The following is a 72,089-nucleotide window of genomic DNA, read 5'->3' as shown; positions in this document are numbered from 1 at the left end:
GAATGATTGGATGTATATTTGTAATACTCAAAAAGAAGTAAAGTTGGTAATGTATATCATGTCCTATACATGTATATCATGTCGTATATACTTGTATATCATGTCCTTATGATCCAAGTGTAATTATGTCATATATACATCCAATCATGCCCCATCCAATCACATTTGTATAGGGCATGATTGGATGTATATAGGGCATGAAATCACACATATATAATAATCTTTGAATGATTGGATGATATACATGTATATCCTATACATGTATATCATGCCGTATATACATGTATATCATGTCCTTATGATCCTATACATGTATATCATGTCCTTATGATCCAGGTGTAATTGTGTCATATATACATCCAATCATGCCCTATCCAATCACATTTATATAGGGCATGATTGGATGTATATAGGGCATGAAATCACACATATATAATTAGCTTTGAATGATTGGATGTATATTTGTAATACTCAAAAAGAAGTAAAGTTGGTAATGTATTCAAACAAATACTAGCTATTAAGAGGTTTGGTCATATTCATGGACTTTATGAGAAATGAAAAATATGTGTGTTTATTTTCGCATCTATAGGCCCGTTTATAAACGCAGATATATAGATGCGTTCTGTATACTAGCGCGAATAGACGCGCTGATACAGGCGCTTATAAACGTGCCCGCTTTTTCGCGTGTACAGTGCGCGTCTATAGGGCCTTTCTCTTGTAGTGTACGAGTAGGTGTCTTGAAGAGTCTATATAAGAGCATATGGTTGCGTGGAGAGTCATAAGCATATTTTGCTTGCCCTCTTAGATATCATTCTACGTAATAGTTCCTAGCAGACAAGAAGCTTGAATTAGTGAAGATTGACACATTGGACAATGCAGTGAATGCATTGACAAAAAAATTGTCTAGTGTGATCAGTTTTACCATTGTCAAAAGTTGATGGGCATAGGGTCAAGATGATAATCCCTTCACTAACTTCTTGTATATTACTACGTCCCACATTGGCCATCAAATGGGAGAAATGTTGAGATACTGGCCATGTTGTTTCCACTTCCCATCACTGCTCACTAACCCCACATGTATAGATATTCACTTGAGCCACTCACTAACTCTAAGTGACTGGTCATCTTGTTCATGAACAATGAGAAGCTTGGGGGGCAAGGCTCACCCCCACCCACACTGTGCATGTCTCTTGCTCTCTTCCCCTCTCTTTCTCTTAGCACATACAAATGCATGCATTGCACACTCACACTCTTTAGGATGTGATGCATGACTCTAGGGAGTCAAAAACTTTAGATGATGGAATTAAAGGAATTTGAGTCATTTCAATCCTTAAATCAATTCCAAGGAAATTTTATTGATGACATCCTTGGGAAATTACATCCTTAAACGGAGATGATGATCATATTGTAGAACTCATACCATGGAGTTCACATCCTAATAAACCTCATTATAAAGTCCCTCAAGCTCAACAAGAGGATATTATGAGGTAGGTGAATGAACTACCAAACAAAGGAATGGTGAGACCTATTTCATTTCCATTTTGTTATGTAGTTCTCTTAATGCAAAAGAAAGATGGCACATATTGTATGTATGTTAACTATAGAGAACTAAATATGATTACAACCAAGAAAAGATTTTTTGTACCACAAATAGAAGATGCATTCCATAAGTTGCAAGGATCTATTTACTTTAGTAGAATAGACCTTAAAAGTGGCTATCGTCAAATAAGAATAGCTAAACAAGATATTCCTAAGATTGCTTTTCAAACTATGTTTGGTCTTTATGCATATCTTGTTATGCCTTTTGGCTTGAAAACCAACCACTTTTAATTGTTTGATGGAGAACATCTTTTGACCTCATTTCAAGTTTATGGGAGTATTCTTTGATGATATCATCATCTAATCCAAATCCTTGAAGAAGACAAAGAACATTTTCAGGTAATACTTCAATCTTTGAAAGATAATAAGATTTATATTAATAAAAAGAAAAAATATTTTCTCTTACAAGAAATTAAGTATTTAGGCCATATTATCTCTCAATTTGGTATTTTTATGGGTCCCATAAAGTTAGAGGTAACAAAAGAATGGCTTGAACTAAGGAATTTACACAAGCTATAAAGCCTTATTGGTATGTGTGCATATTATAGATGATTCATAGAAAAGTTATCCTCCATAGTAGGTCCATTACATGACATACCCAAAAAAAAGGTCAAGTATGTGTAAGGACTACAAAGGAGTAATTAGTTTTTGATAAACTAAAGCAAAAGCTTATCTCTCAAATTTTGATCAAGCTACAAGATCTCTTCAAGTCTTTTAAGGTCCAATGTGATGCATGTGGTGATTACCTAGGAGAAATATTGCTTTAGAAAGGGCATGCCATAGCATACAAGAGTAGGAGATCAAATTTTGATGAAAGAGCATTAGGAATTTATGAAAAGGAGCTATTAGCAAACCAACATGCTCTAGAGATATGAAAACACTATCTCCTAGGCACTCCCTGAATCGTATGAAGGGATCATCAAAGCTCAAAGTATTTTATGATAGACTATGTGTGACTCACTCACTTTGTGAGAAAGTTATGTATGAATCTCATGCGTCCCCATATGCAGGGCATCAAAGCATTTAAACTACCTATGTGCGGTAGAAATTCATGAAAGTATACATAAAAGTTATGTCTCTCAATGCATATTATGCCAAAAGATAAAGTATGATAGAGAGAAGCAACCCGACTTGCTTCAACCATTGATAACTTCCAATTCACTATGGGAGAGTATATCCATGGATTTTATATTTGGCTTACCTAAGTCTCTCTAAATAAATACAAGAATATGGTGAAAACCAAAATTGTCCTCTCCTCTATTAACGTAACACATTTTAGTGACAAGGTTGTAAAACTTTGCTAAGAGAGATAATAGAAGATGAGAACTATGTGCATGGATGGAGTCTAGTCACAAAAAAACACATAAAAAAGTTTTACCATTATGAGAATAACTTATAAGGAGAGTCAAAGAGAGAGGGGCCACATAGAGAGAGTGGCAATGACACAATTTAGCACTAGATTTATGTGGCACTAGTGTCCCCTCAAAGAGGCACATGTATTATAAATTCTCCTTGAATACAACTTGGTTCCTTCTCAAGCTTAATAGCATGACTATGGTGAGCTTCATGCAACAACACACACATACCTTGGTGGAGCCTCCATCCTAAGATCTCAAAAACCTTCAAAGGTGGAGATAGCTAGTAGGAAGAGAGGTAGATTGAGAGGAAGAAGAACAAGAAAGACGTATTTCCTCACATAAATCCTCTCATGGAGCTTATCATAGCATAATACATAGTATATGATAGAGAGATATAGATAACTTGCACAACTTGCTTGTTTAACATGGATATTGCATAGATTTGCACTCCATAGCCAAGAGTTGTTGGTGCAAGGTTTCTTATTCTCTTCACATGAGAAGGAGACTTGATAATGAGTGAAAATACTCACAAAAAAAAACATACATCCCTCCTTGGGCAATAAAATCATGTTTATATTATCATCCTTGAAGGCTATTGGACCTCTTCTCTCATCCTCCAATAGCATTGATGGCTTCCTTGTATGGTGGAGTGAGAACATAGTAACAAGTGTCCTCTTAACTTGTGTGAGAGGTGTGAGAGGCATGTGTGAGGCTAGGCTCTCATTAGCTCTCTTAATGGCTGGCCAATAGCATTTGAGCCTTCACATGATCATGGGTGTAGGGGTTATGTGTTGCTTAATTTCCATTGGCTCTCCTTGTAGGCTACCCATAGCATTTTGTGCCTTCACATGCAAGGTAGGGTGACTAGAGTGGAAGGGAAGGCTCCTAGAATGGAAGGGTGAAGTGAAACCTAGGTGAGTCATCTCACTCTCCTCTCTCTCTTCCCACATCCCTCCAAAAGAGGAGGTGCACCCCCTTCTAGGGATATATTTTGACTTATTTTGTCTCCGATGCTAGCCTAAGGCTATATTACACTAGCATTGATTTACCAATAAATACAATAGGCTCTAGGTTTAATTTTGAAACTCATTTTTGTATTTTTTATAATAAAATATGGATAAGCTACCTGGCACCCCCCACTTGAAGCTAGCTAGCACCCCTAGTTTAAGCTTGTTAGCACCCCCTAGCTTAAACCAACCCCTAGCTTGCCATTCTTTAAGGTTCTTTTAAGACCATTTGCACCAACCCTTGGATCTCTTGGTGGACTATTTCCCCTTGGTTCCCTTGTGGAAGTAGCCCATCGCTCATCAATATCTTGACCTTTATTCCCTTATCATTGTTTCATTTTAAGTGGCTACTTTAAAATGGGATAATCATTTTTGGAATGTCAAATATTAAATTTCATGAAGATGGTTCACAAGTTAACCAAACAAGCTCATTTCATACATACTAAGAAAACTATTAAGGCCCATCAAATGACAATCCTCTTCATATCACAAATCTTTTAATACCATGGCTTGCCTACTCCAATAGTGTCTGATAAAGAACCTAGAATGACTAGTATTTTTGGGAGGGGTCTCTTTTAAAATCTAGAGACTAAGCTAGATTTTTTTTTGGCCTATCACTCACAAACAAATGGCCAAAGTGAAATAGCTAATTCCACTATCCTTGATCTACTAAAATCCTATGTCATGGAATTAGATCAATGATCTCAATGAGAGAAATATTCACCCCTTGTAGAGTATGCGTATAATAATGCTATACATGCTTCTATAGGCAAGGACCTCTTTGAGATAATTGAAGGGAGATACACAAGTCCATTGCTACTTAAATTTCATGGAAATATATTTATTGCTGATGAGTATAGTGGAGATTTTTAAGGTTCTATTCAAAAGATCAAGAATGCTATACTCGTCTTACAACAAACATAAAAGACTACTGCCAATGAGCACTAAAGATCCTTAACCTTCAAAGAAAGCATTGTGTACTATTAAAATTTCTCAAAGTTTGCCTTAGGTACACATCAGGTAAGAACCCTATGGGAACCCTATGGGCCATCAAAAGTATTATGCTAAACTAGAAAAAAGATACTATGATCCCTTTTAAGCCAAAACCAATGATATGGCGTATATACTTAAGCTACCCAATCACTATCTCATAGGCTATGCCCTCCATGTAAGTCTAATCAAGCCATAAAAATGAGAGCCACCCAAAGAAATGATTATTAAAGATGCACCAGAGTTTGAATGTCAAGAGGAGGTACTCCAACCAGTCCATCCTATGACATGAAGATAAAGTGTTGCATAATGGTAAGACTCTCTATGGTTATCTTGTTAAGTTTAAAATTATCCATTTGAGGATGTTAGATAAATGACAGGCAACCAACTCAAAGATAGCCAACACCTTGTCAAAGCATATAGTGACTCAATTGAGTAACTTCATGTATTCAATATACTGTGCAAATTTTTAATTTTAAATGACTCAGTTCTCTTTAAATTATCAATGTTTAAAGTATGCATGCTTAAGATCATGCTTGCAACAGCCATGTCTGCCAACAAGCACCGAATAGAACTTGCCCATGAACTAAGTTGAAGGGATATGAAAATTTCATATCACCTTTGGATAACAATTAAGGTAAAAAAGAAACAAATGAAGAAGTGTTTAGAATTTAGAATGCCAACCCATTGCATGCATTCAAAAAGAGGTGCTTTCACTAGAGGTAATTATCTATCTAGCCACATGATTTCACAAAGTTTTGCAATTTATTTTCCCCTTTGTTATAGAGATTTGCCTCATAGAGGAAATAAGAAGCATAATACACAAAATTAGCTATTATGGCAAAGTGAATTTTTCAAAAAAAAAAAGCACAAATAAACAACATTTCCATTGAAGATATTAGAATTAAAATAATTTTTATTTGAGTCCAATTACCTAGACTTGATAGTCACATCGTATGTGCGCGGTCAAGGGCCAAACTGACCAAGGTTCACAGTTCAAGGGTTAGCCAAGGGCCAATAGTTTTGGGATCAAGTAAGGTTTCTCTTGTGTAGTTTACCTTAGTGCGAACCTACTCTTGTTAAAAAGGCTCCTTAATTGGTAACCTATAGCTATATGGATTGGAAGAGAGTCACACACATGCATACTCTATTATTAAAAAGTCTCCTTAATTGGTAACCTAGGGCTATATGGATTGGAGGAGAGTCACACACTTGCATACTCTATTATTAAAAAGGCTCCTTAATTGGTAACGTAGGGCTATATGGATTGAAGGAGAGTCACACACATGCATACTCCATTATCTTGATATAGTGGTGGGGGTTGGAATTTGGGGGAAAAACTAGAGGTCTAAGCTCACATGCTGTTCTTGACCATCTATCAAAAGGTTTGGTGTTTGCAAGCGTCTCATACTTGGTATTCAAGCGAGTCAAATGCATGAATACCTCCCATAATGGACCCACAAAGGCATGATAGTGCTTAGCCATCTCACCCAATAGTATAGCCGTATGACAATGCACCTTGAAAGTCACACACAATAGCCGTACGACAATGGGTTGATGTGTGACACATGCAGTGCAAATGAATACCCCCCACTGAGCAAGAGGCACATGCATCACACAACCTCTCTTGCCCTCATGCCTTTACTAATTGCCTACTCACCTTATGATATTTATACCTTATCATTTCTCCTCCCCACACTATATATGGGATAAATCCCTCTCTCTAGAGCCACTACCCTCTCTCTCTTACACCCATACATCAACTCAAGTTTGGAGCATCAAATCTCCACAAAATTGAGCCTATTTAAAGCTAGAGGATCGTGGAGTCAAACAAACAAGATCAAGCCTTCTTTTTGACCTAGCAAGACCATTTCTAGTGAGCAATTTGAGTGTGAAATTGATAATAGATAAGTGGTTTTAAGCTTTAGAAATGCTTGCAATGTATCTAGTGATTCTAGAAAATCAATTTCATTTGTAATTATTATATTTCCAATTGAAGTGCTTGTGTTTGGGACTTGAAAAGCGAGAGTTAGGCTATAGATACTGTGTGTATAAATGAGTAGAATTGTGGATTTGAAAACAAAAACAAAAAAAAGAAGAGAGAAAAAAAACGTGGAGGAAGAAACTTCACCACACCATGATTTTGATGAGCCAATGCTTGAGCAAGACAAAACCATAAATGTGGCCAATACGGTCACTTGTATAGTATCTATGGAATCCACTATGATTTACTTGTTTACTCAAATGAAAGAATTGACTAAAAAGTGGGGCCATACTCATGGTAAGACTGTGACAAGCTCACCAAAAGTAGAAATTAGTGAGGGTGTTGCTAAGGAGCTAAAAACCTTGACTAAAGTTCCTTTGTTTTTAGGGCTTACAAGATGGCAAATCAAAGACTAAAACCTTCAAAATATTATGGGAATGTAGTGGCCAGCATAGCTAATGCAATAGAGCAGTGGCTCTCCAAGTGGGAGCAATGCTTGAATTGAGAAGGATAAAGAAATATCTGCTACGTACTAGGAGCCTTTTAAAATAATTTTTTGCAATAATTTTGTTCCTATAGATGAGTGTAGTAGAGCTTTAGATGCATGGTTTTTCATGACTCAAAATAATTATTAATTGCAAGAGTATGTTGATAGATATCAAGAGATATTGCTTAAGGTTCTTGATCATATTCTTGATTTTTTACAAGTCCATAAGTTTATTTTGGGTCTAAAAGAAACTCTTAGATCTCTTGTTAGAAAGGAAAAATGTGCTACCTTAAATAAGGCTGTGGACTTAGCAATGGTGCTTGAGGATGGCAAGAAATTCCTTGTGGGTGGTAGCCAAAAATCCTCTTGGACCTAGACACCTAGAACTTCAATGCCAAGCACCTCTACTCTACCCTCTACTAGTGAAGGTAAGGAGACTAAAGCAATTCATATGATTAATACTACAAAGGGAACCAAAACAAAGGTTTTTACCATGGAAAAAAGAGCCTTTAATTGATCTATTTCAACTTCATAGGAAAGAGATAAAGCTATGAAGGAAGGCTTGTGTTACATATATATGGGATGCAACATAAATAGAAAGAATGTCCCAAGAAATCCAATATCATGGCTAGGATGATGCTAAATCTAATGCAAGAGTTGGAGAAAATTTAAGATGACATGTTGGATGAAAAATATCAAGATTATCCTAATTGTATTCTAGCAATGTCAACTAGCAAGAATGTGCCTTTAGTTCTAGATGTTGTGTTATCACTTGGGACACAAAAGGATTACCAAGTTTTAGACACAGATCTTATTGTATTGAGGAGGACTAAGTAAGATATGTTGGTCAAGGTACTCTTTGATACTAGATCAACACATAATGTAATTAGTTCAAGACTCATCATGAAGCTCAAGATCCCAATGCAACCTTCTAACTATAGCTACACAAAATGGAGCTAGCTAGAAAAAAAGGTACAAAACTGTGGACTAGGTAAGTAGTTGGCCTCCCTTTTCAAATCCATTTGTATGAGGATAGATTAGATTTCAAAATTACATGGCTTGCAAGATTTGATCTAGTTTTTGGAAAGCAATGGCATGCATAGATGGAGCCCACCATAGATTTTTCATTGCATGTCATATAATTCAAGCATGATGGTAGATGCATTTTTATTCAGCAAGAACTCGACTTCTCAGAAGCAAAAGTGCTCAAGGCTCCTAATTGAAATAATGTAAGCATACTTAGTTTTGTTACATTGTAAATATAACTAAAGTAAATCCAAGGATGGATTTGATAGTTGGTGGTAATTCTACCATCCCAGCCTTAAATCTTTCTAATAAGATTAAAGTTGAGTTTGAAGATATAGTCAAATTCAAACTACCTATTGAATTGCCTTCATGTAGGAACATTGAGCATATGATTAAGCTCATCCTATCAGCTTATCCAATTGCTAGACCCCTGTATTCCATGAGTCTTAAGGACTAGAATGAGGTTAGGATGTTGGTGTATGAATATCTCTACAATGGGTTGATTTGTCCCAGCTATTCACTTTTGCATTCCCAATTTTACTTGTAAAGAAAAAAGATGGATCCTTTGGAATGTGCATAGAATATGGATCGCTATAAAGCATCATTATCCTATGACTAGGATAGACAAATCTTTTAGATGCTCTTGGTGAGGCCAATATCTTTAGCAAAATAGATTTAAAAAGTGGCTACCACTAGATAAAAATAAGAGTAGATGATGTACATAAAATAGATTTTTGTACCAGGCTTGGCCATTAGTGAATACTTAGTTATGCCATTTGATCTAACTTATGCTCTAGCTACATTTATGTTGCTTATGAGTGACATGTCAAGACCATTCAAGGGTAAGTTTGTTGTTTATTTCATTGATGACGTGCTCTTGTATAGCAAGAACATCATAACACATGAATCACATTTATTTTGAGTTTTTCAAGCATTGCACAAAAAAAATTTGTTTGACAACAAGGATATATTTTTTTTGTGTATAGCCATTATTGAATATTTAAGTCATATACTGATGATGGGATTAGAATGGATCCCAAGAAAGTTTTTACAATATTGGCATGGCTAGTGCCATAAAATCACTGCACTAAGATCATTCTTAGGATTAAGTGGGTTTTATCAAAGATATATAGAGTGCTGGTCTCTATTCGCAACTCCTATGAGATAGATTTATTGCAAGATCATGTGCCCTATGTGTGTAGACATCTTGTGCAACAAGAAAGTTTTGAAACTTTAAAACAAGCGGTTTCAACAACTCCTATCTTAAACATAGTTGGCCCAAAAAGGCCTTTTGTGCTAGAAATTGATGTTAGTGGAGTGGCTATTGGCATAGTTCTAAGCCAAGGTGATCAACCAATAGCTTTTGAAAGTAAGAGACTTTCACTGGCTCAAAGAAATTGACCATTGCATGAGCAAGAATTGTATGCTATCATACATGCTCTAAAAATATGGTGACACTATCTTTATGGTGTTGAGTTTAAAGTGTATATGGATTATCATACATTTAAATATTTTAAGAACCAACTTGATCTTTGAGGAAGACAAGGTATATGGGTTGAGTTGAATTCACATGGAAATTCTTTATTGCAAGGATTGATATAATGTTGTCATTGATGCATTATCTAGAATAATGTAAACATGAGTTTTATAGTCCTAGAAAACTCATTGCTTCAAGAAATCAAGGAAGCATAGGTAGAAAAACCTTATGCATAAAAAGGAAAGTTGAGACTCATGTCAAGTATGGATACTAATGAAGAGTTAGCTTTGTCTACTTGTTCACCAAAGATAACTTCAAGTTTGTTTGCCAATTTATCAGTGGAGAATGGATGGCTAAAGTGAAAAGGAAAGATTTATGTTGCTTGTGCATGGGAACTAAGAGCAAAAGTTTTGCAAGTAAACCATAATACCCCATATGTTGTGAACAACTTGGTCAATATAAAATAGTACAACTTGTTAGATGGACATTTTGGTGGTCGCATCCGCGTAGAGATGTCCACAAGTATGTCCAACAATGCTTTTCAATGCAAAATTATAGTGGAAAAAAGAATAAAGAACCCTAGGCTACAACATCCCTTATAGATTCCAAAATCTAATCAGCAAAGTATATCCATGGACTTATGCATTTGATTGCCAACAACCCTAAGACAAAAAGATACTATTTTAGTGGTAGTTGACCACTCGAGCAAGATGGCTCATTTTATTCCTACCAAAGAAACTATGGAAGCTCCATAGGTGGTAGAATTATTTATCCAAAATGTATTTAGATTACATGGATCGCCAGCTTCTTTTGTCTCAAATAGAGATGCGCACATTTGTGGCCATTTTTGGAGACTTATTTATGAAAAATTACAAGTTACTCTCAATATGAATAGTGCTGGCCATCCCAAGACACACAGTCAGATAGAAAGGGTTAACCAAGTACCCAAAGATATGTTACATGCTTATGTATTGGAGAGGTAGATATATTAGAATTCATACTTACTTTTCCTTGAATTTTCATATAATAATAGATCTAACAAGGTCACCTTGTATGTCTCCTTTTGAAATGAATTATGGTATAATTCCTTTACCACTTGATACTATAGGCACACTGTAAAATTGCCCAAGTGTGACACACTTTTTTGCAACTATGCAAGATAATTATAGATAAAGGTACTACGGATAAAGCTACGTTTTATGTTGACAAGAAAATATCTTCTAGAATATTTAAGGAAGGAGAAAAAGTTTTTGTCTGAGTTAATTTAAAGTCTACTTCCTTATCTACTAGAAATTATCCTAAGCTTTTGCCCAAGTTTTGTGGACCTTGGACATTAATAGTAAAGAAGCCTAAAGAAGTAGCTTACCCCTTGGAACTTCCACCAAGCTATTGTGTCCATTCAGTATTTCATGCAAGCAATTTGAAAATATATATTTCAAATGATATTAATGTAATTGATGGTTTTATTTTCTTGCAAGAAAATGAGCCTAGTGACCATCAAGGTACTAGATCATATAGAGAAATGACTATGTAATCATATCCTTCGAGACTTTTTAGTTGCTTGGAAGGGTCTACCACTCTCCGATGCAACTTGGGAATTGGAAGCTTTGATTTGTGAACACTTTCCACAATCAATCATCTAGGATGATGATCTTAGAAGAGGGAGATAATGTTAGAATTAAAATAATTTTTGTTCGAGGCCAATTGCCTAGACTAGATAGTCACATCATGTGTGTGCAGGCGAGAGCCAAGCCGGCCAAGGTCCAAAGCTTAGGGGTTAGCCAAGGTCCACAGCTTGAGGGTTAGCCAAGGGCCAATAGTTTTTAAGGCCAAGCAAGGGTTCTCTTGTGTAGTTTATCTTAGTAGGAATCTACCCTTATTAAAAAGGCTCCATAATTGGTAACCTAGGGCTATATGGATGGGAAGAGACACACACACACATGGATACTCTATTTTCTTGAATTGGTCAGTGGATTTTAGGACAAAAATTATAGTTTTGAGTTCACATGGTGTTCTTGACATTTTATCAAAAGGTTTGGTGCTTGTAGGCATCTCACAAGAGACACTTGCCATCCAAGTTCTTGAACTTTGCTTTATGTTGTAGATGAGGTGAAGATTGCTAGTAGTGTACATGCTCAATGGATGATCTTGCTAGAAAGATATATGAATACCTTAAAGAGCTTCTTGCAAAAAATGGGCTAGATATGAGGAAAGCATGGCAATGGGTTGCTTTGTACAAGAGTCTCTTGCCTAAAAAACATTGAATCTAGAGTTACAAAAACTGTGGAAATAAAATGAAAGTAGCAAGAATGCAAATTATGAGCTACAAAAGAAATGGCCAAGTAAGGGTCATGATTCATGAAATGAGAGGAAAGGTCAATGATTATTATGCTTCAAATGCAAAGACTTTATAAAAGTGGCTTGATAGATAGGAAATTGCAAGGCACAAGCATGACCATGCTTTTTGAAATTTGATCCACCCAAGGATGAGGAAGAATACAACAACTTTATCACCATAACACCTTCCATAGCTTCAAAATTTCTCTTCTTTGGATGAAACTATTCACATTATGGTATTCTTTGCAAGAATCACATTAGAAAGAAGTAGGATTAGCTTACTACGAGATTTGTTTTCCATGTAAATATTATTGTACTCAAGTTGAAATGCTGGAGTTTAGCATATGGGACATTTGACATATTAATGTGTACTCTAAAATGTATTTTAGCTTTATACATTTCTTTTAACCTTTGTAAGTATAGGAAGTATGGTGCCTTTTGGTCACAAGGATAACATTTTTGCTTAGAAAATGTGGAGAAAAGAGAGCCATATGGATTGCAACCTCACAATAAATTTCAAACAATGATAGACCCAACTGGTGACATTAAAATTATGACTGATCAAAGTGTACTTGGGATATTAAAAACATCATGAATTTGAGCTTTAAGATGTTTCTCTTTAATGTTAATTGCTTAAGGGTATTGATCCAAGCTTTTGAAGCAATCATACAAAAGTTGTTACAAACATGAACAAGTATAGCTAGATTCCCCCAAAGTATGGGCATACCAAATCAATGCCTTCGCTATTCTTGAGTGAAAAAGTTGTCTCAAAAGCTAACCCAAGGAAGTCTAGATGGCTATATGTGGTTGAAGTAGCTCCTCACAAGAGAAAGGTGTTTGAGCCTATGGAACTACCAAAAGAAGCTAGATACTAAACAAATGAAGAATTAATTTAACATGATGTCAGTGGAGGAAACTCATAAGAGGAAAAGCTCTTCTCCACATAGGCAAAATTTGACAATTGCAAGTGTCGTCTTTTGATGAGAGTGATGAGGAAGAGAAAGATGATGGTAATAATGAATCAATTATTTTATTGATCAATCCCCATTATTAAGCTTCAATTTGGAACTAATGGATATAGACGTAGATCATAATGACACTAGAAATAAGCTAAAATCATCTCATGATTTAGTTATTGACAATTTTGTTGTCAAAGACTTGATTTAATAGATTATGAGCATACCTATTGTATTGGCAATTTTGTGATCAAAGACTTGATTTAAGAGATTATGAGCATACCTATTGTATGCTATGCATTACTTAAAAGGATGATGGTAATAATGAATCAATTATTTTATTGACCAATCCCCATTACTAAGCTTCAATTTGGAACTAAAGGATATAGATGTAGATCACAATGACACTAGAACTAACAATATGACACTAGAAATAATATAAAATCATATCATGATCTAGATATTGATGATTTTGTGATCAAAGACTTGATTTAAGATATTATGAGCTGTATGCTATATATGCATCCCCATTACTTATAAATATCCATGTTTTACTAAGATTACTAATGCTGCCAATGTAAAGGGATGCAAAGCCCTGTAAAAGCTAACAAAACAACCTCAATGGCCAAAATCCTAGAAAAGGGTTGTGCCATATTTCAAATGATGCTTTATGTTTTTATGGGCTATTTTTTTCATGTTCTTTTGACAAAGTTTTTGATGGTTTTCTTGGTCATTTTTAGCTTCTTCAACCCATCTTTAAGGGATTATTTGGGCACCTTTTTAGAAAGATGCTTCAACGACAAACAAACATGATTAACAATCATCAAAGTAGGAGGTGTTGTATTATAGTTATAGTTTCTCTACCATCCAAACTCCATATTTGTCAAGGTGTGTTTACATGCGGACAAGTTTTTTGTTAAGGATATCTAGAGGTATCTATACATACATGTTGGCTACTTGTAAATGAATTTTGGTCCTACTTATTTGGGACATGTGGTTCTCATGTTTCTGAAGTTTCCTTTGTCATAATGAAAATTCCAACCCTAGTGTCCAAAATACTCATGTGCTTGTGCTCTTCCAACTCTATGGGTAGCAAAGGTTTTACTCTTTTCCTTGAAATATTCATTCATCTTTTTCAATGGTTTTAATTGAAGGCTTTTTATTTGTGATACCGCATGATTAGGCTCTGCCTTTATTAGTTCAAGACCTCCTACACAAAATTTAATACTTGTTTTATTTGAAGTGATAAGACATATTTCATCTTTAGCATGACTATTGATGGTTGGAGTGGAGTGCACTTGATATGTATGCTAGGATCTATTTCAGGTTGCTTGTACAAAAAATTTGAGTTTAATTCTTTCTTTGTCTAGGTTATTCTTTTGATTCTTAACCATCTTTCGTCATCCTTTAGGTAGGAAAGAAAGGTTCTAAAGTTATTGGCTTTGCTCTCATCTTTGACCCAAGGCCTCTAAAATGTGTCTTAGTGTACATCTTTGAATGTTGGCTTTTATAGTTTTTTGAAACAAATTTCTCCTTTTGGATTTAATTCCATAAGGCATAAGCTCATGATTTCTATCATTTCTCTAGATCTTGGTGTAATAGCACTAATTTTTTTATAAGTATCTATCTTTTTCAAGGATAAAGTAGGAGGCCCTAGAGTTCTAACTAGATTTATAGTCTTTGTTATAGGTTCTCATGATATTAATAGCCCCTTACAATAGACTGTGAATGTTTGTCTACATTTCTACATAGGGCTTCCATTCCTTCTATGATGGATTGCTCACCCATGACTTATCTTGGATGACATGTCTTGTCTTTGTATGTCCTCATTGGGGTTTAAATATATTTTGAGATTTTCCTCAAGTATCCTTAGGTTTGAGTCTAGTGTCTAAGTGATTTAAAACATCCTTGGCATCTAAACTATTTTATTTTCCCTTATTCTCTAAGAGAAACAAACATTGTGTCAATAAAATAGTCTAAATAAATTTGCACATTGATATAAGCAATACTGAGAGGGACTCAAGCTTAAGCAGTTGGAGGCCATTGTAAGTTGTAAACATAAATGTATCTACCCTTGAAAACATAGGATAAGGCACTACTAACACACTCACACATTGTAGTTAGAGACGATCCTAGGTTGTCAACCTGAGTGCATCTACCCTTGACAACATAGGACAAAGTTCTACTATAACACTCACATGACTAGGGACTACTAAGGACAAGAACAAGTGAAAATGACACAACCAAGTGAACTTTGATTTCTATGTTATCAAGACTTGCAATACATGCATCTCACCACCAAATGCAAAGATCTTATCAATAGAGCTAGCTATCCAACTAGAGAGCAAGAGCTCAGATCTATGAGAATTGGAAGCTCTAAATAATGAATCCCATGCACTACAAGTTGACTAGAGGCACAAGGAAGCTATCCCTTGAATATCAAAACAAATCTAGCGGCATTTATGTACAAAAACTCCACAAGTGAGACAATGGTGTATCACATGCTCAAGTCTCACGCATTTCACAAAAATCAATATTCCTCATTCTCCATGCTTGAGGACTTCATTCATGGTCTTGTATTGGAAAATGGAGGTTTCTACATATGGATCTGATTGTTCATGTCTCATGCACTCATGCAGCATAAACAACATGAATAAGAACTCAAACCAAGCATGCAACACATTTGTTTAGGGCAAAATTGTAACCCTAAATGAAAATATAATAGAGCATAATATGACACTTAATATCCATAGAATACTAAAAATAAACATCATACAATAGCAATATGATGGATAAGAAAGACAATGTGATGTTAGATTCCATTGAAAAACTTCATAAAACTGTCATAGATACAGACATGTAGTCAGATGCACTAGGCACAAATAGTCAAGAATGAATAGACAACAATTACATCTGCCTTTTCCATTAAAAAACTACATAGGATCATGTCCCAAAAAGATACCCTTTCACATGAGCCAAAACTCCTTAGGCTTTCTAAGGTTAAAAGAGAAATAAAAGTTAAGACGTCCAAGTGTCTTTAAAAGAGAAAAACATGGGACCTGAACCTAAAATCCCCGCAAAAAGTACTAACGAACTATTCCTTTTTGGTATCTAAAGATTCCCTTTTTGCAACATTCTCAATCATCTCCTCTATTAACTCAAAAACAAGAGCTTTAACATATTTGACATCAACTATATCCTCTCGATCTTCCTCTTGCAATGACTTCAACACTGTAGCTATATTTGAATTTAGAATCCTTTCAGATCTATAGATGTTGGATGGATCCTTGTCAATATCAACATCCACCTACATCTCATTCAAAGGTGTACTAAATATTTTTGAGTGAGTAAATATTCAATAGATGTTGGATCCTTGTCAATATCAATATCCACTTGCATCCACTTGCTGAGGTGTGGCACATCCATCATAATTAAGGCTGGAAAAATCATCACATAACTCCTTTTATTTTTTGTTTGAACAGCTTTTTCCACTTTGAGACTCTTGGAGCTTCATTAACATTCTTCTTTAGCTAAAAACATCTCCATCCAAAGTCATAACTTTAGATCTGAATGCTTGAAGTTCAATGTCCTTCATTTCCAACAATTGCTTGTTGCTGGTCTACAACCGTAATTCTAAATCTCTGCACCGATTTGACAAATGTATATCACCTTGCAAAACACCATATTGATTAAACATTTCATATGGTTTCCTAGCCACAATTTCTAATCGCTCCTTGTTTGTTTCCATATTTGTTTTTTGCAATCCTTGAGTTCATTGAATAAATTCAAAATAGCAAGATCTGGTATGAATATGCCACCAACACTAGCTTCATCAACATTTGCCTTCAATTCAACTTCAAAGCTCTCCAAAAGGTGAAGTCTGCCCTTGAGGATTTGTTTTGTTGCCATATATGTAGCATTTGCAGCCACAATAATATCAAATTCACTGGTTTAATTGACATTTATTCTCCATTTTTGCCTTAAGATCTCTGAGTTTTGTCAAATAAATCATCCAAATCTGGTTTAAAACTCTTCACCTATTTTAACTCTTCCTACTAACTCTTTCAAATCATACATAAGTTGTAATTCATTGTCTGAAAACTGTTGGATTCTTTTATCTTGACTTTTCACAAAATGAATTACTATTAATAAATCATCTACCACCTTGCTAACTTTGGGTGGTATAGCTGCAGGTTCATAAGGGTCTTCATATACATCTCCCAAATTTCTCTTCCCTTTTTTTTGAAAACAATTTTTACTTTTAACGACCCCTACAAATTGAATTGCAGTTTTCACTGTTGTTTTTGGAAGCTTCACAAAAAAAGATTTATATTTTGACATAGAGCCTTCATACAAAGTATCCTCTAGAACATTGATAGACTTAGGAAAATCATCATCTAAAGGCACATTAGCTTTAGATGTCATTGTGACAATAATTTCTGATTCAATGTATCCTGTAGTTTTGAGATCATTCTTGATTTATTGTTAGCATCATCAAGAAACTTGTTGTGAACCGAGACCAAACTGACATCATTTTGTATCAAATTTGCAGTGGACCTAAAAAATTTTCTAGGTTGTAATTTAGGTAGTACATATGTAACTCCCTTTTGTTCTACATAAGCAAAGATCATCCCTAATAGAGCTAGAATTTTAGAGACTCTCGACCGCTTCCTCTATCTTTCCCCATAACCTCCATTACAAACTTATGCAATAAAATATGAGCCCAATCAAAATTCACACCTCCTTTTGCTATTGACAACAACCCAAAATTGTCCTTAGACATATATTCTATTTTCACAAAAAACAAGACTTTCTCTAAAAACGATACGCATTGCTGGCATCAAACTTCATCTCGTATGTTTTTAATAACATAGTATGATTTCAATCCAAGTTTTTTGCCAACTTGCTTCTCTAATTCTTCATCTGAAACTTTTTCCAACTCTATAACACCATCTTAGGCAAAGTGAAAATATCTGAAAAAATCTATGATGTAATTTCAATAGCTACATTTTTGCCCTTATACTCTTTAGCATTTTGTAAAGTCTCAAACTGCTCTAAAGCTTTAACATTCCCTGCATACATAGCCCAAGGTAATGAAGCATAAGGTAAAAATCACAATTGCTAAAGCCACTTTCTATTTTTAACCATGGATAAGTCCAAGGTTTCCTAGAGATCTAGTAGAGCGAGTACAATAACTTGGTCACCACTTGAATTTTTTTCTCTTTTTGCAGCTTCAACACCATCTCTATCAAACTTGTGGCTGCTAGCCGTGCAATCCTTTCATGAGCTTCCGCATGAGCCTTGCGGGTTAAAGGACTTCTTGAATACTTATCTTGCCTAAAGGCCTCCAAAGATGCACGCTTCACCATGGTAAGAAAAGGAGAAACACAAGCGCAAATGCAGAAGCTAACACAAAATTGAGCGATCACGCATCAAGAATAAATGTAGAGAAAAATCTCACGCATGCAATATGTCAAAAGTTTATCTTGCAGTTCAAATTTTCCCATGTAGGTAAAAGATGTGCAGGTCAACTCAAGTATATTTGATTGTACTCACATCAACATGAATTTGAGACAAGACCTCCCCATTCAAATTTGCGAAGCCAAAAACCATTCACCAACTTTTTTAATATTTGGCCATACTCATCTTGTAATTGAAATGTACCCTAACCCAAATCTTTAAAATTTTGGAAAGATCCAACATAACACAATTTTCAGCTTCCCCAGATGTTTACCCCCAACTTTGAGTTATGCATCAAAACATAATCTCCTTCTTTGAATTGTCTCCTCTTGATACGACTATCAACCCATGATGCTCTTCTATTTCTAATTATTGTTGCAATATATGCACTCCGGCATCTGTCTTCATCCAATTGCAACAATTTAAAAACCCTTTCTTTCAATTATTATTCCATTGGCAACCTTTCAATCACATCAATTCTCATTGAAGGAACTATAAATTCCATGGGCTAGCTGCTTCAAGTCCATAAAACTAACTTGAATGGAGTTAAACGTGTGCTTACTTTGTAGGCCATGTGAAAATCCCATAGTGCTAAAGTCAATTTAACATCCCAGTCTTTCCTATTTTTAGCAATACTTTTCTTTAGAATTCTAACTAAAGCTTTATTATACTACTTTCAGCCAAAACATTTGCTTAAGGATAATAAACAAAAGACTTCTTGTGGTTAATCATATGGAGATGTGCCAATTTTCTTATAATCTTATTCAAAAAAGGGAAGCAAAGTTGTGTTTCATCAACATGGGTGGACGCAACAAGAACAAGACTGGGATTTGAGATGACCGATGTCAAAGAGAGCGTGCAAGAGCTGCAGAACACCGGGTTCAAGGTACAGCAAGAAATGAGGCTAACAAGAAAAGATCTCAAATAATTGATGCCAAAGGTCACTGCCGTGTTTGAGAGCTCTTCAAAACCAATCAAAATAAGTCAACGATTGACACTCTTCCAAGATAGAGCATTCACTGCAAAACTGTGGCATCAAAGTATAACTGAGCCATTGGCCAAACATCAATTTGGTTATTGATTGCCTCAAATTTCCCACCAGTGCATGAACCAATGTACACCCAATCAATCTTCCCACTGGAACATTCTCTTGCAAGAGAACTGTTATTTGAAGAATGTAGCTTTGCATCAACAAGCTCCAGTTTAGAGACTTCAAATCTGTATTCAGCAACAAACCAGGCAGACTCTTCTGTATATATTGACTCAAAAGGTTTGATAGCTTCTTAAAATCCTCCTAGAGTCCCATGTTGAACATAACCTGTTAGCATCGGTACAGCATCCAGAGCTGTGATTTCCTGTTTCATATAAGCTGCAATTTTGAGACTGGTTTCCATCAAGGTGATTTCAGCAGTTGGCTTAATCGACTTCACTGTCAGTTTCATTCAGAGGCCCTTGCATTCAAGCTTTTCCCTCCAATACAGCCATTATCCTTGGTTTAAGCAACTAGGAAGTTCTTTCAAAAGAATCATTGATTTCCTTGATTGATTGCCTTATAAAATTTTTGGTTATTCAAAAGTGAATATTCTGTGTTAACACGAATTCCAAGAGACTGCTGATGATTTATAGCCGCAGTAGCATTGTATGTTGATCCAGCATAATACATATGGCGCTTTGGACCTCTAATCCGCATGCAATCTGCACAATCGACTTGATGGCTACCCTACTTCATCCCGTCCTCAGTGTTTGATGAAGTCACAATGGCCAATCCTTCTCTCAGAGTTTGACGAAGCCTCAATAGCCATCCTTTCTCTTCAATCGGCATCATCTTCAGCTTAGCATTCATTCCGGCGTCAGAGGAGTTTTCAAGAGGAATCGAGGGTGGAGGCAGCGCCCCTCTGCTGCTCCATGTTCAGAAGGGTGAAGACGTCGAAGAACAAGCCATAACAGGCTCTCAAAAGCACAGGATTCCCCCAGACTATGTCGAACGGATGTTTAGAGCATTGCTGATCTGCGGGCTTTCCGCTAAGACACGGACAGGCTGAAAGTTAACAGCTTTTGCGTCCTCCTCTTCGACCTTTTCAACCGGAACACAGTCCTTTCGCTCTCTGCATCCGCGAGAGCACTCAATGTGCTGCCGCTTTGGTCCGAAGTTTCTCCCTCCTCAGCATCCGGTTTCGCAGACGAAGTTCTGCAGACGCAGAACCATCATCCCAGTTCAGAACAGGCTCGATCTTGGGAAACATGAATCCTTCCTGCTCGCTGTCGAGATGGTCCTTTGAGATCAAATCCATTCCATCTAGATTGGACTCAATGAAGTCTTCTTCTCCCTTTCATGTCTCGGCACCAAAACTTCAAACCAGCCTCGCAGTCTTCATCTGTAGGTCCCCAATTGCATCTGTTACATAAGTATTACCTTCAGGGTCGAAAGCAACATCATCAGTTTAAGAGAGCCTCTGCAGTCCCGCAAGCCTTGTGAGGAAGATCCTCTACCACGTCTGCCTACTATAGGCAGCCACAGCGCTATATTCTTTCTGCAGTAAGAAGACTTGAATCCCAGCAACACTACTGGTTAGAACAGGGCCTTCTATCGATGGAATTGCTTGGCAACCAGCTGACCGATGATGATAGACCAATATGATGAGGGAATCATCTCAGAAGAAAAATGGAGGATGAGATCCACGACCGGAGGGAGAATCCCCATTATGAAACTGCATTGCTAATGCCACAATAAAATTATCCTGTCATTACAAAAGTCTCTTCTTTCCTGTTCAACGGACAAAGCTCCTCCCTTCCCGATTCAGCTCTTCCCCTTCTCCAAACCAGGCGCAGCCCGCTTTCCACTCTCTCCCTCCTTAATTCGAATTCTTTTCCCCCCCAATTAGTCTCTTTTCCCCTTCCTTTTCTCATCTATCTTTAGTTTTTCTTTTTCTTGTTTTAGCATGTCAAAATTAGGCAAGCGTCTTTCCTTTTTACCCCACCACTATGACACAGCATCATCATCCACTTAATCTCATAATAAGGGCATTAATTTTTGTTTATGTTCCTCTGTTCATCTCCTTGCTTCTAACGTAGTGATTTACCGCAACCTGATCATCCACTATGACAGCCTTTGACAGGTTATATACTATCAATCTCTCATGAGGATTTCAGTGAGAAAGGAGCAATGGTGACACATCATGCATCCAAACAAAATCATGCGCATGCACTAAGGGAATATATACATTGGATGCGGATTATTAAAATGCATCACACAAACAATGAATCACACGCAGAGATTAACACAAATGCACAACAAAAATGGAGGTGTTCACGGCTCAGATGCGCAGCAACACGACATCCACCCCCTCTAAACCTGCGCATCCTCCGGATGTGCCAACTATCCAGGATCATTCAAGTCCACAAACAGGTCAAGTCCATCTTCTGATTCTAGTGGACCTGTTTCTCCATCGGCTCCATCTTCTATGTCTTCTGTTTCTTCTGCATGTCTTTCTCCTACCTGCTCTTCTTCTGTCAATGCTTCAAGTGCATATTCTTCATCTTCTCTTCTCTTAAAAATCTTGACTCGTTTTCCAGCAATAGGCACCCTCAATAATGTCCCATCTAATTCAGCCAGCTCATAGGTACCATTGTCAAAAACCTTTTTCACTTCATACGGTCCAAACCATCTTTGAACCATTTTTCTCATGCTACTATGCTGATTTTCTAGACTACTGTCGTAGACTAGAACCCAATCCTCTTCTTTTATGGCTCTAGGCCTCAAGCGATGCCTTAAATCAAACCTGTCCTTATTTCTGAGACGGGCTGCCTTCAAACGATCAATAGCTAGCTGCACATCTTCTGTCCTTCTCTCTAGTTGACGAATCCGAAGGGCTAACAGCTCTTCCCTTGATAAATTCTCTTGCCAAGGAAGAACACTCCAAGTGAGAGCACAAATTTCAGTAGGCATGACAGGTTTTTGCCCATACATCAACTCCGCAGGCATGTATCCAGTAGTCACACTATGTGTAGAGCGATCAGCCCACAATGCAAAAGGTAGCAATCTCGGCCAATCTCCAATCCGACCTCTACAAGCTTTTGCCAATGCTTTAACTATAGGCGGATGTCCTCTTTCACTTTTACCATTTCCCTCTGGATTGTAGGCAGTAGTAAGAGCCAATTTAATCCCAAGCCGTGAGAAGAATTCTCTAGCTTCATCAGCATCTAGCTCTCCACGATCAGCTGTAATCTTGCCTATACATCCATACCTGCAAAATATTTCTTCCAATAAGAATTTACATACTGTAGCGGTGGTCTTCGTCCTCAGTGGTCTACCCTCAACATAGTTTGTAAGATCCTCCCTAGCCAAGACAAGATATCTCATCTGCCAAAGTCCCACTGGCAAAGTAACCAAGTCTACTACCCACTTGTAATGCATACATAGCGGAAAAGTCGGATGCAACTCATCACGATGTCGCACTAAAGAGTAAAGCTGGCAATCCCTGCAAGTCTCCACAAAGTGAGAAACATCTTTATACATCCCTTTCCACCAGTACCTTTCTTTGATTTTCTCATAGGTAGCCCACACACCTCTATGTCCTGCCCATGAGCTCTCATGAAATTCTCGCATAATCTGTATTTGCATGGCTTCATCACAAACTACTCTCAAGGGCAATCCTCCTCTCTTCCTTGGATGCTTCCAAAGAAAACCATCTTTCAAGAAATACCCATAAGCCTTTCTTCTGATTTTCTTGAATTCATCATCTGTCCAATCAGCTCTTCGAGTCAATGAACTTAGATACTGTCCAATTTGCAGCCACTCATCAACATAAAGCTCTTCAATAAAAGCTTCAACAGTAGATACATGACAATCATGAGTAAGGACAGAAGTAGCAAACTCTGTCTCATCATCTTCTGCAAGCATTGACTCCTCATCCTCATATCTCGCTCTAGAAAGCATGTCAGCAACTGGATTATCTTTCCCTGCTATGTGTCGAAATTCTGGATTCAATGATTTGATATAGGCAATCCATCGAAGCATCGCTATATCTGGAGTCGAGCAACTAGTAATCATGCCAAGCAAAGGCAAACAATCTGTTTCCACAATAACTAAAGCTCCAATGAAATACCCTTTATCACACTTCAGTGCAGTGACTACTCCCCACAACTCTCTTTTGATCTGTGGATATCTCCTTTGTCGCTCATTAAGAACTTTAGCTCCAAAGCGGATAGCATACCTATTTCCCTCAGCATCATCCTGTCCCACAGCCCATCCTATGCCAATAGGGCTAGTATCAACTGTCAACATGATCGGCCGTCCGCACTGATAATCCGCCTTGCGTAGAGTAGGAGCTGATTGCAACAGCTTCTTGAGCTTACGCATGGCTCTTGAATGCTTCTCATCCCAATGAAATTTCTGCCCCTTTCGAAGCAGCTGATAGAGAACATCTGCAATATGAGCAAAATGAGGAATCCAAATCATGTAAAATACACAAGCTCCCACAAATCTCCGCACCTCTGAAGTAGTCGAGCAATACTCTGCAATCCTGTTTATGGCATCCACCTTTGCAGGAGAAGGCTTTCTGCCATAATATCCAACCATATGCCCAACTATGATGACTTCATTAACAGCAAAGACAGATTTCAGCCCTGAAAGTGTCAAATTTACCTCCTCTAATCGTGTCAATATTTGCTCACAAGCATTCAAGTGATCAGCCACAAACTGTCTACATCCACACAAATCAAGACTTTCATTCTTTTCTTCTTCTGCACAACCCTTAATAGGCACATCATCTAGAAATGGCATGGTATACTGCGGAATATAGTCTCGAAGAACTATATGCATAGCATTCATCATATGAGCAACTGAGTTTGTAGCACCTTGAGGCAAGGTACACATCCTCACAAGACCAATAGGTGTCCGCATAGTAGTAATATCCCTGCTTTCCAAGGCAAGCTGAAACTGATCATAACCTGAATACAAGTCACCTAGTGAGTAGATGGCTCGTCCTGCAAAAGCCTCAGCAAATTCATCCACAACTGGACCTGTACCCACATTCCTGATTGTCACTTTGTTCACGGGCTGCATATCCTGAATAAATCTCAAAGTACCATTCTTCTTTGGTACAGTAAACCACCTGTTAGAATAGGGTGCAGAAGAAGGTTCCAAAATCCCCATTTTAATCTTCTCATTCAGCAACTCAATCAGCTTTGGCAAGTGTGCTTTAGGCACAGGAATAGGACGTATATTCCATGGTACATGAGGAACAGTGAAGATGACCATAGGTGCAACCAATTCGGGACTAATGCAGCCAATTTCATGTGGAAAGAAAGCAAATGCCTTACCATGACGTCCAAGCATCTCTCTAAAACATTCTTTTTCCACTGGAAGCAAAAAATCTTCATTTCCAATCTTCAATTCTGCAAGAGTTTCAGCTGTAAACTTATGTCCAATATTCGCAGGATCCCTCAACATAGGCTGCTTCATAGCTTTTTCAATCTGCTCATCACTATCAGAAGGAAGCGGGCCTGCAACCGGCTTAACCTTCTTATCAACTGTTTTATACTTCGTGTCAACCTTGGCATCATTCAAGCATTCTTTCCTTTGCTGCAATTTCTGCAAATTTTCAGCAACTTTCAACTCTGTTGGCTGAAAAATTTCAGCCTTTAGCTCTATGGACTGCATGGGTGCAGCCTGAAACTCTTTATGCAGAAATTTTTCTGCATTCAACTCTGTTGGCTGAAAAATTTCAGCCTTTAGCTCTATGGACTGCATGGGTGCAGCCTGAAACTCTGTATGCAGAAATTTTTCTGCATTCAACTCTGTTGGCTGAATGAATTCAGCCCTCTGCAATTCAATTAGCTGATCAAGATCAGCCATAAATTCAGTTTGCTGAGTTTTCTCAGCCTCTAACTCTGTTTGCAGCATAAAACCAGAAATTTCCTGAAACATATCCAAGGTTTGCACAGGTATGATCTTTGAACCCTTGCATGCATCAGTTTTCAGCATTGCACTCATCTCAAACAATGTATCTGCATAAGACATCCCTTCATACAATCCATCCACATGCTCTTCTGCTTGCAAGATACCTGCATTCTTCAACTCTTTCTCCTTATGACCAATGTACTGCCTGGCAGCTCTAGGCAAATCTGAAATTTTCTGATAACTTACCGAACTATCTGAAGTAATCCCAACAAAGTTATTGGAGAAAGACTGGCTGCCAGGAGGCGAGACCTCCTCTTTTCTCCGCTCCGTACCACTGGCGTCTCGCAAGACAGCGGTACCTAATGAAAATCCAACTCCTTCGCAGGTAGTGGCGCCTCACGTAAGGAGTCCCTGTTTCTCGGATGATTTACCCCAACAGTCATAAACTGAACAGCTCGCATACCATCTTTACTGCGTATCCGCGCATAAGCTGATCCGTCATCCATCACTTTTGTTTCCATTCTTGCTTCTGTAATGAAAGGTTGTCCAAGAATAATCGGATAGGAGCATGAATCCTGAACAAAGCAATGATAATCCTCCTCAACATTACCAATGGAAATTCTGATACTCGGACAAGCAGCATACATATCACCAGAAGTATTATTGGCGGCTCTCATGCGCCAGCCATGCTCTGCATCCATAGGCCACTTGCCACTCTCATAAACACCTCGAGCAATAAGATTAATCTCAGAACCATGATCAACTAAAGCAATCAAGGGAATTTGCTTCTCTCCAATCCTTACCACTGTCTCAGTGGTTGCTCTAGCCCAATGACTTCGTGAAAAATGGCTACGAGGAATGAGAATAGGAGACTCATCATCTTCATACTGCATAGGCTGCACTATTTTCTCCATAGAAGCATTCTCAACCATCACTGCATCATCATGTTCTTCTCCAAGAGCTCCATGCCACAATCCCTGTAAAGCAGGTCCTTCCATCGCATGTCGTTTCCTCCGCAAAAGATCCTGCATCTGATCCTGTATTTCTCTTCTAGCAATCCCAAGAGCCTCTCCAACAGTAAAAGTGACTTCACTATTCAAAATTCTTTCATGAAAAATCTTACTCATATCCGTTTGCATATCAAGGTCTGACAAGAGCTTGAATCCTGGCTCTTTTCTTGGTTGCTTCTTTTCCTTCTGCTTGTCTCCCATTGGTTGATCGGAACCTGTTTGAGTTGGAGAATTTGACATAGGTGGAGCTGTAACAGGTGGTGAAACAAAGTCACCCCCTCTAGTCTTTTTGGAGGTACTAGGACCCTCCTCATCTCTTCTTCTCTTTTCTTCAACCATGGCATCTAAACCCTGTGTTTTAGCAATATAAGCAAAAATAGAATACCTGTCAACAGGAGAATCCCATCCGGTCTCTCCTCGGATGCTAGAGCCCACACAAGTCATAGTAGAAGTTTGAACTTTTCCTCTTTTCGCTATTTCCAAGGCAGAAGACCATAAAGCAGAGTCTCCATCAGATTTCTGCTCAAGCTGGACTCCAAAAGCTGAAGCATCTCCTCTAACACTCACATAAGCTGATCGCGCAGCCATATCATCAACAAGCTTCTTCATACCTCCCTTACCAAAGTTCGTGTCAAGAGGAGCGCCAGTCTCTGTCAGCCATATCTTCCCATCTTGTCCCCAGAACACTACATTCTTCTTACGTGCTTCCTGAAAAGCATCACAATCTCTGCAGTGTTGGTGCTCTGTACTATCACACCAAATACATCGTCGCCCTTTCCTTTGACCAGCTGGAAAAGCGGTCACTGGAGCAGGTGCTACAGCAGGTACTGTCATAAGTTGCTCCTTTAACTTACCAACTTCAGCTTTGACTGCTTCAATCGTTAAATCCGCCAAGCCTTTAATAACATCATCTACAGATAAAGGCACTGGAGCAGTAGGAACTGGTGGAACTGGTGGATGCATAACAGGAGGAGTAGGCTTAGGCAAAGAAGCAGCAGGGGTAGAAGAAGAAGTCTCCAAGGATTTTTCAGGAACTGATCCTGTATTACGATGCAATCTGACTCTCCTGCGCTGCTTCTTGACAAGGGCATTCACAGCATCAATAACATGTCTCCACTCAGTCTTTAAACCTGAATCAGTAGCTTGATCTTCCAAAAGATCATCCAACTTTTCCTGCAAATCAGCATCTGCAGCTTGCAAAAACAACTCCACTTTCTGCATCTCCAAAGCTTGTTGTTCAGTCCCATCCAACTGATCATAACGGCTTTCAAATTCTCGCAGAAGAGCGGTAATAGAAAGTCCCTTGTTGGGCATAGAAATCCACGCTAAAAAATTCCTGCGATTCATAAGACCTGTATCCTCCAAGAAATATTCATCTTTTAATGCCTTTTTAAATTCAGCCCAACCTGCATGTGCCTCTTGAATTTCTGCAATTCGCCCTTCAAGAGCGCGCACCACGATCCGCAAGAAGTAGCGGCTCCAAACATCTTGAGAAACACCAAAAAACTTCATCTTTTCTTCATACAAATGCAGGTACGTTGACACTTGCTGGCCATTAAACTGCTTCATCTCCTGTTGGACAGCTTTCAAAGCATCCATAGCATCACTGTCACGTTTTGCATGAGCTTGCTGCTGCATATACATGGTAAATGACTGAAACAGGTTCTTCATGACATTATCATCTGTCATCTCTTCTTGCGAGTCTCCCATCTTGCTGATGACGCAGCACTTTCACGTCGGGTTCACCAGAAATGTCAAAGAGAGCGTGCAAGAGCTGCAGAACACCGGGTTCAAGGTACAGCAAGAAATGAGGCTAACAAGAAAAGATCTCAAATAATTGATGCCAAAGGTCACTGCCGTGTTTGAGAGCTCTTCAAAACCAATCAAAATAAGTCAACGATTGACACTCTTCCAAGATAGAGCATTCACTGCAAAACTGTGGCATCAAAGTATAACTGAGCCATTGGCCAAACATCAATTTGGTTATTGATTGCCTCAAATTTCCCACCAGTGCATGAACCAATGTACACCCAATCAATCTTCCCACTGGAACATTCTCTTGCAAGAGAACTGTTATTTGAAGAATGTAGCTTTGCATCAACAAGCTCCAGTTTAGAGACTTCAAATCTGTATTCAGCAACAAACCAGGCAGACTCTTCTGTATATATTGACTCAAAAGGTTTGATAGCTTCTTAAAATCCTCCTAGAGTCCCATGTTGAACATAACCTGTTAGCATCGGTACAGCATCCAGAGCTGTGATTTCCTGTTTCATATAAGCTGCAATTTTGAGACTGGTTTCCATCAAGGTGATTTCAGCAGTTGGCTTAATCGACTTCACTGTCAGTTTCATTCAGAGGCCCTTGCATTCAAGCTTTTCCCTCCAATACAGCCATTATCCTTGGTTTAAGCAACTAGGAAGTTCTTTCAAAAGAATCATTGATTTCCTTGATTGATTGCCTTATAAAATTTTTGGTTATTCAAAAGTGAATATTCTGTGTTAACACAAATTCCAAGAGACTGCTGATGATTTATAGCCGCAGTAGCATTGTATGTTGATCCAGCATAATACATATGGCGCTTTGGACCTCTAATCCGCATGCAATCTGCACAATCGACTTGATGGCTACCCTACTTCATCCCGTCCTCAGTGTTTGATGAAGTCACAATGGCCAATCCTTCTCTCAGAGTTTGACGAAGCCTCAATAGCCATCCTTTCTCTTCAATCGGCATCATCTTCAGCTTAGCATTCATTCCGGCGTCAGAGGAGTTTTCAAGAGGAATCGAGGGTGGAGGCAGCGCCCCTCTGCTGCTCCATGTTCAGAAGGGTGAAGACGTCGAAGAACAAGCCATAACAGGCTCTCAAAAGCACAGGATTCCCCCAGACTATGTCGAACGGATGTTTAGAGCATTGCTGATCTGCGGGCTTTCCGCTAAGACACGGACAGGCTGAAAGTTAACAGCTTTTGCGTCCTCCTCTTCGACCTTTTCAACCGGAACACAGTCCTTTCGCTCTCTGCATCCGCGAGAGCACTCAATGTGCTGCCGCTTTGGTCCGAAGTTTCTCCCTCCTCAGCATCCGGTTTCGCAGACGAAGTTCTGCAGACGCAGAACCATCATCCCAGTTCAGAACAGGCTCGATCTTGGGAAACATGAATCCTTCCTGCTCGCTGTCGAGATGGTCCTTTGAGATCAAATCCATTCCATCTAGATTGGACTCAATGAAGTCTTCTTCTCCCTTTCATGTCTCGGCACCAAAACTTCAAACCAGCCTCGCAGTCTTCATCTGTAGGTCCCCAATTGCATCTGTTACATAAGTATTACCTTCAGGGTCGAAAGCAACATCATCAGTTTAAGAGAGCCTCTGCAGTCCCGCAAGCCTTGTGAGGAAGATCCTCTACCACGTCTGCCTACTATAGGCAGCCACAGCGCTATATTCTTTCTGCAGTAAGAAGACTTGAATCCCAGCAACACTACTGGTTAGAACAGGGCCTTCTATCGATGGAATTGCTTGGCAACCAGCTGACCGATGATGATAGACCAATATGATGAGGGAATCATCTCAGAAGAAAAATGGAGGATGAGATCCACGACCGGAGGGAGAATCCCCATTATGAAACTGCATTGCTAATGCCACAATAAAATTATCCTGTCATTACAAAAGTCTCTTCTTTCCTGTTCAACGGACAAAGCTCCTCCCTTCCCGATTCAGCTCTTCCCCTTCTCCAAACCAGGCGCAGCCCGCTTTCCACTCTCTCCCTCCTTAATTCGAATTCTTTTCCCCCCCAATTAGTCTCTTTTCCCCTTCCTTTTCTCATCTATCTTTAGTTTTTCTTTTTCTTGTTTTAGCATGTCAAAATTAGGCAAGCGTCTTTCCTTTTTACCCCACCACTATGACACAGCATCATCATCCACTTAATCTCATAATAAGGGCATTAATTTTTGTTTATGTTCCTCTGTTCATCTCCTTGCTTCTAACGTAGTGATTTACCGCAACCTGATCATCCACTATGACAGCCTTTGACAGGTTATATACTATCAATCTCTCATGAGGATTTCAGTGAGAAAGGAGCAATGGTGACACATCATGCATCCAAACAAAATCATGCGCATGCACTAAGGGAATATATACATTGGATGCGGATTATTAAAATGCATCACACAAACAATGAATCACACGCAGAGATTAACACAAATGCACAACAAAAATGGAGGTGTTCACGGCTCAGATGCGCAGCAACACGACACCGAGATGAAATCTCGGTGGCCCTCGGAATCGGGGCAAGTAGACCTCAATTTGTGATTGGGGAAGGATATGCAACAGAGCATGAGAATGAGATAGATGCTGCTATGCACGAAGAAGAGGAGCCACGGCACAAGCTCGACCCAATCGATGCCATGTGAGAAATGATGAAAGACTTGCTGGCTACCATGCTACCCAAAGCACTGGGGAAGGCTCAAGCCAAGACAGACAATGATGGGGAGATTCATCGGAGGCGCCGAAGGAAAGAAAAGAAAGAACGGGATGGCTCCTCATCTGATGAAATGGGAAAATACAAGCCTCAAGCACCAAAAAAATACAAGGGTGAGAGGGACTCAGTGAGCCTAAACCGATGGATACGAGAGGTGGATGGCTACATGAAGTTACTCAAAGTGTCAAGCAAAAGAAGAGGATTGGTGGCGGCACAGCTGCTAGAGGGTGATGCCTCAAAGTGGCTGATGTATGAGGAAGAGCAATTTGGCAGAAAACTTACATGGGAGGAGTTGCAAAGGAGCATGAAGGAATATTTTGTGCCAAAGAATGAACCATTTAAGGTCAGAGACGTATGGAGAAATCTGAGGCAGAATGCGGCCCGAATGAGAGACTATGTACAAAAGTATAGGTCTCTAATGCTACAGCTACCCGACATGGATGTAACCACCAAACTGCATGGTCTTTTATATGGAAATGCAACCATGGGCTCGAAGAGAAATAGAAAAGAAGGAGCCAAGAAGTGTATTGGAGGCCATGACAATGGCTGAAAGGCTCACAGATTATGATGGCAAACAAGGAGGGGTGGGTGGTGGGTCTTCGCAAGGAGGCAACACCGCTCAGTCCAACTAAACATGGGGAAACCGACAAAATCAAGGATCATACCAAAACAACACGTAGGGAAATAGTGGATGGAGTGGCAAGCAACCCCTCTAACTGGAGTATACTGAGACTCGGTTGGAGACAACCCCAGCCAACAGTTCTGCCAGTTCCAGGACAACCATGTCAGGGGTCGGTCGAGGGAATAACTCAAACAGAGGAGGATACGGAGGAGGAGGTAGAATTGGGCAAGGAAGAGAAGGCCCTTTGTCTTGTCACTCATGTGGAGGATCGCACTTCGCAAGGGATTGCCCGAGAGGGGCAGCTTCATCAAGTGGCTCAAGATTTTCCTATGCTCAAGCAGACGCAGAGGGGTTGAGGTCAACAATGCAAATAATGGAGGTAGAAGATGAAGAGAAGGAGTGGGAACCTAAGGCAAAGGCAAGGGCAGTGGGGGCCAAGCCTCCAGCCACTATACCAACCTTCATTCCCAGTATATGCAGTATGTTTGTTCAAGCCAAGTTGGGCAACCACCCCCAGATGATGATGGTGGACACAGGGGCCACACATAGTTTCATAGCACCTCAAGTAGTAGCCCAGCTAGGAGTGAAGCCAGTGAGGGTAGAAGGGCTGCAGGTATCGTTTGTACAAGGGAAGTACAGGTACTGCGAGTTAACAAAAGGGGTCCCAATTCAAATTGGGTAGTGGCAGGCAAGCCTGGATTTTATAGTGGTCCCTATGGATTATTTTGAAGGCATCCTAGGCATGGATTGGATAGATAACCATGTCGTGCAAATATTGGGCATGAGGAAGAATAAAAGATACTTGCAAGCCCCTCAGTCAATGGTATGGATGCCATATTTTTGCACAAAATGCAAAGGCCACAACAAGTCACCGGCCGGAAATGCAGTGGATGCTAGGTTGGTGGTAACCAAAGTGAATAATGTAAGCAGCTAGGAGAAAGATAGCCCCACAAAGGTATGGATGCAGAAAGCACCAACTAAAGAGCAACCAGAAGAAGAACAATCGGAAAGAGCAAAGGAGATGGAAGCAATGGCGGATCATGCCATGGAAACTACCCAAGAAGCACAAGTGGAAGCCCAAGGTCCCATGGAGATTACTGCCAAACAACAAGAGAAAGAACTGAAGCACCGGGGGGCAGTTGAGGCTGTGCATGATGAGGCTCATTGAAGAGGAACTAGTGATTCAACAGATCATTTGGACAATAGGAGATGACAGGGTCCGAGAAGTCCTAGACAAGTTCGAAGATGTCATGCCCGACAAGCTGCCTTTAGGGTTACCGCCTCGTAGGAGTGTTGACCACCGAATCGATCTCTTGCCAGGAGTACAGCCGCTAGCTAGGCCAGCTTATAGGATGACAGGAATGGAGCTAGTAGAACTAAAGAAACAATTGGGAGAGATGGAGGCCTCGGGTCACATCCAGCCTAGTAGATCACCTTATGGTGCTCCAGTCCTATTTGTCAAAAAAAAGGATGGGTCTCTTCGCCTATGTACAAATTACAAGGCCCTCAACAAATCTACAGTGAGAAATAGGTACCCAATTCCGGTGGTAGATGAGTTGCTAGATTGGCTGCAAGGAGCACGCTACTTCAGTAGAATCAACTTAAGGTCAAGGTACCACCAAATCAGAATAGAGGAAGGAGATGAAGTAAAGACGGCTTTCAAAAGCCGATATGGAAGCTATGAGTGGTTGGTCATGCCAGAAGGGCTCATGAATGCACCAACAACTTTTTGTGAGCTCATGGATAAGATATTCATTGATTATTTGGATGACTTTGTGATCATTTACATTGATGATGTGCTTATCTACAACAGAACATTGGAAGAGCATGTACAGCACCTGGAGAAGGTTTTTACCCAACTCCAGGACAATCAGTTATTTGTCAAGCCAGAAAAATGCGAGTTTGATGTACAAGAGATTGAATTTTTGGGCTATCTGGTCAAATAAAATGGCATTGCCATAGATCCTAAGAAAGTACAAGCAATGAAGAACTGGGAGGCTCCTCGCAAAGTGAGCCAAGTGCGAGAGTTTTTAGGATTTACAGTCTTCTGCCGAAGGTTCATTCAAGGATACAGCAAGATTACTGCCCCGCTGATAGATCTGACCTCCAACTCAACCACGTTCCAGTGGACAGAGCGAGAACAGCAGGCCTATGAGTAGCTAAAGAGCATGATGATTCAAGCCCCAGTATTGAAGATGGTGGATTTCTCATGCCCTTTTAAGGTCCACACGGATGCGTCAAGTTATGCCATAGGTGGTGTGCTCATGCAAGATGGGCATCCTGTATGTTATGAATCAAATAAGCTAGACCCAAGTGAGAGAAGGTAGGCGACTCACGAGAAGGAGATGTATGTAGTAGTACATTGTTTGAAGAAATCGAGGCATTATGTTCAAGATAAGCCAACCAAATTCTATACAGACAACATTTCTCTCAAGTACTTTCAAACTCAGCCAAAGTTATCACCAAAGCAGGCCTGATGGCAAGACTTTTTAGCAAAATTTGACATAGAAATCATTCACAAACCCGGCTCCTCCAACAAAATGCCAGATGCTTTAAGTCGACAAGCAGAACTTCAAGCCATCACACTCTCGTAGAAGGCAGATTTGGAGCCCAAGTGTGGGAGAAAATGGATGGAAATGAAGAAGCTCAGCAAATCCTGAAGAAGATTGAAGCAGGAACTACCCCATGGGGAATGTATGAAGTCAAGAATGGGCTCATCTACTACCAAGGAGACATGTATGTACCAAAGAATGATGAACTCAGGAATCAGATATTATGGGAATGCCATGATAGTCCTATTGGGGGACATTCTGGTCAGATAAGGACCTTTGATCACCTAAAGAGATTTTTCTACTGGCCCAAGATGCGAGAGGATGTCACCGAATATGTCCACACCTGCCCGACTTGTCAAATGGTGAAGGTGCAAAGGATGAAGCCAGCAGGAGAACTTCAATAGATGCCGATTCCATATCGACCCTGGGATGTGGTAAGTATGGATTTCATCATAGATTTTCCTAAGTTGCATGGATGCACGGTGATCTTCATGGTGGTGGACTACCTCTCCAAACAGGCTCACTTCATTGCTATCGAGCCGTCGGTTACTGCACCAAAGGTGGCCAAGTTATTCTTTTCTAGGGTCTTCAAGTATCATGGGCTACCTCTAGCTATTGTATCCGATAGTGATCCCCGCTTCCTCAGCAACATGTCGTGGCAGCTCTTCAAGTTGATGGATACTCAGCTCCGTTTCTCTTCGGCATTTCATCCTCAGACAGATGGCCAAATAGAGAGACTCAACCAAGGCATTGAAGACTACATCCGTAGTTATGTCAGAGCTGATCAAAAGGATTGGGCGCAGTATCTCGACATTCTGGAGTTTCACTATAATGCTACCTTGCACAGTTCCACTGGTTTCACCCCCTTTGAGGTAGCAATAGGTAAAGAAGTAATCACCCCTCTAGCCTTAGCAGCAAGTAAATAGTATGTAGAAGACCCAGATGCCGAAGAATTCCTGCTCAAATGGAAACAACGAATGTTGGCCGCCCAAGAAAGTCTCCGCAACAACAAGCTCCTCATAGCAAAGAGATACAATGCCAAGAGGAAAAAGCATGTGGAGTTCTTTCTCGGCGATTTGGTGCTGGTCAGCTCCAAGAACATCGACTTACCTAAAAACCTCAGCCCAAAATTCAACAACAGGTACTATGGGCCATACAAAGTCATCACCTGGCTCAACGATGTCACTTACAAGATCCAGCTGCCGCCAAATATATTAATCCATGATGCATTCCATGTTCAACTCCTTGGGCAATTCCATGCAGATACCCGGTTCGGGTGACAACGACCACTTCTAGCACAACTTGTTCAGCTTCCCTTCGAGCCAGAGATTATTCTGGACACGCGCTTCATCGGCAAACACCCGGGGCAAACACCCGGAGTTTCACATCAAATGGAAGAATCAACCTATGAAAGAAGCTTCATGGGTGGTAGAACCACTGGTCATCGAGCATGCTCGCGAGCTTCTACTCCAATTCTACGAGTGAGAAAACCCTGATTTGTATCATCCGCCTTTACACTAGGAGCGATCATCTGCCTCTCAAATTGTAAGTGAGAAGTGGGCAGATAAAAGTGTTGAATCTTCATCAAAAGTCCTTCGCTCCACATCTGTAATCGAGTCATTGGGCAAGGCAAATTTAGGTCTAGGAATTGCCTATTTTCTGTTCAAATAAACAAAGACCTTATCTCACACTTGTATCGAGTCCGTGGATAAGGCACTTAGCGGGTTCAGACACTGATCTACTCACTAGGAGTGGATTAAGACCCCCGAATTTTGAGTCAACAAGTCCCACTCCCGCTCAATGAGGACATTGATCTTCCTTGTGGGGGGGGTGTGTATGAGGGGGGATAAGCGCACAAACATTGTAACCAACATTTTCATCTCGCATTGCCTAGGTGTTCCCCCTCCACCTGGGCCTTGCGCCAACATAACACGAGTGTTATTTCTTGTAATCACAAAGCCTTCTTGCAATCTACTTTCTTTCTAAGCAAAGTGCCTTCTTGTAAGCTAAAGGTGGGGAAAGACTGCGGGGGATCACGGTGAGAACCGTGGGTGACGAACGCAAAGTGGGAAGTTGCACGCTACGCAGGCCTTGTGCGTTACAACAGGTGGCTGGAGTATCCTCAAAGCCTCACCATAGGCTATGTATCTCATGGTTTTGGGTGCTTTTATGCCAAATTGGCATCAGTTTTGATGCATAGATACTTGTTGACGCTTGTATGCTTATCTTTTGGACAGTGTTGATGTTATTTTGAAGAGTTTTGGGTTAAGATTTTGCTCAGCGTACAAAGGAGACTCTGTCGAATTTTTTCTAGGTCTTATGTGCATTTTTTGGCAGTTAGAACACTGTTGATGTGTGTATTGTAGAGATTTTGGTTGTTATATAGCCAACTTTCAGGGGAAATTCTGCCAAATTTTAGCCAAAAATTTTATGCGTAGTTGCCATAACTTTATGTGAGCTCTTAGAGGCATCTACTGTCACTAGAGAGTAGTTCAGCCTTGTATCTTATTGTGCACAAATTCTACAAGCAGTATGGCATCTACTAGTAGCACAGAATACACTCTCTTTAACATTGAAAAACTTGATGGTTCCAATTATATGTATTGGAAAGAGCAGTGTTATAATGTCCTAGTCCAAAAGAAGCAGGTCAAACCAATTCGGCTAAAAGGTGTGAAGCTAGAAGATTTTGATGATGAGGAGTGGTTAGAGCTAGATGAGCTAGCCAGGTCTACCATCTTATTAACTCTTCATAAATCCGTTTACTTCAATGTAAAGGATACCATTGGTGCTTATGGGTTATGGCAAGCGTTAGAGCATCTCCATGGCAGAAAGAGTGCTCCTAGTCAGGTGTATTGGCTCTAACGACTAATCGACTTATGTAAGAAGGAGTCCACACCCATGACGAACCACTTGAATGAGTTTGATACCATTTTGAGTCAGCTGCAGTCACAGGAAATTGAGTTCAGTGACTCCTTGAAGGCAATGTTTCTGCTAGTTACGTTGCCACCAGACTCATGGGATACTTATAGGACATCCATTAGCAACTCAGCTCCAGTTTACAGGGTTGAAATACACTGACGTAGAGAGTAGCTTGCTAATGGAAGAGGTCAATAGAAAGACTGTTGATGAAGCTAAGCTTGCTAGTGCCATGAATGTATGAAGCAGAGGCAGGTCAAGGTCAAAATCTCGCAGTGCATCTAAAGAGCCTAGAGAAGGAAGATAGAGAAGAAAATCAAGAGGTCGTAGCAATATAGAATGCTACCACTGCCATAAGAAGGGTCACATGAAGAAAGACTGCAGTATTTGGAAGAGAAGTCAATGATCTCATGAACAGAAGAGTAAAGGCAAAGGCAAAGATGCTAGTCACAATGCTGCTGTTAAAGATGAGGAGTTGAATGCTACTTCTCATCATGACTGTGATAGTGGGGGAGACATCCTCCTTGACAGTACCATAAATGCGTCATTTTTGGTTGCCACCGAAAGCTCGTATGAGCAGGACTAGATCGTGGATTTAGGGGCATCATTTCATGTTACTCCACACACACGGAGTGATTTACTTCTTATGATAATAAGAGGTGTGGGGTGGTGCGTTTAGGCAACAGTTATGCATGTGATGTAGTGGGTGTTGGAGACATAAAGCTTGCTTTGCCAAATGGATCGCATTTTACACTTACCAATGTGCAGCATGTGCCAAAGCTTACAAAGAGCTGAATTTCCACAAGTCAGCTTGATGACGCTAGTTACCACGCAGTGTTTGGTGATCAGTCATGGAAATTGCATAGGGGTAATTTGCTGATCATGAGAGGGATGAAAAGTGGAATCCACTACATGTATCTAATGTACATAACCATGTTGTCACCGTAACCGAGGAGCCTCCTGTTTCTTTGTGGCATTGCCGGTTGGGACACATGAGTAAAAAAGGAATGGAAAATCTCTCTCGTTTGCACTATATTCCTGTGTTTGACTACTCTACTTTCGAGCAATGTGATCACTGTATGTTTGGAAAACAGACCTAAAAGTCACACTCATGACGTGGTTTATGCAAAGCAAACCGTTTAGATCTTGTTCACAGTGATGTGTGCGGACCCATGCCTGTTATGTCGTTAGGTGGAGTGGCATACTTTGTCACATTTATTGACAATGCTACACAAAAGGTGTGGGTATATCCTATCAGGAAAAAGGACGATGTGCTTAAAACATTCCAAAAATTCGTGGCCATGGTTGAGAATCAGATGGGCAATAAGCTTAAGTGCTTGAGGTATGATAATGGCAGTGAGTATATCTCCCGTGAATTCCAAGAATTTTGTGATGCTCGAGGCATCAGAGGCTTTGATGATCTGTCTTAATAACAAAATCATCCCCTAACAAGTAATGTTTCCAAATAGAGAGAGCATGGATAATTGCCATAAGCTCCTTCTCATAAATGGAAACATGTAGCTCTGCTTCTTTGAGGCACTGGCTTTCATAAGCAATGACGTGGCCCTCTTGGTTCAAGACTGCTCCTACACAGTCACCGGATGCATCGCAATGAACCTCAAAAGGCTTGCGAAGATCGAGGACTATGAGGATAGGTCCATGACTAAGAAGATACTTAAGCTTTTCAAAAGCTTCTTTCTGACTAGGGCTCCAATGAAATGGTACCCTCTTCTTAGTCAAATCATGAAGTGGCCCAGCTATGGTGGCGAAGCCTCGGACAAAGCGCCTATAATAGGAGCATAGTCCAAGAAAACTTCAGACGTCGTGGACTGTAGCTAGCATAGGCCATTCTACTATTGCTTGAATCTTCTCGAGATCCATTCTCACTTCGTTGTGAGACACTATATGGCCCAAGTAGTGAATTTCTTTTAAAAAGAATTCACTTTTCTTAGCATTCACAAATAGCTTGTGTTTACGTAATTCTGCAAACACTGTTGCTAAATGTTCATAATGCTGCTCTTCTATTTCTGAGAAGACTAGGATGTCATCAAAGAAGACACCCGTAAATCTTCTATATGGATGAAATTTTTGATCCATCATTCTATTGAATGTCGTTGGTGCATTGGTGAGACCAAAAGGCATCACTAAGGACTCATACAACCCGAAGGTTGTTCTAAATGAGGTCTAATGCACATCCGGAGGAGCAATGCGTATTTGATGATAGCCGCTCTTCAAGTCGATGAGATTGAAGATGCATGCTCCTTATAACTTGTCAAGAATGTCATCAATTTGGGGAATTGGGAATCGATTCTTAACTGTGATCTTGTTTAGAGATCTATAGTCTATGCACACACGAAATGTGCCGTCCTTTTTCTGCACTAATAAGACAGGTGAACAATATGGAGAAGTACTAGGTCTTATGAGACCCTTCTCTAAAATTAATTGCCTTGTTTCATTATCTCCTCCTACTACATCAAGCTTACCTTGTAAGGGGGCTAAAGGAGAACTTCCTGGGATCAGATCAATTCTGTGATCCTCAAGTCTGGAGGGTGGAAGCTCATCTGGGAGTGAGTTTGTGAAGCACTCTTCAAATCTATTCAACAACTTAATTCTGTTTTGCTCTAAAGAGGGAGAAGATGAAGTAGAGACATCTCTCTCTCTTGCAAAAATTAAGTATGCTGAAACACACTTCTTCATTTCTTTCTTAATTGCAATGTGATTGGCGATAGGAATGCGCTAATCACCTGCATCTGCATTTACAACATGGTGTTTCCCTTTATGAGAAAAAGAGAGGGTCTTATGAACATAATTTGGGATGGGATGCGTGTAGATGATTTTGCCGTGGCAGGTGTGGATCCATCAATTGTGAGCGTGATGACTACGAGGCAACAAGCTTAGTTTCAGGCAGATTATGTTAGAGCTTTGCCCGAGGGTGTGCACCAACATTTGAATGGTGCCATTCTTAGTCCCCATGGTTTGGCTGGAACTGTGCAAACTAAATCCCACATCAGAATAGCATCAGAAGTTACTTCTGAGCCTCTCAAGCAAGCGTAGATGTGAAGGATGTGCATAATGAACATTCTACGCCAATCTTGTGCAGTGTCGCCTCAGAGAAAGCAAACATGCATAGAGAAGAAGCTGAGAAGACATCTAGGGAGGAATCTACAAATGCTAGTATACTTACCATGCTAGACAATGTTTATGATACTGGAAAAGGTCCAAAACAGGAGAGCTTAATCCCTTTAGAGGAGTTTAGGCATGTGGAGGATAACCAATTAAGGGATACTTCTTCAGTAGAGGGTGATGATGACGATCTTGGCAATGTCGTTAATTTGAGGTATCCTTATGACTAGAAGCAGGTTTCAGAGGTCCTCTTTGGAGGAACACCTGACTTTTTCCAACTTTCAGGTTATTGAGCTAGGGGCCTATTTGCCTTGGTATGAATATTGGCATTTCCCAGATTATAGGTAATGCCTTTGTACGCCTGCAGTGCCATACATTCCAGAATGACCAGTGAACCTTGTGAGGTTATATGGTAATATGAAGGCCATTTTTCGTCAGGTAGAGAGAGTTTCACAAGTGGATGTTCCACTGATAGGAGCAAATCTATGCCGTATTCATGTAGCTCCTGTTTAAGAGGGCCTCATTATTTGTTTCTCATATATGGATTCCCTTTCGCCTTCTGCATTTGGGACCTAGTTGGTTTGTATTTTGTGTTGGATGGAACCTGTGAGGAGGTTTACCATGTTTCCTCTCTATTTGGATGAAGGCATGTCTAAAAACTATGTAGAATGCAACTACTAGATGGAAGCTGGTTTCACTGAATGGCGACAAAAGGAGACTGGTTTACGTGGATGATGACAGAACTTGAATGACTACTGGAGCTGGGATTGATCTTTTTTGGATAAGGCTGTCATTGGTACTTCTTGTGGCTTGCGGAGTATGGATTGTTGTATCGGCCAAATGGCTTGTTCTGTCTTCATGTCATGTGAGCCAAGTTATAATTTTGGTGACTGCTGTCTCACAACCAACATTTTAGCTGATTGACTCTTTTGACCCTTGTGTGAGGCTTATTACTTTTATTTGTGCAAAAGTTGTGTTCAATTTTTAATGTTTGGTTCAATTTGTAGGTTTTGCTTACCAAAGTTATTATAAAAATGATAGTCCAAACATGTGTGTCTGTGTGTTTGTGTGAATCCATGAGCTTTTTGTGGAGATAAGCTTGGAGCACAAGGAGGCATGCAAAACTATTATTCATCAGAAACGGTGCTTTTATAGTACCTCTCACCTCTATTTTCACCTCTATGCCATTATGCATGGGAGTTGAGCACTAAATCTGCCAAATTAACGAAGTTGTGGTTGCACTTTGCGAAGTTAAGCTTTTAAGATCTTTCTAGATTGATTTAGATTAATAGCTTTTTATTTCTCACCTTGCTTTGGTCTCAAGGCAAATCATTTTGTAGGCCTTGGAACGAGTTAATGACTTTTTTTTTTAATTTTATGTTGTGCATTTTGGTTTGAGAGTTTGAATCTGCATCACAAGTTAAAGTCAAGGTTTTTTTTTTTGCCAAAGATCATTGCCATCTTACAGGTTGATGGTCTTTTCTTTTCTCTTTCTAGTTCAAGTTTGCTATGAGAAGTGTTTCACTTTGGGTTAAATGTGAAATGTTTGAATCAAGTTGAAGGGTTCACTTGCAATATTGAAGCATATTACTCAACTTGAAATAGATCGTTTCTCTTGGAAGGGTATGCTGAGAAAGCCAACAAAAAATCAACAATTTTCAAGCCTTGTACTGCTACCATGTTGGAGTTAATGATTCTAATCTCATAAGTACATGTGGATCCTTGATGTGATGAGTCCAAGCATGCAAGAATAACATCAGATTAATTTTTGTTTTATGCTTCAACATTTGCATCCATACCATGTCATCAGTTTTTTTGTCAATACATGGATTTTGACTCTAAAGAATTGACATCAGGCCTTGATAGCTAAAGTTAGAATTTTTCTTTTTGCCTCACAAATGTTGAGCCATGCTTTTTTTAAGTTGTCACATATACATCATGGTAAGTAAATTAGTAATAAAGATATGAAGCGTTCGCAATTTGTGGATATCTCGAACCTGGCTACTGAGAGCTAAGCTAGCATTTAGTGATTTATGTTTGTTTTTCACTTACAAAACAATATATATTTAAGGTGAACACATGTATTTTTTCAAATATGACATGCGTGGTTATGGCACACATGATTTAGTGATGTGCCTATGTTGACCATATGTTTTTGCAAGTTATTTTGAAGCTGAATGTGAGGAAACATTGGTTTAGTTTCACTGATTAGGTTTTTACTCTAAAGTTTAATATTTTTCTCTCCTCGTTTTACTGGGCCTTTTGCATTGTATGTGTGTTTGTGGAATAATTATGGACATTTTACTTATTGGGAGTGTCTTTGTATTGTCTCGCTGATAATAAGAGTAGGTTAATTGGCGTTCTCTTACTGCTAGCAGTAGTTTTTCTACTCATTCCTCTGTTGATAGTTTGGACTCTAGTTGGTATTTGCATGTGGAAGCAATGTCTTTGACAAAAGTTTTGCAAATCGATGAAACTGAATGATGGTAATGTGATCTGAATTATTGTGCAAGCTGGAATAAATGAAGATGTTTAGTCATTTGAATGAGAGCCTACTACCATCTGTTCAACTTCCTGCTTGTAGAAAGAGGACTACTTGTGGTGAAGCATGCTGCTTGGCTTTAACGTGAAGTCTTGTGGGTACATATGGTGTAAATCCTGTTAAGTGATCAACCAGGCTCAAGGCTTTGATTGGCTAGGAGTAGTGATCTTGAAGTAATTACGTTGTGTCACTATAGCGAGTGTATAAAGCTCCATGCCTTTGCTTAGGGGTTTATGTCGATTATACTATTTGATTCAGTTGATGTGAGGCTTAGTTAATGATAGTCTAGGTCAGACAATCTTTGCCTTGCTCATGTCACTGTCAAAAGTTGAATGGTTACACCTAGTGGACCTACTAGTCCAGTGGCCGTGATTGCTTTCTGTCTTTCTAAAACATGTATTAAAGTTTTTATTGAAAAGCTTTTATTGTGGTTTGCCCCAGTATATGATGAGATTGATTCTGGTAAACAGATTGGTGTTGAGTTAAAACAGGTAAAAGTCCTTTATAGGTGTCAGTCATTGCGATATCAAATGCGTCTTTGTTGGTGGTCTGCATCTAAGGTGTTGATTGGATTAATCAACTGCATAACGAGGAAAGTTTTCCATCCCTATTTTCATGTGGCTCACAATGTCAAACTCTCAAAAGAGAAGATTGAGGCTGTGTTGCTTCTGGTAATTTGAAAATGCCCAAGGGATTTAATTGGTATGTTTAGGAAAATGAGAAACTAATTTGGCGTTCTGACTTGTATGGAAGTAAGATATAAAAAGACCTTTTATGCATCTTTTTTCAATAATTGTCTTTACAACTTCTGGTAGGTGATTGCTAAACTTCTGAAAACATTGTCAACCCTTAAACTGGTCTATCAGCCGTGCTAGTTTCTTTTCTTTTCTGTTGAGGCAGTAAAATCTTATTCTCATGTTTTTCTCAATTATGTTACATGTAGCCCATGTAAAATATTACACGGCGCAGCGAACAGAATCTGAGAAAGAGATAGAGAGTACACAACAGATAAGAGGAGAATCAGTAAAATTCTTTAACTCCAAACAACTGATACAAAGATGGCTCTGTCCACCCGTGCGCTTCCACTGTGTGAAGCTTAGATGGCGATCTAGACAGAAGATAGGTGAAGAGCTTAAGGCTAGCTGGAACAACAACTCTGACTGGGTGAAAGATGAGTGTAAGATGGCTGCGAAGGGGTTTAGCTTTTATAGCCCGCGAAGGTCGTTAGGTCGGCCTGCTGACCGACCTACCATATGAGCCTCCACTAGTCGGCCAGGGAATATTCCAGGGAATATTCCCTTTACCATCGGGCCGGGGGCGCTGCCCCCGGACCCCCGCCAGGGGGGCCGCTGGCCCCCCTGGGACCCCCCAGCCAGGGGCCGCTTCCGCGGCCCCCGGACCCCACAATAGGGGCCCCTTTTAACTCCCTTACCACGCAACTCAATGCAATGTGCCTCGAGTTGCTACCAGCTTAACCACTCTGTCTAACCCAAAGATTAGACCCACAATGGTCACCTTTTTGCCATCCGGTCACATAGACCTCATCTGATATACAAGTCAGGACTCCACCAATGTCCGGGCTCACACTTGGCTTCTCCTCATAATGGGGGCCTTACAACTTTGAGCACCATGGATCATTGGTAGTACCTAATGAGGGTGGGGCATTGATCATATCTAACAGCCCATACCTCTTCATCATTGTCTCATCTGTCCATTTTCTAGTGCTAGCAAAGAATCCTATCCCGCCTCTTTCTATGCTCAGCTTTCTCCATTGTTTGAGTCCCTCCATTGTTTCAGTCCTACACTTGCATTCAAAGTAATTTCTACATTTCAGAGTACATAGAGAGAGAGAGAGAGATGCTACATTCCTTTCTTTAAACCCTTGTTTTTTATATCCTCTTCAAGCATCCCAAAAGACTCTTTTTTGTTCCCGAAAGATTATTTGTTGCTCCCAAAAGATCCTCGGTTATACAATCCAAGTGTTTAGAAAAGATTTTACGTTCACAATATGTAGGAATGGTTATATGGAAAAATAAAAGGCAAAAAGAAAATAACCTAGAATTTTGCACCTTGGAAAAAAGCTTTACTCTTGCTCTCGTGTTGAAAGAGATCTTGCCACAACTAGGCTTTCAAAATGATGGTGTGATTAAGCTAGAGATCTTCTTAGCCAAACTAGTCATCCCAAATCTACACAATTTTTGGATATCGACACTGCAAAGCTCCAAGTATGCATAGTATAACAATAGGAAGGGTGCTTTCCTTTGTGATGCTTAAGGAGGATACTCCTTTGTTTTAATAGAGAGTCTCACAGCTTCACGCATAGAGTATGTCAATACCAAGAGGGACTCAAGCTTGGGACAGTGTGGGGCCACGCTATATTGCCAATCTATGTGTGCGAAAGCAGGTTAGTATAGTGATGAAACTAATGTGCTGCCATGGAAAACTGTTGAAGATGTATATTAGGGATTGTGATAAGATTCTATCAACACTCCTCTCCACTTAGCTCAAAATGCTCAAATGTAATCAAAAGAGTCCATTTAATAATTCTGAAGAAACTCTCAAATCTACACAAACTTGGAGCTCCATTATGCAAACTACTTGCATATTCTAGTAGATAGGATTCTAAGAAAGCTTATCATGAAGTTTAGTGGAAATCCAAGAGTTTTCATACCAAATCTAAAATGTGATACAACAATGTATGACATGCACTTGTGTCAAATACAACTAATGATGATCCTCATGCTCTGAGGACTCTCCAAGTGGTTTTGAATCTCAAAACAACCCTCTCCACACTTAGATTTAATTATCAAAACCCAAAATGCATTGGGGTTGAAAATTACATGGGACGAGAAACGCTCCGCAAAACACAACACAAATCAACACAGAAAGAGAACTAAAAATAACAAGCACATGAAATTTGGTTCAAAAATACTCACTCACCTTCATGCAACAAAAGATTGTGCAAGAAGGCAGAAACTCCAAGAAGCTCTTTCCAATTCAATTTCAAGTCTAAAAAGTCCTTACAAAAATTGATGAAATGAAATATAGTCACTTCTTTTTTATGTTTACCTTTTGAACTCAACTTTACATGTTGAAAGCTTCAAATCAGCCCCATCAATTACAAAAATGAACCTCTATCACTTCAATTTTGAAAACTTATTTACAAAATTTTGGTTATAATTGTCCACACAACTCCCTTGACCTAATCTGGTATCTGGCCCAGCAACATCGCATAGGGTTGCAACATCGAATTGGAGGCATTAGTAAAGCAATTCTGAGCCGATGGAGAGGGTCCATTGTCAAGAGCTTGAGTGAAATTGATGAACAGCTGTGTGTTGAGCTCGTATAAGTTGGTCCCTAGAATTCATCTGAGATAGTAGCCCTCAATAGTCTCATTTAAGAAAATGAAGAAGTAAGACAAGGGCACAACATAAGAAGATCTCATGTAAAACAAAAATCCACCCTTCCTCATCCGCCCTGCATACACAGAATTGTTGCTCACTATCTCCTTGTCATTTGGCAAAGCTTGCCCCTGTAGCAAAATGTCTTGAAAACCATCAAAGCTTTGCCGTACCGTTTCATTCATGGATTTATACATCACTAAATTTCCACTAAATTGCTAGGAGCCATAGGCTGGCCTCTGAGCTCTTACCCTGGCATCATCCAATAAGTTATCTGCCAGCCATTGAATATCCGACGGCTTCAACTGTCTGGTAAAGGATTCTATGATTGAAGGCCTTATTCAGGGTGTTACTTTGCCTAATGGTTTGCAACAATGCCTTTCTCAATTTGTGGATGATACAAATGCCTTGCTCTCTAATGATCCCAGAACGATAAATCAATTTTGGACAGATGTAGAATGCATATCATAACTTCGATGAGATATATCACCCAAAAGTATTTTGAACCAGCTAAATGTGAACATGCCTAGAAGAAAACCAAATTCCACCAAATTCTTCATTTTTCAAGCATCCCCTTGTTAACTTTAGTCACAAAAATTTTTTTCTAACAAAAACAAAGACAGAGTGCAAGCCATAAATTGACCATATTTGGACTTCAAGCATAGGAGAGGGCTCCAATTTTTTTTTTCCAACCAATCAAAATAAGGATAGACGTGAAACTCAGCCGGTATTTTTGCCAAAAAATGATGAATTTGCCGGATTTTCAACTAAAACATGCAAAAATTCAATGTTTTTTCAAAGATAATCTTGAAATCCAGCCAGTATTTTGCAATTTCAATCGATTCAAAATAGTGTTAAGGCCAATTCAAAATAGTGTTTCTGTGAGCACTGCATAGGAGAGAAAACACTCTAAACAAACATTTTCCTCTAAAAATTGACTTTTTCTATATTCTTCGCTAAACACCCATCTTTTCCATTAGAAATCGGACTAGGTTTCAAGCTTGTCTTGAAGCAAGCCAGTTGATTTGCACACATTTGAGTGTTAAAAATGGCAAATCCTTCATTTTTGGCATAATAATCCGATGAATTTTGAATTGCCCTTTATCACTGGTTGATCTATACCATACTTGAGTGACTTCGCAACATGTTTTAGACAGAACTCCATTTCCTCAGCTTAGTTCTCAAACCCTCAACACAGTGCAATCCCACCATAGAACATGTGGTCTTTTGGGCACATGTGGCAGCATTTTGCAGCTTAGAGGCTGCCCCCTTCCCCCCCTCCACCATCTCTACTCGCACAGTTAAGGAGAAGGGTGCATAGCAACCTACAAGATGACAGTGAATGAGTCTATGGAGGCATTTGCAGATGACAAAAGCAGCTGTGGTGGCTGCACCACACTGTGCAAAATATATCTCAATCTCGTGCATCTCAGTCTCATAGGGATTTCTTGGCTAAGCTTACAACCTCTTTGAGTCCACAACCAAACACAATTTTATGATTTTACTAGAACTTCGCCCAATGTAAACCAACTAACAGAATCATAACTTTGATAAGATGTATGTTACCCAAAAGTGCCATTGAATCAAGCTGACAATCAATTGCAAAATATGGCATTAAAGTATGAGATTCCTTTAGAGCTATGGTCTAAGAAGGAACCCAAAAGTGCCATTGAATCAAGCTGACAATCAATTGCAAAACATGCCATTAAAGTATCTGATTCCTTTAGAGCTATGGTCTAAGAAGGAACCCAAAAATTTTCAGAAGAAGCTGAGCCCAAGTCATAAAAGTATATCTTTGTGGAATAAGTTGTAAATGGAAAGATAGACTCTCATCTTTGGCACTTGCATTCTTGTAAAATTATCTAGAGTTTGCATGTAATTTGTATGGTTTTCTGGAACATATAGAAACCAATAGTCTTGAACTCAATGTGCTTCTTTCCAAGTTGTCATTTGATTTACAATACCATTTCTTTCACCAATACCACCAAAAACAGGGCTTGGCTCATCTGTCCAACACTGTGAAGGTACTCCTAGCATTTTGAATGCCTTCATGATGATAATAACAGATTGTTGAACTCATCTCTGGGAAAAATGTACACATTAAAAAGACCTCCATAGAACAATGCCAGGAGCGCTTGAGGATTATTCAAAAGAATGCAAGGCACACCATTAATGTGATCCTTCCTCGTTCACTGTAATAATGCTTAGAGCCGCCTTATGCCTAGAAATCAGTGGGTTGTATGTATGGGCATATAGATCTTCCAAATGTGGTAAAAGCACAACCATATCTTGATTGTTCTCCGAGCCCCTTACAAAAGGGTTTTGCCCGGGTCTCATCGGAACACTGCTTAAACTCCAAGCAATTGTAAGCATTGCCATCTCATGTGTAGTCTCATCTAGAGAGAACAGACACTCTACCCTCGACTGCACTAGTCTGCATGCTTGCCTCTGACAACAGCCATGAAGAGGAAAACCTGCTTTTTCCGCCGCATCTTTGGACTCTCAAGCAATGTCCCAGATGACATTTTGTCAAATCCATTCACAGCTACTTTACCATCAACACAATTGACATCTAAGTGACTTGATGCATTTGTCTCCAATGCAACCATAATTTTCTTGAATGCTGCATCATGGTTGCTTTGATTTCCTGATCAGCATCTCGGCCATGTATACTGGAGAGATTTTGTGAGGGATCCTTGACATGGTAGCCTCAAGCGCAGGAAACATTGGGTGATCTTCAATGCCTAAATAACTGCTCACTGGCTTCTTGAGAGCTGGAAAGGTCCAATAAGACAGCAAGATGTGCATGTCCATGCGACTTGGCCGAAGAAGGGCAGGATCAAGCTTGTCCTTGAAATTGGTAGTGAAAATAAGTATGCGTTCCTCGCCACAGCATGACCATAGCCCATTAGTAAAATTGAGGAGCCCATGGCAAGTAAGCCTAGTTTTACCATCACCTGCCTTGCCTGCACCAAACCATGATCATCTTCAACTGTACGATCACCTAACTGCACGGAGCAATCAATATCCTCAACGACTACCACCGCACCGGTTTGCTTCTTGTGCCAAAAATAATTTGTTTTAGAGATAATATAGAGTTTTTTTGCATTTTTCTTTTATTTAGTATATTATAAAAGTAAAAATAGAAAATCTGCTTGAAGCTTAGTTCAAAGAGTAAAGGCGCAATGCTAGAATAGAGCAAACGAATCATCAAAGACAACTGGCGAATCTTCAAGGTCCAACAGGGATACAAAAGGGGAATCACCAGTAGACTAAAGATACTTCAAGAATATCAAAGCTAGAAACTGAAACAGACAAAATTAGCAATAGGAACATGAAGTTCAACGCAGTCATACAGATGACTATTGATACATATTTCAGCTGATAAAGAGCTACAAGGTTTAAATTTAAGGCTTCATCACACCTCTTCTACACAAGAGAGTTACATGGTCAAAAGTATTACAAGCTAAAAGTTAAAGAAAAGAGAATGTTACTTCCCAAAAAGGAGGTACATATTCTTAAAACAGTCTCCATTAACAAGTGCTGCTAAGTTCAAGACAATCAAGCTAATGTGGGTAAACACACATTTAAACGAGGAAGTCTTGTTCTTCTACCGAGCACCTCAAGAATAAACTGCTGAATCAAGGTACCGTGCATGCCCAACAAAGCACCGAACCAAAAGCTTTCCAAGGACATTACCAGCATGTTCGAGGACGGACATTGACTAGGTGCAAGAGAGTGTTGGAGCTCGAAAGTCCAACAGTCCGAAGTCCCAAAAAATTCCCATAAATATGTACAAAATCCCATAAATCAATGTATAAAAGAGTCATCAATTGTATAAACAATGATGTAATGGGGTCAGATGAGGCTTCCAAGTTGTAAGTCATGATGACTCAGTGATTATGAGTGAGTGGGAGTACTTAAGTGAGCTCCTAGCTCATTTGTAAGGACCAGTAGTGAAGAGACTAAGTAAAGCGCTAAGAGAGCTTTTTGAGCAAATCTTCTCGAGCTTGCTGCGTGCGTTCTCATTAATATTTTGTAGTGATGCTTTATAGATATGTTCTAATACTGATTAGCTACTGTTTGATCTTGGTCGTGCATATTTTTGTGGTGTGTGCACATGCCTATCAGCATAGACCCACCTAGAGCATCAGGTAGTCATATCTGGCTCTAGAGAAGTCCGTTTCCAGATTCAAGACCACCACTAGAGTCTACTCGACTAGGAGATTAGGGGTGTAGTGAGAGTCGTCACTTTTTGTGACCTGCACAAACACATACGCGCAGGTGTTCCGAGGCTATTTGATTGACCTACAAAAGTACTGTCTAGGATTTGACCATATGCTTGTGTTCCCTAGAGTCTAGCGATCATCTGATTCAAGTTTGGATCGATTCTGAGTCCATTTGCTTGCTAGATCTGATATTTAGCATTTGGCATAGCAGATACGTTTTAGGATGATTCGACAAAACTTGAGTGATTCTTGGCATAGAGAGCTAGCCTAGACCACTGTGTGAGTTAGTAGGATAGTTGAGGTAGAGTTTCGTTACCCCTAGAGATCACAATAGTTAGTTGTAGTTAGATTGCCTAGTAGAGTACACACAGTAGGAGATTAGTGATAGTGCACCGTTTGGTACGATTGGCCTGACAAGCCAGGTTATCCTCCGTATGTTTCTAGTCCATGGTCCCCTCTGGCATTGACTCATAGTCGAGTTGTCTTCTAAGGTCACTACACTATGATGAGGTGATGGTGTCCACTCTTCTTGGCTAGTGACAGCAGCACATGATAGGTTGAGTATGGATAGCCTTAAACTATATATATATATATATATATATATATATATATATATATATATATATATATATATATATATATATATATATATATGTGCGTGCGTATGTGTATATGTGTATGTATGCATACGTACATACATACACACTCATAGAGAAGAACAAAAGTGCATAACCTCCCCAAAAATGCTTGGCCATGATCTTTCCCTTCCTCACATCCAAAGTTGACAAGGATGTTGCCTGTCTCTCTTGTCATTGATAGCATGCTTTGGGCCACACACTCTCTTTCCATTCTCTCTTTATGATTGCTTGAACTGGAATGCTCATCCTTCTTATGTGTGGGAAAAAGTATGGTTCTTTTTTTCTTGTTGTTATAAGTATGGAGCCTAGAAAGCCTTCCCTTCCTTTTTTTCTGCAATAGCCTGTTCTATTGCTTTTTCTTGAATTTGATCCATGTCTTGCCTTTAGATTTAGTGGAAGTATGTTTATATTTTTGCCATAAATGTATTGGATACAACAAGTCCCCCTTTATGCATGGGTTGAAGTGAAAAACACTTCTTATACGTGGGACAAAGTAAGGGCTTTTTTAATAGCTTGTACTATTGCTTTTTCTTGAATTTGATCCATGTATGGAAGGGCTTGCAGTACGCTCCATGGCTATGTGATGTTGGCTTTGCTCTTGTGTGAAAGAACTTGCATGTTGTCCATATAACTCTACAATGTTGGATTTGTTTCATGTATGGATTAGCCTAGTCTAATAGTTTGTAGCTAAGTGATGGTGGTAGCCCTGTTGCATGTACGTACATACATACACACACATAGAGAAGAACAAAAGTGCATAACCACCCCAAAAATTCTTAGCCATGATCTTTCCCTTCCTCACATCCAAAGCTGACAAGGATGCTGCTTGTCATGTATGGATTAGCCTAGTCTAATAGTTTGTAGCTAAGTGATGGTGGCAGCCCTGTTGCATGAAGAACCTTGTATCTTAGCAAATGATATGCCGCCCATTCAACTCTACAATGTCAGATTTGCTTCATGTATGGATTAGCCTAGTCTAATAGTGTGTAGCTATAAGTGATGGTGATACCCTTGTTGCGCATGAAGAACCTTGCATCTTACCAAATGATGTACCTCTTATACTCATGTTGGTTACATTACATGTTGATACACAATGCTTTGGTCAATCACATTCATAATTAGTTATGTTGCTTTGATTCCTTGTAATCACAATATGGTTGGTATTATGTTCACATCGTAAAGGAATGCTTGATTTGTGCATAGGGAAAACGATAATTAATTGGACCCTACAGTTTAATCACAAAATATAGCACTGAACTTAAAGCTTGGATATATTTCAACTTTGGAGTACTTGTCCACATGGTAAGGTAAAGCTTAATGCATGAAAAGAAATTAATTATCCTTACATTTGCAATTCACCTCAAGGAATTTTGATATTCAATGGAAGAATAAAACTCTTTGCCAAAAGAAATCTTAGGTAAAATTTTAAGAAATGAACTTAAAACAATGACTATTGAACTGCATAAAACCCTCCTCCTCGAAGTTGATTTTTAAAGTTGTGAATCCTATGCTTTGGGGGAGGGGTAGACTCTCTCTCCTGTTAACTTAAAAGGGGCAAGGAAAGGCTAGAAAATGAGGTCAGAGTTGACGCTATCTTTCTCAAAGGCCGAGAGAATTTGCAACCCTCAAACAACACGGAGGGAAACATCGAGAGGGAGGAGGAGATCACTTATTCAATCTTAAGAACAAACAACTATTCAAAACTTTTCAAGGAACGTAGATTTGGTTGCCACTTCAACTGTTGAAGTGACGTTGAAGTGACTACGCAGACTATGGTGGTTGAACCCACCACCTTGGTGATGCAAGCCCAACCCTCTTCCAACTAAGCTAGCCCCCTTGGGCAACAAGTAGCCATTCCTAAACAAGAAATGAGAGAGAGAGAGAGAGAGAGAAAAGTACATTACTAACTCCTTGAGAAAATGATTTATTTTATTGGGAAAGCGATAGGGGGGGAGGCATGTGCTAATGCCACATAGTACATAGATTTAGGAAAGGAAAGGGGAAGGCGATGTGTGGGGAGGGATGTGCTGATGCCGCATGGCCTGGCTACTCATCCACAAGTAGTTCCCGCCATGCTACAATACCTGACAACCACATAACTTGATGAGATTCCTTGCCTAAAGTCACCATAAAATGGGATAGCTCTTGGTCATATAGATGAATGCTCTAAATCTTCTAGACAACCCAAAAAAAACTTTGCTGACCTCTAAAACAAAGTAACATCACTTTCGCATGGTCCTCCCATTTACTCTTCGCAATATTCCAAAAACACAAACAGAAAATCAAATGAAGCGTCTAATGCTAAAATTCTTAAGAGGCTTTCCGTGCTTCTCTTCGCACACTTTGCCTTTCTCCTTGCCCTATGAATTACCTAACAACCGACGGGGCAGCGGCAGTCGGACTTAGAACCCAGAGAGTTGCAGCATCGGGCGAAGTTGCTGAGCCTCTCGCTGATCTGGTTGGCGGGGCAGTCGTTGCCGGAAACGGCTCCTCCGACGTTCTGGCAGCAGGCAGCGGTGGCCTGGACGTTGCCACCGCACTTGCAGAGGCGCCTCTGCGGCAGATAGCAGAGCGACGATGGTGAGGATAGCTAAGTAGAACTTCATGATGGCTACTGGGGCTATTAGGTGTCTAAAAGAAGGGTGATGGTGAAGAGCGACGATGCCTGTGTGTGTTCTTATAAAGGAAGATGGGAGACGTGTCGAATGGTGTCTTTTTTCTTTTTTCTTTTCTAAGAATGGTGTGCTATCCTTGCAAGACTCAAGTCTTTTTTAATGCGGTCATGTTATATTATAGTCGATATAAGGCTATCTTGTTCCATTTGCCTTGTCCTAAGTACTACTGCTGCGTCCAGACTCCACGAGAAGAAAGAGAATGGTGTCTTGTCCTTTTTCTTAGTTGTAAAAGCCCACGGGCCGCCGCCCGCGTGTCGTATGCTTGCAACCTGCCGCGATCCATTTGCCTTGTCCTAAGGATCCTTCACCTGACTATTGTCCGTACCCTTTATCCCTCTTATAAGTATATATTCATTCATGTAAACTTTTATGATCATTTTGTGTTTTTAAACCATTTGGATTGGACTCGTGTGGTATAAACAGTCTCTACAACTTCATGAGTCTATTATTTAGTTCCATTTATAACCTACACGCAATGTTTTGGTAGATATGATTTTCATAGTCGTCATTTTCTATGATCAAATATTTAGCCTTTTCCTTATTGTTCTCCTCATGGATGGGTTGAAAAACCAGTCAAGTTTGATAAAATGATCTATTGGAATTTCGTCTTTCTTGGGGGAAAGTTTCTCTGAAACTTTAATGGGTCCACCATTTTTGTTGAAACTTACTCAAAGATTCATTATATCATGAAGAAAAAAATTATGCAAGTTGTGCTTTCTCAAGCATGTGAGGGAAATATTGATCTACCTCGTGTTTTGCTAGACTATTGGGCTCAATTTTGACTCGAAATTATTCCACATAAGCTAATATTCTCCATTGGAAAGTTAATCCTTGGGTGCCCATTGTTATTCTTTGAGGGTTGCTTCTTCTAATCTTCTTTAAAAAGCTATAATGGTCTCCTCTAAGACATTCTTGCATTAATATGTAAGATTGCTTAAATAATTATTCCAATTGGTATGTAAACTTCATATTTGGGACATTCCTTTCTGCCTTGAAAGATCTCATCCAAGTCTTACCAAATAATATGAGGTAATTACGGGCATACATTATCATTTCCATCACTAGAAATATTGAAATTAAGTTATTACCTCCGAGTTTCAAAGTAACCACTCAAAGAATCCAAAAGGGACCAATTTTTTTCACTTGTCATGCTCACCTAGAATCGAATTGCTTTGGAAACATTGAAACAAAGTTGTATCATGGTGTGCCTAGTCATGATATTGATGGTAGCTCCACCATACATCAAATTCTTCCCATTGATATCCAAAATGAATTTTCATTTTGGGCCATAGCACATGAAGGCCATAAGGACTAAAAATTGAGACTTCATCAATATGTATTTGATTGTGGTGAAAAAAGCGTACTTGCTTGCCTGACCTCTTGGAAAAAGTTATGGGAATTATATCGATTTCTCCTTGCTTTGGTGAGGGATATTTTCATAATGATCTCAAAGAGATGTTTGGATGGAACCTAGAAGGTTATCTATTGAGGAACAAGGTATCGAGAATTTTACATTTAGAAAATTTTTAGCTCAAGCTTAAAGTTGAGGATCCAAATTGATATGAGCTCAAAAGGAAGACCTTGTGTACATCTTATGGATGTCTTTTTTAGGGAATGGTACAATACCATTTTCTTCTCTATATTCAACAATTTCCTAGGTTTGATTACTTCATTACTTGAAGATAAAATTTGGATCTCTTAATTGTTAGACATCCTTCAAGAACTTTTTTTTGGCTTCCCTTGTTCTCTCTAACATTTGGCATAATCGTATACCTTTAAACATTACTTATCCATTCTCTATGCCTTTATGTCAATGTGAATCCTTCCGAATGACTTCACAATTCATACTTTTATGGCTAATTGACACACTAGTGCATGAGGAAATGGAATGTCTTCAAGAGTATCTATAACAATATTTGTTGGGTTTGCATGCCAACTCGCCAGGCGTAATAACCCACCAGTTGTAGTAACCCATTAACTCTTCTTTAACCTTATTCAATTTATATAATGAAAATGATTTAGGAGCAGGATGATACATAGGCATTATCCCTGAGCTCATCTCTCTCTCCCTCGTACCCAGCTGAGAAGGGGGTTGCGACCTCTTCCCTCAACTTAGTCTTGAGGAGCAGCGCGCGAGAAAGAGAGGACGCCCTCTCTCCCTCTTCCCTCGTCAACCCTCTCTCTCTCTCTCTCTCCTCTTCGGCACTACAGTAGCGTACAACAGCTGCGTTTTTTGCAAGGAGGAGGTTCAACCTGTGTGTTTTTTTTTTTTTTTTTGCAAATGAAGTACAGTGGTGGAGTTTCAAGTGCAAGAAGGGGTGTGGCAACATTAGCATTTTCTACTGCAAAGGAGGGACACACATCTGCATCACCAGAGGCTTCCACACCCTTGATTTGCCCAAAGATCATGCACTTTGCCACATGTATGGTGCTGATCATTCATGAAAGCAAATTGATTTCTCCTTTCTCTCTCCTCCTCTCTTTTATACTACCTATATAACTACCCAGGTGGATAATTCACTAGCCATAGTTCATATGCACTTGGTCGGACTTGGCACAATGCTTGTTTGGCCATTCCCGACCTTGCGAGTTGATCCACGACATTAGAATTAATTTATTTAATTCAAATTGATTAATTATCATATGCACAATATCAATTATTCGTGTACACAAAAAACCGTGCACCTTTCGTTAGAGATTCCTATGGCTTGAACCGGACTAGGTTTCCTGTTCCAAGATAGTTTCCACTTCTCTTGGACAACCTTGTCATCTATTGGCACTTTTCCCATGCACTTAGAGCCATAGCTTGTCCATTTTACCTTTGCATGTAGCCCCGGAGAGTTCCCAAAGTGGGTCTCGCTAGCATCAAAACTCATATATTTTCTGACTGCTAGTTCCAAATATCTTTCTGGTAATTTTCTTATTAACCTTGGGCTTTCTCGACTTTGTCACAGTGCCCCCGCCAATAATTATAATTATTTAAAATTTAATTAATTTTAAATAATTAATTATTACTTGTGAACACTAATAATGCAAAAATTGATTTCTAGTGCCTTGTATCTTTGGTCGGAGTGATCCAATGGCCATTGTCTTGCCCTGCATGGATTCACCACCCTTAGACCTCGAATCTTGTGGCCCAGATCACTTGTTTTACATTATTCTAGCTCTTTTCTTGATTATTTCTTGTGGTCTCCAAGTCGATCGAAAATAATCAAACAACTCTAAAATCAATTTCTCTATTTTTTATTATTTTCTCTTTTACCTAATTGATAAAAAAATGTAGAGAAATACTTTTAGGAGTTTAGAAATTAATTTTGATGACATTACCTCGCTCTTAAAAATCATAGTCGTCCTCGACTATGGGCTAAGGAAGATAAAGTCATACCTAGTCCTTTTTCCTTTGGGTATTGGATCCCTCTTACCCGTTGACAATCTTTCGCAATGGATGACTAGTCCATCGGATGCTTGAGAGCCAGAGATTCTGCAAGCATGTCTCAAACTTAGCCTCTTGCTCTTCCATAGTAGATAGGCCATATCTACTAGGTACTTGGGATCCTTAGCTGCCGCAAGCCAGCCATATTTTCTAGCATGCATTCATATAAGCCTCTTATCACTTCCTTTGTAGATAGGCAAAATCTACATGATACTTGGGAGATAGAATCTACTGCAAGTTGATTACTAGTGTATACATATATAAACTTTTTTCTTTTTTAAAAAAAAGTACTCATAATCATGAGTTAGCCAAGCAACACCATCCGCGGCTCGAACTGGGGTCCTTTGACCCACACACACACCCATTATTCACCTCAGCCAAGCACCTGATGGTATACACATATAAACTTATGAACGTTAAAAAGAAATAGAAATTCAATTTAAACTTTGTTCATACCTGCACTTACCTTTAACCTTTGATGTAGTAAGTCCTTTGCAATCCATTTAAGCTATTCTGACTCTTGTACAAAAAGTAAAGAAAGACTGTTATGCTTACCAAAAGTCAAGGGATTTAAGGAAAGATTCTTCTTTATTTTTGACATGATCTATTGTAGTCATCTACAAGAGTTAAATTATCCTTTAACTGAATGTCTTGCATCCAACGTGCATCTTCAAAAGGATAATTCTTAAACTTAATAGGATATGTCATGACAGCCTTACCACTGCGTAATACCTTGTTCTCATGTCGAAGAATACTTTTCGGCTGTAAGATCTCTTCTTGATCTTCAAATTCTGGGGGCTCTTCCGTTATGGGTTGCATAGGTGCATCCCCTTTGTAAGGCTTAAGCAGGCTTACATGAAAAGCATTATGTATGAGCCATGTTCTTGGTAGCCTTAACTTATAAGCCGTCTCATTGATAGGCTTAAAATTTGAAATGGTCCATAATACATTTTTGCTAGTTTAGCATAGTATTTCTAGTGACCCGTTGGGTGCCCTTGCTTTCCCTTGCATGTAGTTACACTTAGACATGCATTGGAAAACTTTAGCAAGGCCCAATCGTTCTCTTTGAAGATCACTTTGCGTCTATGCTTGTCAGCCATGATCTTTTGTTTTTGTTGTGCGATGGATATAGCATCTTTAACCCTGAAAGGATTCTTTAAGATCCTTGCTATACTCGTCCACTGCAAACACATTGCCCAAATACTTAACTATGAATGGAAGCTTAGGTCTTCCCTCTACGATCTCAAATGGGGTTTTACTCGTAGACATATGTATGGTATTATTATACGCATACTCTACCATAGGTAAATACTTTTCCCATTGATCTCGGTGATGTACTTTCGTGACAAAGGCTTTTAGTAGATCAATGATAGTTAAGTTTGCTATCTCACTTTGGCCATCTATTTGGGGATGATATGTCGATGAGAAATTCAACTTTGTACCCAAGTTCTTGAAGAGTCCTTTCCAAAAATTGCTCGTCATTCTTAGATCTCTATTGGAAACAATCGACTTAGGTAAACCATGGTACTTAAAAATTTGGGAAATAAAGAGGGTTGCCATATGGTGTGCTTTGATAGTTTTTTTGATCGGTATGAAATGTGCTTGCTTACTGAACCAATCAACTATTGTCCATGTGCTCATATTCCCTTGAATAGATCTAGGCAATCCAAAGATGGAATCCATCGATATGCTTTCCCATGGTGCATCAAGAATAGGCAACGTTTGTAACAACCCTGATTGTTTCCCTCTGTCATACTTTACCTTTTGGCATACTGTGCATGTAGAGACATAAGCCGTTATGTCTATCTTCATCGTTGGCCAGTAAAAGTACATCTCTACTCCTTTGAGCGTAGCTTGAATCCCTTGATGTCCCACATATGGAGAAGCATGGGATTCATACATTACTTTATCACGCATACTATGTGTAACACATAGCCTATTGCCATAGAGAAGATAACCATCTTTTACATCGTATGGTTCCACATTCTTTCCTAATGCAAACGCGGGCATCACATCCTTGAAGTCCGGATCTATATCATACTCGTTTAGCATATCGGATAGATCCTTGTGAGATGTTATGGATATTGCATTTACTCTTGGCCTTCGTGATAATGCATCGGCCATCTGGTTGTGCTTACTAGCAATGTGAGCAATATGAAAATTGAACTAAGAAAGAAAATTTTCCCACCTCATTTGTTTATCATTTAGTTTAGTTTGTGTAAGAAATTATTTCAAACTTTGATGATTCATATGCAAAATAAATGGAGTGCCTAAGAGATATTGCTTCCATGTATCTAGTGCATGCATTATAGCTAATGCCTCTTTTTCATAGATGCCTAGATTCCTTTCATGCTCATTTAATCTCCTACTCTCATATGCCATTGCATGCCTTTCTTAGAGTTAACACGGCTCCAAAGCTATGCCCACAAGCATCGCACTGGACCTCAAATGCTTTTGACAAGTCCGGCAATACAAGTACTGGTCAATAAATAATTTTTTCTTTAAGCTTTTCGAATGCATCATTTTGTTTATCTGTCCACGCAAACCTTACATTCTTTTTAGTGAGATCATGCAATGGTCCCACTATGAAAGAGAAATTAGGTATGAAGTGTCTATAGTATGAACACATACCAATAAAGCTTCTAAGCTCATGGATATTTCTAGGTATTGGCCATGGCTTTATTGTCTCTAACTTTTCAAGATCCATACAGATGCTTGATTCCCGATGCCTGATTCAAAGATAACATGACTAAGAAAGTGTATCTCTTTCAAAAAGAACTCACTCTTTTTAAGGTTTATGAAAAGTTTATTATCTCTCAAAACTTGTAATATTACGTCAAGATGCTTCTTATGTTCCTCAATGCTTTTGGAGTAGACGATGACATTGTCAAATAATACTCATGTATAAGCTCTATGGGGTCTAAATAAGTTGTCCATCATCCAGTTGAAAGTAGCAAGTGCATTAGTAAGATCGAATGGCATTACTAGATATTCATACAACTTGAAGCCAGACACAGTAGGAAAGGCTGTCTTGTGAATATCTTCAGGCATGATGCAAATATAGTGATAGTCACTTTTAAGGTCTATTCTACTAAAGTAGATAGAACCTTGCAATTTATCAAATAGATCCTCTATCCTAGGAACATGAAATCTATTCTTTATGGTTATCTTGTTTAATGGTTGATAGTCGACACACATCCTGTATGTGCCATCTTTCTTGTGTACTAATAACACTGACAAACAAAAAGGAGATGAACTTGTCCGTATCATCCCTTTTCAACCAATTCATTCACCTGCCGCATTATGCCCTCTTGCTAAACTTGCGAGACTCTATAAGGAGGCTTATTTGGTGGAGAACTTCCCAGAATTAGATCAATACTATGATCATCTATTCCTCTTTTGGGAGGCATTTCCCTAGGAATGTCATTTGTGAATGTATCTTGAAACTCTTTTAAGAAATTGGACAACTCCCATTCTTCTTTAGTTTCAACTTTAGACCCATTTGAAACACATGCATTCACTCCAGACTCTTTGACAAAAACCATGTAACAAGAAATAGAATTCTTTATTACTTTGTCAAAAGAAGATGGATTTACAACTGGTATAATGCTTCCAGCACTATTGCATGTAAGTGCATAATCCTTGCCTCTATAACTAAAGAGTACTTTTCTATCAGGGAACTTCATATGAGCACCCATACGATCAAATCATGGAGTGCCAAGAATCACATCTTCATGTTTGAGTGGCGAGATGAAGAAGTCTTCCTTATCCACATAGCCTTGAATGTGAAGTTGCAGTTTCCCTATGAGAGAAGTAACTGAAACTTCTTGCCCCTTGAAGGCACCATCGGCTTGGATAGTATATCCCATCTTGAAATCATGAATGCCCAATTTAGTAGCCAATTTAGTAGAGATGAAATTGTGTGTGGAACCAAGATCAAAGAGGATTAGAGCATCAAGCTCTCACACTTTGCCCCATGCATAAGACAGAGATAAACCTTTAGAGTGTCCATCCTCCTTTAAGACTTCCACTACGGAGGCCTTCGGAATTTCACTCTTCTTCGTCCTCTTTGGACGCACATGAGAAACATGTCCTTGTTGACCACATTTGAAACAATTGTTGTCTTTGCGGTACTATTCCATCTCCTCAGGAGAAAGCTTTGCTTGGCCCTTGTAACCTTTCTCCTTTGTTTTGGCCTTCTTAGAATCAGGAGCCTTGGAAGCATTTGGCGTTGACGCGCCCTTCCCCTTGTGCTCACCCAATTCTTTCACCTCAGGGGGACGAGGATACTTCTTTCCCCCTTGTTGAAAGTGAATCTGCGAAGAGACAATAGTATGGTGAATCACGGCCGAAATGGTCTTAGGCCTTTGTGAGTTCACATACTCACTCATCTCCTTGGAAAGTCCAACACAAAACTGTTGCTTTCGTTCCGAAAAGTGGATTCATTTGAAGACAGCAGCCTTAAGATGCAAGTCCCAAAACTTGTCGATGTATTTGTGGATAGTTTCATTGGGCATCATCTTCAAGCTTCGCCATGCCGTAAGGACCTTGTCCTTAGTGTCGCTTGAGAGGAACTGCTTCATGATGTCAACTCTCAATGCGTTCCAAGTCCTTGATACTCTACCTTGAGCATGCAAACTTGCCCACCATTGGCATGCCGATTTTTGAAAGTGCATGGCTACATTTTGGAGCTTTGAGAATTCCATAAAACCCTCATCTCCGAAAGTCGCATCATATTGTTGAATGAAGGCTAACACTTTGTCCGTAGCTCCAAAAGTTTCATCGTAGGTCAAGAAAGTGATATTCTTGTCTCCTTCTTTAAACTTTCGATATCTACGTGATTGCTTCATTGCCGCATAAATTCTCCTCTTTCGCCTTCCTTTATATCGCTTTGATGAGGAGTCAGATCCCTCATCATTGGTGTTGAGAATCTGCTAATTACACCCTATGTATGCCCCTTTGTATGGAACAACTAGGCTAGGGAGATGCAGTTCATTCTAGGAAGAGAGATAGATCCCATAGGCACAATGGATGTAGTGTACTACCAAGCAATCCTATATAATGATGTACTTGACTATCACTTTCATATGATGATAATGCAATAGTACTTGTCTCTTTGTATCAAGTGCCTGTGTCATTGTCAGTACTATACAAGAATGTCTTTATGAGTCCAAGTCTCAATCTTGAAACCTAATTCACTTGTGTAATAGCATTTGTCTTCTTTGTCAATGTCATCATGAGTTCTCACTTCATCTTCCATCTTCCATAGCTTCCGCCTCTGCCATGCTCTAGATCCCACATCTTTGACATGGTATCAGAGCCTAGACGGGCATGGCACTACTCCTTCAGCTCCATTTCACTTTCATCTAGCTCAGCTTGAGCTCAGTCCAGCTCAAGACTTCATCTTCTACTCTTTTTTCTCACTGCCCTATTTGGCAGCCATAGCCAAACCTGCACCTACCTGCCTTTGAGGCCTTGGATCTCCCAAACAAAGCAAATATCTCCACACTCTTCCTTCTAGAGGATTGTTCCTAAACTCCCTGCACTTCCCTCTGTTGCATAAAATTCCGACATTGGTCCGTCTACGCTCCAACATTATCATTCAAAGCTGAAGAACCAAAGATTAAAGACAAGAAGATTTTTCATGATGACAAAGAAATAACAAATGCTGAAAAAGACCATAAGGGCCTATCGGTCCTTGTCTCTCATTTTTTGTTTTAAAAAGCATTGTACTTGCCTTAATGTTCCTTTCATAAGCTTGTAAAAACTCCTCATGTAGCCTTGTACTACAGCCTCTGTACACTTTGTGAGGCCCCTGTTACAGCCTCTGGATGTCCACCATGTTTATGGTATCCACACTTAGCCTTTTCTGCGACAGTCTCTGGTGTTTTGCCATGTCTTTGGTATGCCCACACTTTGTAGGTGGTTCTCATTAGAGCCTCTACACACTTTGTACTTTCAGTTTGTGATTGAGGAGGGGTGTTGAGAATATGCCAATCACACCCTATGTATGCCCCTTTGTATGGAACAACTAGGCTAGGGAGATGCAGTTCATTCTAGGAAGAGAGACAGATCCCATAGGCACAGTGGATGTAGTGTGCTACCAAGCAATTCTATATAATGATCTACTTGACTATCACTTTCATATGATGATAATGCAATAGTACTTGTCTCTTTGTATCAAGTGCCTATGTCATTGTCAGTACTACACAAGAATGTCTTTATGAGCCCAAGTCTCAATCTTAGAACCTAATTCACTTGTGTAATAAAAGCTGTCTTCTTTGTCAATGTCATCATGAGTTCTCACTTCATCTTCCATCCTCCATAGCTTCCGCCTCTGCCATGCTCTAGATCTCGCATCTTTGACAATCGGTGGAAGATGGTGGAGACGAAGATGATCCATGATCAGAAGAGGAGGATGATGAAGATGGAGAAGATAGAGTCTTCTTTCTCCTCTTCTTCCTTTCATCCTTGGTCTCCCTCTTTGTAGGTTTATGTGTAGGGGTATTAGATGACTGCTTCCTCATTACATGACTTGGCGATCTCCTACTAGCCCGCCGCCGTCTCGGAGACACATCACTATTAGAAGTAATGGGAGAGTCACTCCCATACTTCTCCTTAGATAGCAAAGGATGCATAGCGTCCTCTTGTTCTCTTCGTTGCGAGGTATCCGCATGCACAATGTTCGATCCATGATGACCTTCTTCCTAGCATAAAGAAGTCGGATTAGGAGTCCCACGAGGGGGCCACTCCAAATCTCCTTCTTCTTGGCCAATAGGAGATTCAAGCAACATTTGTTGCATGTGATTACAAGTCTCCATTTGCATGTCCGGATTGCACATGGCTTCTTGAAGCTTTGTAACCAACTCGTTGCTCGCTCTTCTACCTTCATACACGAGCAAAACATATTGAGCAATGATAACATTGTCTATGTTTCTTTCATTTGGATGATGTTGTGCCATGATTTAGGGTTCCTTTATTAATGTAGCTTTTCTTTAATCCCCCTCTTTAGCACTAGAACTCTAGCTATCTCAACCCTTATCCCTCAGAAGAGATGCTCAAATAGTCACACATGTGGTTTACTAGTTGTGGGAGCCTTCGCTCAACTGCCAAGACCTACGGACCGCTTATTGCTTCAAGTGTTTCAAGGAAGCTCTAATGGCTATCTCTCACCTGGCCAACGCGTCGTCGATCCTACGAGTGTAGTGAGCTTACCTTGATGCCGATGTGAGTAGCCTTCTTCCTCGTACACCTCGGTAGCTCCACGATTCTTGATGCTAGCTCAAGCATCCTCAAGCCTCCTCCATCTCCAAGCTCCATCTTCCATAGCCGCACGCCCTCACTCCCACACACTCACTCCCTCACACTCTCACACTCCCTCTCTCAAGAGCACACACAAGCAAGAAGAAGAGAAGAAGAGAAGAAGAAGAAGAGAGCTCTTGTTAGCCACACACCAAAGAATGAGTTTCCATTCAATTTTTGAACTTTATATACAAACCCTAAAATCCCATGGGCACCCATCCCCTTTTTTACATGATCGGCCATTGTGGCAAGGTCATTTTTCCATTTCTCTCTTCTAGCCTTATGCCTCTAGCCTATGCCCGTCTAATATTTTACAATTGGCACAGGAGGGAGCATGGCGCTCTTTTACAAGAGTTTTCCAGGTTTTTTGAGGCGCCTTTCATTTAAAATTGCGCCTTTGGTCTCAGCTTAGCTTTTAGAGGTCGCCTGCGTGTCTTTGCCCTTCTTCCATGCTTTTTTCGCTTTTTCCTTCATTTTCTGCCATTTTCTGTCATTTCGACTTGGGGTTAACATTACCCCCCTCTGAGACTGGTGCTAGTCCCATGGCACTTTTGTTTTGTTGTAGGGTGATAGGCACTTGGGCAATGATGGTGTAAAGGGAAGGGCCACATGGAGATTCAGGTACGCGTGGAAGCTGATGTTTGTTAGGGAAGCCGGATGGATAGCGAGTGGTTGACGGGGGCCTCCAAAGTTGGTGGTTTGCCGCTTGTGTGATGCCTGAAAGGAGAAGGTGCAGTGCTCTTCCTAAGGGGAGTGTCTACCTTATTGTTGTATTGCAGTGTGCTCGTGCTAGTGGAACTATAGGCTAGCCTGGGTGATGTCCCACACTTGAGGACCCCATTTGTGTTAAGGGAGGTGCGGTGCAAGTGGCTTAGGGTGACAGGTCCAACCATAGGCGAGTGTTAGCTCCCTTGGTATGTTCTGCCCTTGATGTGCCCTAAGCATGAACTGGGGAAGCAAAAAGAGCTAGGGGGCTAGGAGCGGATCTGGCCGACTGAGGCCATCGGGCACGCCTAACTTGAGAACCCCTAGGTGTAGTGATAGTGCTCTATGTGGTGTTTAAGTGCTTTTGCAAGTGAGTGCTTGTGTACTTTTCCTTCCAAATATTCTCTTCTTTTTTTTTTGCCATGGTACAACTTTTGCAACATGCGGAGGCTATGAGCCTTTCAATGTGTCGGGACATGTCCAGCCCCTCGGAGGCTCAGGAAATGGATATGATCGTGATGATTTTACCCTAGCCTTGTTGTTTAGGGGAGCCATTGTTGCGGTATTGGTGTGATTGCGGTGACACCCGTCGTGAGCACAGAGCGTGACCCAAGAAAGCCCCTGACTATGCGTGGGTTCATGCGATGTGTGCACTTGCAAGGGTGATAGTTCGCGTTCAGCCGCGTGACTTTTTTGTGGTTTTGCAGTGATCCAGGCGCGTTGAACATGTTTGCACAAAGACCTGTGTTATCCTACATCCACTTGTCATGTCGTGAGAGCACATGCTTGATTCCGTTAAGTAATTCAACAGATGCAGTTGAGTTAAAACATGACTTTCTGAACTACTATAATGTTAATCGCACCGCATAGGCGATCGCTTGTTAAAGGTCGGCATACATTAGCTATGGGCAGCAAAAGAGGTATGAGTGTGGAGTTTTCCTTTCACCTGTTAAAAAGACAAAACATGTCAAGCTGCTCGTACATCGCAAGGCTTAGTCAATTTCTATTAGGTGGGGCGAGTTCGATTGGTTGGGCGCCTTGGTTGGTGCTGGTGCGGGATTGTCGGGAGGTCGGGTGGGGCACATGTCGGCCGGGACGTGGATGGTATAGTCCCGAGCCTCCGCCAGCTCTAAAATGCTTTTAACCAACTCGTTGGATTCTTCCTTGTGGCTGCCTTTTCTGCTCTTGGGCATCTAGTGCCTGAGCGCTTGTGGGGGATTTGTGCAACTGGTGTTGCCACGGGTTGCATGCTTAGACGAGCTCTGACTTTCTTGGCCCGAGGATCTTTAGGCCTTCGTCTGGGGTGGTGCCATTTAGGTCCACACTTCTTTGTGTATCTCTTGAGTGTGGGCACATAGCGTTCCGGTGGAGGGGCGCATGCCGCATGCTTCGACGTGTGCGAAGAGCGTCCTTGCACGCTAGCTGACCGTGGTTCTCCATGTTTTTCTTCTGGAAACTTGCAAAATGCAATCCAAGAGTTAGGCTTTGATATGGGATAAGAGCATTCCCATAGGAGTGACTTGGTGTGGGTTGTCAAATGTATGTGATTAGAAGAGGAGTTGTAGAACATGCTGGACTCTCGTAATGGTGTCCCTCTGGCCGCTAACTATGAGCAGGTCTTGACTCATGCCGAGTTGGATCGGTTGTTGGTGGTTTTGTGTTTGAAAGGCTTCTCCTCGGAAGGATAGGCCAGGGAGGGGGTCATGTACAGAGAGAGAGAGAGACTATGCCTTGCTTACGTCCTTAGGGATGTTGGACAGAGCTACCATGATGGTAATGCGGAGCACATGCTCTTTGCCTGGAGGCGGGCATGATCTGGTGAACGTGGAACCGGCCTAGCATAGCTTGGCAGCCCCGACTTGTCTGTCTGCGTGCTTGACTTGTTATGGCTTGTGTGTGTTGATAATGTCTATACACGGTGATACAAAAATCATTGTATATATATGTGTACATACATTTGTCCGAACCCTTGTCGCTTCACTAGGATAGAAACCAATGGTAGAACTCGGGATTGTACTGATGTGTGGCACACGCATCTAGCACACGTGGTGGCTTACTCAATACTGATAAATATTTTGCCACATCAAGTAGCATGGAACCTTGTCTGAGTCTATTGGTGACATGTAACTCCTCCTCAGCCAGAACTTTATCAAACAGAGGGTTTTCTTGGCTTGGTTCAGCCACATCCTTGCCCCGAATGGCAGTCAACACTCGAAGGGAAGTTGGTGCCACATAGGTTGGGTCTCTTTGGGATCGCCATTGGCCAATCGCTCCTCAAAGTTTGTCATGATCTGAGCCCCTAGTTCGGCCATTGCAATGCGGTTTTCACACCAACACTACTCAAATCGACTCAGGCCTGCTGATAGTCGCTTTAGTTGCTCTATTTCTACGAGATTCGGTTGGCAGAGCACTTCATTGAATGTGACGGTTAAGCGCAGTTCGTCAGCTTCCTCGCCCGAGATGAGTCGCAAGTGTTTGTGTAGGAGCTTGCTATAGTGCTCATCAAGGTGTTCCTGCTCTTTCCAAGATAAAGGGAAGGGCAAGTAATCTCCAAGCTGCTCCTTGGGGATTGTGCCCATGTTCGCAAGGACTTAAACTCGTGCGAACACCTTGAGCTTAGCATCCAACTCAGTTAAGCATTTTGCGACACTTCTATGTTCAACGAGGGCTTGCTTGGTTGCTATCTCATCCAAGGTTCTAGGAGTTTGCCTAGGCTTTAGCATAGCTGGGGGTTCAGGCCTATATGAGCAAGATTGGTCAACGCTAGGATTGCTCATGGTCTTGGGGTTTCCATGTTTCTCTTGAGGCTTCGTTATTGCGTCATGGTTCTCCTTGGGTGTGACTGGTGTCAATTTGTCACCCCATTGTGATAGTGTTGTATCCACTCTTGATTTGTTAATGCGAGTTCTATTGTTAGTGGATAGAGTGTTGCAAGTAGCCATTCATGGTAACGACTGCTTTGATTTGTCGGAGCACACGGATGTGTCTGAGGTTTCACCGCTAATAGGAGAGGCATCAATGAGCTCATTAGTGGTGGATGGACTCGATGCTTTATTCATCAGCTCTCTAGCACTCTTCGTCCCAATGTTCTTGGGGTCCACAACCCCCTGCAACTGTCGTTGTTTTCGCTGTTTTATCCTCTTTTTCTTGGTCAGTGCAGGTGCATCTAACAGCTCGGGACCTTGGGCTAGGTCGACCGCTGATGTGCTTGGTTGGGCCTTAGCATTTCCCTTCTCTAGTGTGTCCTCATGGGACCTAGTCGTGGCCTGCAGAATAGCCTTGCCAGGTTACGTGGGTACAACTGTCTCCCTTTTGGGGGAGTCTAGCTCTTCAGCCAATTCCCATGTGTCTAACTCCTCCAGCCCAGGCTTTAGGCTCTTTGGAAGTGCTAGAGTTATTAATGAAGTTGGTTGCGACACCTCCTTCACAGGTAAACTACTAAGGACATGCTCCGCAAGGGGCATTGTCACGGCCAAGGGCTGTGGGCTGTGATCCCTGATTTGAAGTACTAGCAGCTAGTTCGGTGGACTTGCTACTATTGGTGGATTGCGGTATCCGGTCCTTAGGGCGATCGGAGGTGGTCGCGTCTTTTGTTGCCCTTTGAGCATTCATTTGTGTAGATCGAGCATGAGTTGAGATCCGGTCACATTAGGTTACACAAGCATATCCTTGAGCCAAGAGACACGGCTAGTGTCATGTCCCCCCTCTTGGATATTTGGAAGCCTTGATGGAGATAGAGATTGGGAGTGAGCAGTTGCCATTGACAACCACTGTTGTGCTTCTTGTGTTTGTTTGGAAAAAGCGGATGTAGGAGATTTGGGACTCCTACGTAGGCTTGGCATTGACTGGAGAATTTGCTTGTGATTGTTAGACGATTCTGTCATTAGCTTTGTTGAGCAATCAGCCTTATCTTGAGCAATATTGTGCTTGTGGTGCTCATTATCCTCTTGGGAAGTCAAAGGCTCCTTGGGCACTAGTGGACCTTGTGGGAGCCTTCGCTCAACCACCAAGACCCACGGACCACTTATTGCTTCAAGCGTTCCAAGCCGAGCACTAATGGCTACCTCTCACATTGTCGACGCGCCATCCATATCTATGGGTGTAGTGATCTTACCTCCATGCCGTTCAATTTACCTCCTCTCCCGCGCACTCCGGTAGCTCCACGATCCAAGTGCAAGCTTCAAGCACGCTCCATCCTCAAGCTCCACGCTCCAAGCTCCATTGCCGTGAGCAAGAGAAGAGAAGAGAAGAGAGGAGAAGAAGAGAGGAGAAGATGGAGAGCTTCTACACCCCGCGGTCCCTCACCCTCACACACTCACTCCCTCACTCCCTCACACTCTCATACTCCCTCTCTCAAGCACAAGATCAAGCAAGCAAGACAAGAAGAAGAAGAAGAAGAAGAAGAAGAGAGCTACTTTTTGCCACACACAAGAATGAGCTTCTCATTCACTTTTCAACTTTATATACAAAACCCTAAATCCCTTTTGGGCGGTCATCCCCTTTTCCCCTTTCTTACATGGCTGGCCGTAGCCTAGGTCCTTTTTCCCATTGTCCTTCTCTCTCCCTAGCTTCCTTTCCACCACCTGTCTACATTTACAAATTGCACCCTTGAGAGCCCGGCGCTCCTTGAATTAAACCATAATGCGCTTGTGCTATTTTACAATAGTTTTGACTTGCGCTTTTTCTTGTGCACCTTTGTCTTCCGTTTCTCTTTGCCTTGGCCTTTGTTTTTGTCTTCTGTTTTAGCTTTCCGGATTTTCCACCGCGTGGCACTCTTTTACAAGATTTCAGGGTGCGCCTTTGTATTTTAAAATGCAACTTTCCCCTTTTGCATTTGCCTTGGACTTTTTAAGATTGCCCTTGCGCTTTTGACCTTTTCTCCTCTTCTTTCTTTAGTCGGGCTACCTTTTTTCCGCCTTTGCCCTGCGTCTTTTTCATTTCCTTTTGCTTTCTTCGTATTGGGGTTAACATTACTCCCCTCCTAGACAAGTGCCAGTCCCATGGCACTCATCATCGTAGGTAGCAGGTGTTAGCATGCACCAAAGACGGGGGCAAGGATGTCGATTGTTGCCATGGTGGAGTGTTGGTAGTGGTGGGGAGGAAGGTCGTTGGGGGCACATTGGTGGGTTAAGTGGTAGGTGGTAGGGCAATGGGAGTTGGTGGTAGGGATATTCTTTAGGGGGGTTGCACTGATGGAGTACAAGTGGCGGTTTGTTGGGGATTCTGTACATGATGATTCTTGGCAGGCTTACAGGGTGATAAGGATAGGAATTTAGAGTCGAGTGTTGATGAAGAATGAATGACACCTTCGTTGGATCTTCACTACCTGCAATTGAAAAACCTCTCATGTGGTCTCTCCCTAAGGGGTAGTGCTAGTCTTCTTTATCGTACACAAGACATATTTTGATTAGTTTGGGAGACAGGTCGAACTCTAAGCAAGCCTGGAGTATTGTCCTGCGCTTGAGGACCCAAACTGTGTGTATACTTTGGTGTAGAGATTAGGTGAGTGCATGTGCATACTTAGATATTACGTAGGTAGAAGACTACGGGCGGGTTTCACCGAATGACGTGTGGAGTAAGCAAGGTCATTTCGGATGGAAAGAAGTACACGTGGAGACGAATGCGACATTCTTTACATTGTGATCGCACGATTACAAGTGATTGCACTGAAATTAAGGCAAAGTGCTAGGGGGGATTGGGGGAGTGGGTCAGGGTGACATGTCTAACCATAGGCGAGACAGGCTCCCTAGGTATGTCCTGCCCTTGAGGTGCCCTGAACGATTGTGGGGTGTGCGAGGGGGCTAGGGAACTAGGGGTGAAGCCAGTCGACCAAGGGCACTGGACACACTTGATTTGAGGGCCCCTAGATGCAATGCTGTGATCGAGGGGTTTTTTTTGCAGTTGTGGAATGACAGCCATGCCTAATTATCTTCATCGGAATGAGGAGGGGAAGGGGGTCGGATGGATTTGCTCAAAAATTGGTGACTTTGCATGTAATCTTTCAGATTCATGCGGACATGAAGAGAAGTGGTGGAGAGGAAAGGGTGATTGCACCTAGTGAATTGGCTGTCATTCATATCTTCTAGGAGGGCTAGGCAAAAAGAGGGGAGGAGACTAGCCCTCATCATAAGACGAGCCATGGCGCAGCTGTCAATAGCGTTAGGGTCAAAGAAGAGGGGAGGTAGGCCGCGCTCTTGTGGAGTCGGGTCCTGCTTAAGGAGTAGCTTAAGTAACCTAAGATAATTACAGGTTGTTACAAAGGTGGGGTCAGGGCATGAGGAGAAATCTGCAAGAAAGCGGGTCATAGAATCATCTAGGCTTTCGGAGGTAAAGAGAAGGGCATGCTCGAAGGATACTACATTAGAGTTATAAATAATAGGGAAGTCGTACCGCCCGTGGAGGGTGGCATCAAAATCCACCTTTACCCTTTGAGATTATGCCATGTAGGTAGGGTTGTTCCACTTGAATGGCAGGGTGTTACAAAACGCCATCCAGGCGAGCATACTGATGTCGCATACTTGCCTCCTCCACAGGGGTTGGCTTTTGTAGCCCTGTATCGTGTGTGGGACTTCAAAAAATTTGTTCTGCTAGTAATCAGCCGCTTCTATGCCCCAAGAGGTCGGGGTTTTTTCTCACTCTTCTAGCCATCTTTGCCCCAACCGGCCCACCGATCGTAATCACCTCATCCATCACCTTGAGTGGGAAGACCCTCTGCAGACTGTTGGGTAGGAGAAAACTAAAGGTGAATGGATCCTTTCCTTGTTCTTGTATCTCCCACAACACCAGTTCTGCGTGGAATCCCGCAGGGATATCATTAGAGCAAGGTGGGAGGGGTGCGGACGGCAGCATGGCTGGTTTGGCTCTCAGCTGTTTCCTGGCATCTTCTACT

The 72,089-nt window shown here is 40.5% G+C and overlaps 1 long non-coding RNA gene across 1 annotated transcript; it reads right to left on the bottom strand.

Annotated features, from left to right (window-relative positions):
* Window positions 1–52,996: 52,996 nt before the first annotated feature.
* On the bottom strand, window positions 52,997–53,915 carry LOC148017708 (uncharacterized). The gene is made up of 2 exons (XR_015687703.1): window positions 53,457–53,915; window positions 52,997–53,169 (listed from the first exon to the last, which is right to left on the bottom strand). It is a non-coding gene; the product is annotated as an uncharacterized LOC148017708 (long non-coding RNA).
* Between the last annotated feature and the right edge of the window lie 18,174 nt (window positions 53,916–72,089).

Source organism: Lygodium microphyllum, chromosome 21 (genome assembly GCF_053477565.2).
Source record: "Lygodium microphyllum isolate KBCC chromosome 21, Lygodium_microphyllum_v1.1.10, whole genome shotgun sequence".
Lineage (NCBI taxonomy): Eukaryota > Viridiplantae > Streptophyta > Polypodiopsida > Schizaeales > Lygodiaceae > Lygodium > Lygodium microphyllum.
This window is presented reverse-complemented; position numbering and strand designations above follow the sequence as displayed.